The sequence below is a fragment of the Saccostrea cucullata genome, unplaced genomic scaffold (assembly GCF_032062105.1).
Source record: "Saccostrea cucullata isolate Sc308-1 unplaced genomic scaffold, CSIRO_AGI_Scuc_v1 ctg991, whole genome shotgun sequence".
NCBI classification, from domain to species: Eukaryota; Metazoa; Mollusca; class Bivalvia; order Ostreida; family Ostreidae; genus Saccostrea; species Saccostrea cuccullata.
This window is the reverse complement of record NW_026933842.1, coordinates 161,483-233,571: the sequence shown is the minus strand read 5'-3', so window position 1 is coordinate 233,571 and position 72,089 is coordinate 161,483. Positions and strand designations below refer to the sequence as shown.

The following is a 72,089-nucleotide window of genomic DNA, read 5'->3' as shown; positions in this document are numbered from 1 at the left end:
GTTGATAAAGACGATTAATTCAATGTTATATACACGCTAATGGGTGTTTGGTGAAGAGTCGATTTACTTTGTTATCGATGCACTTAGTATTCTATAGATAAGAGTACTATCTATTTGTTCTAATACTTGCTTTAATTTGACTGTCAAAACTCTGTAATGATATATAATAAAAACTGCTGTACTTTCTATTTCATAATAACCTTTGAATTTCATAAAGTGAAACACCACAGAATCTTTATTTTATATAGTTTATGGTACATTTAAAGGAATACAAGCTTGCTCATAGTTTCTAAGCAACTATGAATTAGTACATCTCTAAAGTTACCTTGTATGAGATTTATCTGATTCTAATATCAAATAAGGAATAATTACCATACATTTTCCTCGAATGGATTTCTGATACAGACAATGGTTGAATATAAAGGACTATCGATTCCAATTAAATCAACTCATGCAAAATTGTCTTCATATTGTTAATCAGTTGTATTCCAAATGCGTTGAAGACTAAAATACTGTAAGATCATCATTTTTCGAGGTTGCCAATATTTTGTGAATTTTACAGGTTCGTGGGGTATTAATTTTGTGTATCGACGCCTATCGACACAGGGAAACATATGTTTATGAATTAATATCAATTCGTGGAGTTTGTAGGTTCGTGGATGAAAGGAACCCACTCATTTCAGAAGTATTGAGCCACCATGAAATATAAAAAATAAAAAAAAAATTATTGATAAGAGTTTAGTTTAGAAACTAATGGTAGTTTTTAAGATATCTTTCAAATGAAATCTTAAATTTAAAATAAAGATGCCTTTATCTATGTTAATTTACGTAAAGACGTATCAATGCTACATTAGCTTTCAAATGAGTCAATGCGTTCCACTTATGATCGTTCCACATCATTGATATATTCTCATTGGATTACAAAACTGCAGTCAATGAATTCAAATCATTTTGAATAGTTGCAAAGTATGTATATCGATGACAGGAATACGCATTTTGTCCAATACATCATTGATGGAATTAATATTTACAATGTTCATTATTTGTTCATCAGAAAATTTACCTATTAATTCTAAAGATCTGTCGAACTCTTTGACTATCCCAAAGCACCACTTAAACTTTTTCTTAGAAAATCAATATCACTCCTCTATACCGACTTAAATATATTGACAGCTTCTATTCCAATTTTCCCCCAGTCGATTATACTGCATTGACGATAAATTTAAAAGTCTATCTAATTGTGAATGTAATAAACCTAAAAAGGTTTCATTATGATTTTGTGAAGGTAAAAAAGTTCTCTTAGATATCATTATATATTTCTGAGAGACTGGGAAGTTTGAATTGTCTTTACCATTACATGGTTTATTTGCAGCCTTCCACAGGCAAGAGGTGTCACCTCCACATAAGTGAGCATTTCTCGCGAGGAACCTTAAACAACAAATAAAGAAGTTTTTCATCGTCTTGAACTTATTTATTTATCTGCATAAAAAAACTAGGATAAATTATGAAACATTGATATCTTTTTTATATTTGTCAAATCTGTTAAATTTTTTTTTAGGCTGGAAGTACAGGCAGCAAAAGTGGGAATGTAATGCAAGATCAGAAATTGAATGTGAAAGGTGCTAAAAATCTTTCCATGGTTGATATATAAGCACAAGTCTATAAAGCTAGGGTACTTTTACTGAACGTTAAGCAACATGTTTTGCGGTAACATGGCAATTGGTTGTGGTTTCGCCAATTTTCAATTTTCTCATTGACTGCTAAACTGAATTTTATTTGCATAAAACATGAATAATTTAAACAGTAGCCGATTAATAAACAATTTTTTTCGACAGCTAATCTGCGGAGATTTTGACAAGAAGACATTACTGTCATTTAGTTTCTTCTATAGATATTTTCAGAACAATGCTTTCATTTGTATTTGACAGAATCGTTCTTACTTCCTGAACTGCATAACTGAGAATCGACCAATCCCTGCGATTGTTGATTTGTGTTGCCAAGTGTCAGAATAGACCATTTGAAAAAGTCTTCATTGAAGGTGAATGCACCTTGATGATTAAAAATTGATATATTTGCAAATAAATGCTCGAGAAATTGTTTTAAAATGTCCCCGTGGAACCTTGTCCCACCTCTGGTTTTTGAAGGTCTGTGTTTGCTCTGCTCCAAGTTTTGTATTGAGTAATGGACTTTTGAACTTGTATTTACATGTATGCTTTTCGTTATCTCCATATAGTTCAATTTAGCTTAAAATACAACATACATAATCGAGCAATCAATGCTAATTAAAAAACGTTTCATTTAAATGATAAAAAACCCAGCATAAATTGACAATATTTTTTACATTAAGCATTTTTTGTGTATTTAATATCATTATCTCGTAGCATTACCTGCTCGAATGTTTTAAATTGCATCTATCCCAAAATGAATTTCTTTTACAAGCTTCAATGTTATGCTAAATCATGTTTTCTTTCTGTGGAGTTACATTGCAAGTTACTGTTTAAATTTATGTAGTAATATGAGAAAGATATACACGTAGGTACATAGAGTTAAAAAATATCCGGTTCCTATCAAATGCAAACTTGATTATAGAATTCGAGAAATTGTGAGAAATATTCTAGACTCGTAGTAAAAGTCAATTCCATTCGTAATACCTCAGTTATCAGCCTATATGTATGCACTGCGTTTGTCAGCACTTACATCCACCTCCACAAAATCTCACGGTCTGTCACACACGATTTATTCTCCATACCATGTGACCAAAATCTTAGCATGTCTTTACTCACGCAATAAAGCAATCGTGATAATGTATTAGGCATGTATAAGTTAAGAAGACATTAATTTGTATGTGAACCAAAAGATAAGTTCGTGTATATCAGCATTCGAGATCTGCACAATAATAGATAGACCTTTAAGGCAAATAAAAAAAACAATAGCTAAAAAGTTAAAATATGATTTCTCACTATTTATTTAAGCTCCCTTTTTAAACTCTGTCCTAAGTTTTGAATTATTGTGATAGAAGTAGACTGGTTGACCTTGAACCTCCCTTCAACTCCAAGCAAAGACATTACTCGGTAAGAGGAAACTATTTTTAATTAAGTATACAGTGTCAGTGTATAGGGTAGTAAATTCAATATCAGTTACAAAGGTATATTAATGAAAATAATAAATATATTAATCAAAATGGAATTCATCTAATGACATATATTTTTTTCCATTTGATGTACATATTTTAAGGTTAATTGGGTAATTAATTTCTTCTCTGGAATTAATGTTGCTGTTTGTCATATTAAAAGATATTCCTAGACTGCATCTGTCATTATTTATGGAGGATCGCCCGTCTAAATAATGGAATTCAGGAATACATTAAGCTATCATACCTTTTAGATTGAATATAAAATTCACAATTGTATACAAATTAATGCTAAATTTATGCATTAAATTTTTTTCTAGGAAATTTAAAATAATTGAAAAACTATTATTTAATCTGCAGGGTGATTGCCTTTTGCAGATTGCAATTAATATTTCTATGTCTTTTTATCTTTAATAAGAGGAAGGAAAATAGCAGAATTTTCATGTCTCCTATATTCAATACTTTGTCTTTATGTGGCTCTACCAGGTCATGAACCTAGTGTATCCAATTAAGAAAAAAATACTCACTAATTAACTTCCAAGGTTATATATATAATTATTTTACACAAGTCTTTATACGATCTTTGACATAAAATTGCGTGTTCATTAAAAAAGAGTTACTGTACCACTCCCACACCGCAGAAATAAAATGTAATTTATATTTTCTGTAGACGTGCTATCATTTCTCCATTTATTTGACGGTTTGTAGACCCTTATATGATCATTCTTTAACTTCATTCTGGTGTATTTTTATAAACTTGGGAAAAATTAATTTTTCTTCAATTTTAAGAAAAAGAAACACTGATACATATATAATTGTTTTAATGTAGAAGGTAAAATTCAACAAAACATATTAAGATACATGTAATGAACGAAAGCAAAATGAAATGGATATTATCATATTAATTTGACATGCATTTTATTAGAAGCAATTAGGTAATCAATTTTTTTTTGATAAACTTTGCTTTTTGATATTTTTTTTATACATGTACATGTAAACTGCTTCAAAAGTTTTAAACTGTCTTGAACTACAGCAAATTTATGGAGTAAAAAGTCAAAGTCGCCTATGTAGTGGACATCAGGAATAAATAAAAACTACATTGTTTTCGAAACTCATTATATAATTTTCAATTATGTAAAGCTATGCTTAATTTATGCATGAAAAAAAAATTATGTAAGTGACAAGGTTATCGCCTTCGCAGATTGATTTTAATATTTTTATGCCTTTTATCCTTACCAAAGGAAGGAATACGATACTATCCTTATGTCTGTTTTTTTTTTAATTCTTCATCTTGAAATGACTTTATCAGGTCAAGAACCTACTGCATCAAAAGCAAGCGAAAAATGCTTGACAGAATTGGAATTCAATGCGACAAACAGTTACGATATATCTTGTTTGCTTCATTATAACAGATTAATTTCCTCAGACAAAATTGTTTATATAATATTCTATTGATCTACGGTGTATGTTATAAAATCTATCTTTTAATTTTAAAAAAAAGGTAATAAACAATTTATCTGTTCATATCAAATTGTAATGTTCTAGCTTCTATGTATACGTTGTCAGTTTCCCTTTCACTTATATTTGTATGTCAGTGTTTTAACAAATCATTATGAAACTTTTACTTCGTGCTTGATTTTTTTATCAGTAATTCATAATTGATTTATTTCAGAAGACCGGCAATGTTAACTTTTGTGAATTAATAATAAAATAAACTAACACACCGATAATGATTTGGTATTACAGGTATGTATATGTTCTGTTACTTTTTTTAATTGAACTGGTAGACAATATAAGTTGATGAAAAGGGAAATATAATGGACAAAAATAACATATCTTAAAAAGTTTAATATCAATATCAGATTTCGGATTGGGAGGAGGTGTAAAGTAGGTTTATTAAATGCAATTAACAAATAGTGACGATGTGGTGAAGAATTCCTTATTATTTTTATTTCGAGAAAATTCTCTCTTTCTTTTGACAAAATTGTTCTCTTTATAAGTGACTAAAGCCACAAAGAATACTAAAGAAATAAGATAAAGGCTTGAATTTAAATTCTTGGAAAATAGGCTTAACTTAGGATAGGGGTTAGGTAGCGTAAGAAACTTAATATTTTTAAAGTAGCTATTTCGTAAGTTTTAAATTTGATTTAAAACGATCGTAAAAATTGTTTGTATTGCAACACATCAAACATCTATATTGATACATGTAAATACCAGAAGTGAAATTCACACTCAATCAAAATGGAATGTATTGAAACCTAACCTAAAGTGTTTGAAGTGGGATGGACATTTCAGAGAAATTGCTGACGCAATCTATATAATCAACAGAAAAATTTGTTTTTATTTACTCATGGTATGTTTATTCATCATATTTGTATAGGTTGATTGATGTATATTATCACCAGTCAGGCGGATATCCCCCTCCTACAACAGAAACCACAAGGTCGTAATTTGGCTCCAAATGCGCGTACAAATTGCAGGTTTATCTCCTCTCTTGCAAAGCTTTATGTCCATAGTAACACAAAGGTGACAAGCAAAACAAATAATATGTAGGCTTTATGATTTGTTTTGATTAACCAGATCGCTATGAAGTTTGCATATGCAATTAATTATATTTTTTCCTTGGACATTCCCGTACATTGTTTTTATACAAAAATTGTTAAGGAATGAAACAGCATTTGATCTTCACACTTCGGCAAAAAGAGAAATGCACTGTGAATCATGCCTAGAATCAAGATCTAATTTATGTAAAAAGCAAAGGCTTTAGATCGAATGCAAATGTTCTTTTAAAAAGTTTTTTCCTTTATTAAATTAGTATCAAGAACAGTTGATTCTGAAAAATAATACCATAAATAAAAAAAAACAGCAATTTTTCATGATGAAACAAATGTTGAATTAGCAAATTGCATTAACTTTGTTATGACTTTCAAGAAACTTCTGTTATTTACAACCATGCACTGCTTCTTCTTTCAAACAAGTATAACGTTTGCCTCTTACTCCCCATTTTTACTTTACATTTAATTAACATTAATCTATTTAATTGTTGGTAGGATGGACTACTGAGTAATATGACTGACGCAGGCAATCTGATAGAGAAACCACGATGAAACTTTCACTGATAAACAACTGGCTTCAAAATAACATTTTTCTTTCATGTGTGCTGTACATAGTTATAAAGAGTATCAATGAAAGACCATTAATAAGAAAATGAAACTAGTGATGATTTGTTTACTGTTTATTTATTCGGGATTGTTGCGTCTGTTTTCAAGTGTTGCACATTCATGTCGCCCACAAACAACCACGGGATCGTAATTGTTTCTTTTTTTTACCCCACTCCTCATTAAATGTATTTCATATGTCCATATGCAGCTAAATTATATTGTGATAGAAGAAATGAGATATGACAGGAATAATACAAGTGCAAAAATACTAATGTAATGTCTTTTTATTTATTTTCAGATGTTACAAATATAGATACACAGAATTAGATTGTCACAGATGTATTGCTATCTACTTGCATATTTGAACAAAGTATAGTTGGAAATGAAGCATATGTATCAAATCACTAACTTTCTGTTATTGCAAACTCTCTATGACCTTCAATTTAGATTCCCCCTTTTGTTATCTTACCCCCCTCGTTTGTCTCCCACCACCCCTGTAATGTTATCTCTTTATGGGATATTACTACTAAAAAATCTTTAAATGAAATAGGAAACTCGATGCAGCTTTACTTATTCAATATATATATCATATAATTATTATATTTAATCAATAATATTTTTTAATTAATACTTCATAGTTTTTGAAGAAAAAAAAAGGATAAAAAAAAACAAATGTTCTTAGAAGTTTATTAACAAAAGGACTTGCTTATGTTATTTACAGAATTTTCCAATTTTTCCAAGACATGTGTATTTTTTGTTCTACTTTTTTATTTTATGTTATTTTTTTTTGTATGAAAGTAAAGCATGAATGTTAACTACGATTTAACGTAAAAGATGCATTACTTTACATTCCTTGATACTTAAGAAATTGTTATGATTCGTGTTTTTCTGAAGAAAAATTAGGACTATTCATCATGCAGATATAGTTGTTACTTCTGATTTCTTTAAAATCTTAGCAATAATTCTATGATAAATTGATTTTCTTTAATGGGAATAAATAAGGTTACTTTTTTTCAAATGTGTGGTTTTTGGCAGTGTTTTTGAGCAAGCGTTGATTTTGAGTCTTCGCTGCAATGACCTTTACCTCGATTATTTCTTGTAAATTATATATAGAAAAAATATTACTTTTTTAAGTTAAAAATATATATGTTTTAAGCTTCAAGTATATGACTTTAAAGTATATTTTGCAACTATTTGTTTTCCTTGTTCAGAATTGTTTACATTGCTATTATGTCATTTTGAAAATAAATGTTTGTTATAGAAGATGATACATAATAAAATATAACATTTCAAACTTTATGTAAACATTGTTATTATATTTTTTCTCTTTCTCATCATTGGATATAATTTTAATACCATTAAATAGAATCACCGATGCAAAGTTAATTTCTGTATTCATTTTAAAGACTAAACACAAAAAAAATTCTCTGAATTAATTTACTGCTTATTGGGTTCTGAACCTAGACTTATTTACTCAACTTTCAGTATATCAATTAATAAATATGTTTTTCAGACTATCTGTCATTGTAACTAAAGAAATTTACTGCCAGCAACAGTGCTGAAAGCAAGGAAAACAGAAGGCTCTAAATCATCATACAGGATTGCACATAGGATAAAAGAAGACAGTTTGATTGAACCCAGTTTTATGAAATATTAGATGAGGCGCCGAAATATTAAGCGGCCACAAATATCAGGTTATTGGTATCTAAGCTTGTTCCAATATTAAAGTACAAAGCAACCATTTAGATTTCTGTTGATGTTACAATATTACAGATTGGAATGACGTTATATGCATTTTTTGAATAACTGAATTGAGAATTTTTAGATAAATTGTAAAGATTATTCCAGAGATGATACTTTAGGAAAAAGCCAAATAAAAAAAACTTTAACTCCATAATACTAAGAGTATTGGTTATTTATAAACTCGTCTAGTAAAGAATTTAAACTGCTTTGTAATATTAAAATATTTGAAAGTATAGAAACAAGTAAAATACCTTCCTCTACATGGGTTGTTATGATTGTGTAAACCATTAACGCGTATTCAAGGCTACTGATTACATAAAATCGTTCATTTATAATACTTATTAAAAGAAACTCTAAAACTTAATGAACAAATTCAACACGTTGTTGTTTTTTTTTTCCTAAAACAATTTTTAATCTAGGCCCATCTGTTCCCGATTTCCTGTTTGAAACCAGATAACGACTAGCTTCCGGTAGGAACCTAGGATACTCTGCTTTGCTCATCTTTGATGTCAGGAAGCATTATGGGAATTAACATAGATAAGTTCTGGATGCTGCCCATTCCACTATCGACTTCGTTACAGATGTACGGAAAAAACTAATCACCCTTTGATTAGCTCCGTTCTGGAGAGACTGAAATTAACAGTACAATTTAATAAGCCTCTCTGACGCTCCTCAGAAATGTTTTCTTTCATTATAGAATACTGGAGCATCAGATGTAACATGTAATACAATGCATATTTCTTTCATATTGAAAGCGTTCGTAAATGATTAGTCTTGTGTGTACTTTTACCTAATAGTTATATTTTTTATGCCTAAGGATACAATGAAGCAGATGTTATAAAATCTCTAATAATGATGATGATGGGTTTGTTAGTGGTACATGTTCTTTAACGATTTTTAGAATGGCTACTTTGATTTATCATAATTTGTTATCAGGTCCCTGATTATCAAACCTATTTCCAAATTCTTGAATTGGTTATAACGAATTCTAAAAATCGTTATATAACGAATACTTTTTTTACTTTTTTTTCGATTTCAACGTTTTATCTATTACATGGAAGAGAATGTAAAATGTCAAGGGGTCTTTCATTCTACTCACTCTTCTTGTTGCTGATTTAATGCAATCATTCCATGAGAGAAAAAATAACAGTCACACAATAATAGTTTTCATTGACGATTACAATTTGAAAAAATCCGCAACGTCAGTTTACATTTAATATGAAATCCTAGAGTTAGCTTTCATTTTTTCTGGATAGGCCAGTTTTACTTGAGAAGATATCTATTTAGAACTGTATATAGGATATTGTAATCGTATAGGATATTAATATACTGATCAAATATGATATATTTTCTAAGTCTTTATAGAGGGGTAAAGAACAATTAATTAAATAATTTTAAAAATCCCAATCAATTAAGCAGGAATATTATTATTGTCAGACAATATTCAATTGTCAAAGATCAGAGACAAAAAGAAATTACAGATAATAGCCCCAATAACATTTTCCAATCTATGAAAACATTCATTAAAATACTTTAATCTCTTTAATACATATCTTGAGATGCATATGGTGTCGATAAGATAACAAGATTACAAAGTCAAGTACGGCTCTCCTACGCAAGACGTAAGCATGATGAAAATAGCAGAAAGGTGAAGAAAATGACTGCGATAATACCCTAGAAACTCTCTTTAGCTAAATATATTAATTCCACTTCTTGGTGATACAAGCAGCATGTTTAATTGTCGTGTACTGTGCTGCGATTTGTTAATAAGTCGGTGAACGAGAAACTCATAGCCGTTTAACTATATTGAAAAGGGTTAATTCCAACTAGATATTTTTGACATTTAATTTATCATCTTTGAATGTCTAATTTTCTTTACCTGAAGTAAAAGTAATGATCTGCTTTTGCCGAAGTCCTGTTATAGTAATTTAATTGTCTAGTTATGTGTAAGGGCGTCTAAGGGTACGTTAAAGTGCATACATGTATACAAGTTCTTAAAGAATTTTGCAGTATTGTAAAGTATTGTAAAATAGTTTGAAAAATTGTCGGTGGTTTCTTAATATGTGTATTGAAACATCATTTTGAGTAAACTGAACCAAACAATGATAAGAAAATAATGAACAGTATTCAATCTCAAAGTCCATAAAAGAATACAAAATAGGAGCAGAGCAAACACGGACCTCTGAAACAACAGAGGTGGGATCAGGTGCCATGAAGGAGTGAGCATCCCCTGCTGACCGGTCACACCCGCCATGTGCTCCTTGTTATGATCTGGAAGTAGCGGAAAAATCCAGTGTATAAATAATGGACTTACAAATAGTATGAAGAACGTCAGTCAGCATTTGACACAATGATAAATTGTATTTGCTAACAAGATCATTGTATCGACCATAGAACTTACGAAATGATGACTTTAAAACGAGACTGCTGAATAACTTTTATAAGGTTTGGGATTTGTTCAGTTTTCTGTACAACTCAGAAAATCTTCATTGATTTCCCTGCATCTTTTTCTAAGAATTTCAAAGATACTTAAACAAGATTTTATACTCATCCTTTTCCTTGTTAACTCTACTTTTCTGATAAAATTTGTGTTTTAATTGTGTTGTCGTTGTCGTAAACTTTTCACATTTTTATCTTCTTCTCAAGAACCACTGGGCCAATTTCAACCAAACTTGCTACAAAGTATCCTTGGGTGGAGGGGATTTAAGTTTGTTCAAATGAAGGGCCATGCCCTTTTCCAAGGGGAGATAATTATGAATTACTGAAAAATTAATGGCATTTTTAAAAAATCTTCTTCTCCAGAATCACTGGGCCAAGAAAGATGAAACTATGTGAAAACTCGATTATATTTAAGTTTATTCAAATCATGACAAAAATTGGTATATATCTTTAAAAATCTTCTTCTCCAGAACCACTGGGCAGGAAAGATGAAATGTGGAATCAATTTTTCAGTTCTGATCTGATTGTGCTTTTTCCTACTAATAAATGTGTAATTGTGTTGAGTTGATTATTGTCAAATCTTTAAGTCGAACTGAGAAATGAATCCCAGAAACTTTTTATTGGATGAAGAAAAAATAGTACTATTTGAAAACTGCGATTATATTGAGGACAAAAATTGGCATATATTTAAAAGATTTCAAAATACAAGATGCAATTTTATTACTAACAACATTGCTTTTATAATTTTTAAAAACTTAATTATTTTACGTATTCCGTATTCAACAGGTATGAAAACCAAAAACATATACATGTATACCGAATAGACTTTTCACCCAAGTGATGTAAAATGTAATTTTTAAAAAAGACATTTATACTGGAATATAGAAAAAATATATTTACGTAAAACAGTTAACGGTATAATATGTGTGCATTGAATGATATTGAATGTACATAGATATTTTGATATACTTATTTCTACCAAAAATAAGCCTTATATAAAACACATTTATAGAATATAAATAGTGTCGATTTATCTTGTTACTTTTGAAAGCATATCTTGCACAACAATCAATGGCTCTCAAATCAATCGTGTTCCAAAATATCCTTCTAAATAAAGATATCCCCTGAAAAGTACATCTAAATGTAATATGTTTCTGCAAATGGAAAGTAAATTAGCACGTAAATATATCTTATGTCACGTGTTTCGTAGTTTTTTATGTGACTGATGGTGAGAGAGAGAGAGAGAGAGAGAGATTTGCAATTTCGTTGAAGAGTAATTTGGTGTTCTTATAGTTTGGTTACGTACATGCATACATGTAGCATATAATTCGTAATTTAAAAGTCTGATGAAGATAGATGTCAAATGGAGCTGAACTGAAGAGATGTTGGTAAAAGTTGCTTCTGAACAATGATATTTCTGTTGAAAAAAACATCAGTTTTCTTTTTGCAGACATTCTATAGATCAAACAACCTAGAAAAATTGGAGCTTTTAAACTATAAAGCGCAAAGAGAATGAAATAATTTTCTCGATAACTACTGGTATATGGTCATTCATTGGTGACATGCATGTCCTTGAAAAGAGGCAGGCAAAGACAACTGACTGTGGTTAATTGAAACTTTGTCTGAAACATTTCCTTCATCTCGCCTAATCAATATGACGGACATCCTATTTTCAATTTCCACTACCCATTAGTACAAAGCATAATTGTGAAGAAGAGTTACTCACTTCCGCTCCAAAATTATGGGAAAGTAGACTAAAATGGCGTCTTTGTTTATCACAGTTTATAATTAACGTTATATTCAAGTGATAAGGCGACGAATGAATGAAACACTCGACTTATTTGATTCAAGTATTTTCAAATGATGTAACAAACATTATCGGTTGCGTTGTTTTTGTCAAAAACATGAATGAACTATTTTTCCAATAGGTAAAATCATTGTATAATTAGATCTGTTAGGGTTTTCTTCATTAGTATGAAAAGTGGATTTAAGTTCTGATTTTTCTTATTTTAAACTTATGAAGTTCAACTTTCTTTACATAAGTTCATTTGATAGATAAATCTTAAGATGTCAATCGCCGTAGGAAATTAAAATCAAATCATAAGCGTATATCAATTTAGTAATCATAAATCATGTCAAAGAGATAAATATGAAGAATGACTCTATAATTAATTACTTAAAATTGTGTCACGTTTAATGTTAGTCATTAAATTTATTTATACCGAAAATATATTTAAAAAATCAGAATCAGAACACACGCTTATACAAATTTATATTCCCAAAAAATGTTCAAAGATATTTTTTTGTGAATTAAATAAGCACACAATTAAGTTACATGTAATTTACGAATGATACAGTCAATTAAACCAAAAAAGAACCATTGCCTGAAAAATATATCTATTTGATGTAAAAAAAAAAAAATTGCCAATAAGTTTTGAACGTGCATTAACTATAGGCCATTTCTTTAATTTTCAAATATTTGACTGATTTTTATTTTTGCTGATTTTATTTTATTCTGTTAAAAATATGAAATATTTGAGTGTTCAAAGGTTGTCAATTACTGAGTCATAGAATTTTTAAGGAACTATTAACGTACAGGAACGCAATTTCTATAAACAGAGAAGCACACAGGCTTAGTGTTGTAAACGAATCGTACTTCTTCAGCTATCAGAATTAGAAGAAAAAATGAAAACGCCTGGTTTTAGTACTGATAAAGTTTCAAGGCGTGGCCTGTTCGTGTCTCATTTTATAAACAGATCATGACCAAAAAATATACTAAGCTTTTTGTCCCCAACAATCTGCAATAATAGCATTTTATTTCCAATCCTTTCTTTGTCACTTTAGAAATAAGACAAATTCATTGATGAATAGGGAAAGTCAAAGAGGATTCACGCAACTTTATCTATTCAATTCATGGTTCTCTGTTACAAATAACCTTATTTATGAAATAAAAAAGTATTAATGATTACCATTTATTAAATGTTTGTTTGTTTTTTTCTTTTTACCTTCTTAATTCCTTACAAATACTATTGTATCTACTCAATTTTGAATTGCTTCATGTTGAAGCGAAACTGTAATCGAGATCAAATAATCCTTTCGTTTCTCGGTAGTTGCATTGTGATAACTTCCTTCTCTTTTGTACCCTTCGGTTCTCCGCAGGTCATGTGACCTGGAGTGTATATAAATACGGAGACAATTGGGTTGATGAGAGAGTCTGTTGTTGACGGCTGATGAGAGAAGATCGCCAGAACAGAAGTCAAAGGTGTAGGTACTTCAAGGGAAACCTTGGTGAAATAAAGTCTTACGTGTCTGAAATAGACTTTCGAGGCTTTGGTTTGTTTTAAATTGTACCTTGATACACTTTGAGTGAAGATAAGAAGCGGACGCGCTTCAGTCTTTGGAAGGCGCACGCGCTCCCGAGAAACGAAGGCGTTAGTGTATATATTATTAATTTAAATTTGTGATTGAGAAATTTGATTATTCTTTAATTGTTCAGATAGAACAGCCGAATCCCATAAAAGAACCCGAAAACGTTACATAAATTTGGTGGCAGCGGTGGGATTCGGCAAATAATCGAAGTAATATAAATTTTAAATTGACAAGTTTTTAATTGTGTTTTATTTGCCTTTGTAAATTAACGTGTGCGATGGAGGAAATGATAAATGAGGAGATATCATTTCTCGAAAGGAGTTGTGAGCGATTGCGCCTTGAGTTGAAAAAGCAGTCAACACCAGTTGCTACAGATAGACCCATGCGCGATTCAGGCATTGCGACAATGGCTGGTGGAAGCGCACAACAAGGGTTCCATCTTGGAGAAGATGCAGATGGTGTTACGATGAGAAGAAAAACGGCGCAACGAAATTCTGCTTCTGGGACGAGTACACCCCCCTTGACAACAGATAATACTGCGAGTGCGCAACAGTATGAAGCGATTGCGCCACGGCCTAGCAGTGAAACGCCGCGCCTGATATCAAAAGCGCATCCGCATCCAGTTCATTTGCTGTGTAACACTCTTGCGCATTCTCCGTTTGAACTTCCACGGAGTGTGCAATTGCAAGAACCATCGAAAGAGCAAAATGAAATAAGGCCTCCTGCGCAAATAAGAAATGAGGAATTACCTCATGGGGGTCGGGCGCAAAGGATAGAAAGTGTTCCATCCAGAGACAACCCTTCCTTAATACAAAAGGAAAATAGAAGAGAGGAAAAGGCTTCAAAATGTAACATAAAGCCTGCGACGTTCGACGGAAGTCATTCATGGATTGATTACAAGTCCCATTTTGATGCTTGCGCAGCAATTAATAACTGGTCCAACAGAGAAAAAGGACTCTATTTAGCCGTCTCATTACGAGGTGCTGCTCAAGGAGTGCTTGGGAATGTCTCTGCCGAGACTGGTCAGCAGTACGAGTTGTTGGTTAAAGCACTGGAGGAGAGATTTGCACCGCCAAACCAAACGGAGCTGTATCGCGCTCAATTAAAGGAGAGACGCCAGAGAGCATCAGAGACCTTGTCAGAGTTAGGACAGAGTATCAGAAGACTCACAAGTTTGGCCTATTCCTCAGTATCAATGGAAGTGCGAGAAACACTAGGAAAAGAGGCTTTCATCGATGCGTTAGCTGATTCTGAAATGCGATTGCGCATCAAACAAAGCAGACCTCAAAATTTAAACGAAGCTATTCGTTTGGCAGTCGAGTTGGATGCCTATTACAAAACTGAAAAGAGAGGTCACAGTCACGCTGTGAGTTTCACAAAGTCTACAAATGAAGACGAATCACATCCTAGAGATTTATATAAATTAATACAGACACTTCAAACGAAATTAGATTCATTAGAAAAGCGCATTGATGAGAACAAATCCAGTGGAATGGATCAAAGTGTTCCTGGGGGACGTAAATTTGCCAATAGACGCAAGGGCGAAAAGATAAAATGCTATTATTGCTCAGAGGAAGGGCACATTCGTAGAAATTGTCCTAAATTTAAGAAGAAAAGCAATAATTCTGATGAGCGCAGTGATCATTCCGCAAAGGGAAATGCGCGCCGAATTCGAACGCGGCAAAGGCGGAAGAGATCTAAACGTACAAATGGAAATGTCGGAGCAAGCAACTTATGTGAAGAGGCAGGCATTTTCATAGATGTCGAAGTAAATGGTGTGAAAAGTAAATTTTTGATTGATACTGGCGCATCCTTAACTTTACTGTCTAGGAAAATATATGATCAGTTGACAGACAGGCCTAGATTAGTAGATATTGGACAAATAATAAGGAATGCTGGTGGATCACGACTTAGTCAGTTTGGGAAAGGTCAATTCGTTATACAAGTAGGGAAATCAAAGAACAATGCTGAAGTGATAGTAGCAGATATCACTGTCGATGGTATTCTTGGGCTTGATTTCTTAAAAGCTTGTAATGGCGCAATTGATCTTCAGACAAGCTCTTTGAAATTGAATAATGAAGAATGTCGATTTTCATGGGAAGGCACGTTAGGTTGCTATAGAGTTACTGCAAGCTCAGATGTATGCATTCCACCAAGAAGTGAAATAGTTATTCAAGCAAAGGTCCAAGGAGAAAACAACAAATTTGGCAGTGCAGATTACTTGGTAGAAGCGGAGCGAAAGTTTCTAGAGAGTGGACGTGCTCTAGTAGGTCGAACTTTAGTTAAGGGAAATAATACTGTACCTGTTTGCCTCCTGAATGTTACAGACGATGTCCAACAAATTCGCAACGGCACTTTCATTGCAAAAATGACTGCAGTTGAAGCGCAGAAGGCTCCTGCTGAGGAAGTGAATAAGACTTTCGAACTGCGCAGTGATTTGAAAGAACTGCTGGACAGGTGCAAAGTAAATTTGTCCTCCGTGCAGTTATCTAAAGTAGAGAAGTTTTTGTGGGAGCACCAAGATTTGTTTGCTACCTCAAATTATGATTTAGGGCGTACCAATGTAGTGAAACATAAAATATCTACCGAGCACACTACACGTCCTATTAAGCAAGCAGCTAGACGGATACCCATCCATTTATCTCAAGAGGTGGATAAACAAGTCGATGAAATGCTAGAAAAGGGTGTCATTGAATCCTCAATGAGCCCATGGGCTTCGCCAGTTGTGTTGGTTCGCAAGAAGGACGGAACCATGCGCTTTTGCGTTGACTATCGTCGATTGAACGAGGTTACAGTGAAAGATGCGTATCCGCTCCCAAAAATAGAGGAAGCGTTCGATCATCTTTCCGGACATGCAATGTTTTCCACACTTGATCTCAGCAGTGGGTATTGGCAAGTTGGCATGGAAGACGCTGACAAGGAGAAAACTGCTTTTGTTACGCGCAAAGGATTATATCAGTTTAAAGTTATGCCCTTTGGTCTGTGTTGCGCACCTGCTACCTTTGAGCGTCTCATGGAAACAGTACTTGCAGGACTTCATTGGGACAAGTGCTTGGTGTATCTTGACGATATAATTGTTGTCGGAAAGTCGTTTGAGGACATGTTGGAAAACCTTGGAGAAGTGTTCAGGCGATTGCAACAGGCAGGTCTGAAGCTAAAGGCTAAAAAATGCAACCTATTTGCTGAGAAGGTCTCATACCTTGGGCATATCATATCAAAAGAAGGTATTTCTACTGATCCTGAGAAGATAAGAGTAGTTGCGGAATGGCCAGTTCCAAGTAATATTACAGAAGTTCGATCTTTCTTGGGACTTTGCAGCTACTACAGGCGTTTTATTCGAGACTTTGCCTCAATAGCTAAACCCTTGCGTCGGCTAACTGAACAGGGTAGGAAGTTCCAATGGACAAAAGAAACGCAAGAAGCTTTTGAGATATTGCGCAATCGATTAATCAGTGCGCCAATACTAGCATTACCTGATGCAAGCAAGCAGTTCATCCTGGACACTGATGCCAGTGGAACGTCAATAGGCGCTGTGCTATCACAGATAATAGATGATAAAGAGCGCGTGATAGCGTATGCAAGTAGAACTTTGACGAAAGCAGAAAGGCGATATTGTGTTACAAGACGAGAGCTGTTGGCTGTTGTTCATTTTATGAAATATTTCCGTCACTACCTTTATGGGTCTCATTTTCTTGTCAGAACAGACCACGGTTCACTGAAGTGGCTTTTACGATTTAAGAACCCAGAAGGTCAGATGGCGAGGTGGCTAGAAGTGATAAGTACTTACGATTTCAAGATTGAACACAGGCCCGGTCGTAAACACGGAAATGCTGACGCTCTCAGCAGGATACCTTGTTCTCAGTGTGGATTTTATGAAGAATCGGTAAAAGAGCACGAAGTGCGCGCTGTGAGCACAAAACTATGTCCAATCGAAGAAAATGACCTTTCTTTAAAAGAGGCACAATCTGAGAACAAAGACATTCAATTGGTGCGTTCTTGGTTAGAGAAGGGTGAGAGACCATCTCTTTCAAATGTAGCACAGCAAGGATTTGTGGTAAAATCCCTTTGGAATCAGTTTGATCGTTTATGCATTAAAGAGGGACTGATAGTGAGAAAGTGGGTACTGCTCCCCTCGGGGCAAGAAATTTACCAGGCTATCATACCAGATAAAGAGCGTAGGAAAGTACTGAAAATGTGCCATGACAATCATACAGCAGGGCACCTAGGCGTGACCAAGACATTGGCCAAAATACGGCAAAAATATTACTGGCCAGGTCTTCAAAAAGACGTTCATCAATATGTATTGGGTTGCGAAAAGTGTACTAAGAGAAAGAATCCAAATCCTAAGCAAAGAGCTCCTATGCAAGTTGTTGGATCTGGTACTCCTATGGAGAGAATTGCGACAGATATATTGTGCGAGTTGCCAGAAACAGACAGAGGAAATCGCCATATACTGGTAGTGTCCGATTACTTCACGAAGTGGACAGAGGCATTCGCTCTACCAGATATGGAAGCAGAAACTGTAGCACGCACAATAATGGATCAAGTTATTGCTAGATTTGGTGTACCTTCAATAATACATTCGGATCAAGGTCGCCAATACGAGAGCAAATTGTTTGCGGAAATGTGTCGGTTACTAGGGATCAAGAAAACTCGTACCACTCCCTACCATCCTAAATCAGATGGGATGGTAGAGCGATTTAACCGGACATTGCTCTCCATGCTTAGTACCTATGTTCAAGAAAACCATCGTGATTGGGATCTTTACCTCCCTTACATATTGATGGCCTACAGATCAACGGCGCATGAGACAACAAACTTTTCTCCAAACATGCTGATGTTAGGGCGCGAAGCAACCACTCCACTGGATCTGATGTATGAGATGCCCCCGGATATCAAAGATATACCATCGAATCGGTGGGTCTGGATTCTACGCGAACGTCTGGAAACTGCGCATAAAATCGTTAGGGAGCATACTGAAAGAGAAATGCTTCGCCAGAAGAGATACCATGATACAAAGGTTGCATGGTCTTCGTTTGACCCCGGAGTAAAAGTCTTTGTTTATTTTCCGACCAGAAAAAGTGGCTGCTCTCCAAAACTTACATCATTTTGGAGAGGTCCCTACACAGTTGAGAAGAAATTATCCGATTTTCTTTACACTGTAGCATGTGGATATAGAGGCAAGAGCAGTGTAATTCATTGCGATCGCATGCGCAAGTGTAGATCTCAGATATTAAGAGGAGAAGAGGAAATGTTTTCTGAAGATGAGCAAGAGATCCTGAATGAAACAGAAAACTTACCTGAAATTGACACTAATGAGCAGTTTGCTGCAAGTAATGAAGAGAATTCAAATGCAAGCGCTGATTTCAACAGCAGGCCAAAGCGCACGAGACGCTTACCTGCTTGGCATGATGATTTTGTTGTAGATTACAAAATTTAGAGCATGCGACTTGTTGTACATATTGTAAATAATTGATTGCCAGATTTTAAGTGATTTTGCTCGTTCTTAGAAAACCCTTTAAAAAAAAACATATACAGTGTAAATGATATTTTAAGTTTTGTTCTTCATGATTTAGGAGGAATGCGAGACGCATTTCCTGGAGGCGTGGGTAATGAAGCGAAACTGTAATCGAGATCAAATAATCCTTTCGTTTCTCGGTAGTTGCATTGTGATAACTTCCTTCTCTTTTGTACCCTTCGGTTCTCCGCAGGTCATGTGACCTGGAGTGTATATAAATACGGAGACAATTGGGTTGATGAGAGAGTCTGTTGTTGACGGCTGATGAGAGAAGATCGCCAGAACAGAAGTCAAAGGTGTAGGTACTTCAAGGGAAACCTTGGTGAAATAAAGTCTTACGTGTCTGAAATAGACTTTCGAGGCTTTGGTTTGTTTTAAATTGTACCTTGATACACTTTGAGTGAAGATAAGAAGCGGACGCGCTTCAGTCTTTGGAAGGCGCACGCGCTCCCGAGAAACGAAGGCGTTAGTGTATATATTATTAATTTAAATTTGTGATTGAGAAATTTGATTATTCTTTAATTGTTCAGATAGAACAGCCGAATCCCATAAAAGAACCCGAAAACGTTACAATGTTATTGTGCATGTAAGTGAAGGAAAATTTACTATTCTAAAAATTTTAACAAAAATATTAACATTTCCGGAGGTCCATAATTTATGCACATTGAAGGGATTTGTTTTGGTTTAAAATCTTTTTGAAACGTTCACTTTTTCGAAGTTTTATTAAAATGTTTGATGAATAACTTTAAATCTTTCGAGATTAACATTATATTATGTATTCTAGTAGTACATACTCAGCAAAACACATTCCTTTTTAAAGATTGTTGATCTTTTAGAAATAAACCTCCAATGCAATATATTTAATCAAAGTTTGTGATAAAAGTGAAGACTTGAACTTTTCAATCGTCACCTTGTCTTACTTATTCAACAATTTATCCTCATCACCTGCATACGGAGTCTATAGGTAACATTTCTATGAAGAGCATGCTCTAAATTTGAACAATGTATAAAACAAGGCAAGTTTTGGACAAATAGGTTGATAAAAAAATATCAACATTCTCGTTTAAACATAGACCTAAAACGTTTTAGGTCTATGGTTTAAATTTTGAGTACACATTCCATATATTCTACAGTCGATACAATCACCTTGTCAGCAGATACAGTCTATCCTGAAGTCAAATGCTTACCGACATTTTTCCATACTAATTGTTAGTCCATTATTTATACACTGATTTGACGACGGATTATTCCCTTATTTCCCGATCATGACAAGGAGCTCACGGCGGGTGTGACCGGTCGGTAGGGGATGTTCACTCCTCCATGACACCTGATCCAAACCTCTTAATATGTTTTGGAGGTACGTTTTTGTTCTGCTCCTATTTTGTATTGTTTTATGGACTTTTGATCTTGGATACTGTTCGTTATCTCTATATATTTCATCAAAAGGCTGGAGAAAATGTTGAAAAATGCAAAAAGGCTGAAAATTAAATGAATAAAAGTGTCAAACTCTACCTTTTAGCAATCCAAAGTGAAGGGTCAATTATTAATTATTTATGTACATCAAACAAATTAAAATTTAAAATTCGATAAATTGTGCAAAAAAAATTGTGAACTCAACCAAGTGGCAACCACTGAAACCCAGGCTCAAGATTTTTTTGTTCATAAGAAACTAAGAAGTAAAATATGGTGAAGCGCAATTACGAACTTCTCTAAAACATCAGAGATGGGATCAGGTGCCATGGAGGAGTGAGTATCCCCTGCCGACCGGTCACATCCGCGGTGAGCTCCATGGAAAGTAAGCATTCCCTGTCGATTGACCCCACCAACTGTATATTACTTATTTATGACAGGGGAAACACGAAAAATTTCTTAGTCCATTCAGTTTGTCAAAAATGACCTAACACTAAGTATGAGAAACGTCAATTTGTATTAAGTTAATGATTTCATGGTAGATTGAATTTGCTGAAAAAGTCATTGTATCGACCATATAAGTTGCATTAAGTTGTAAAATGATTACTTTGAACAAAATTATCCAAATTCTTGTTTCAATAAATAAGAAATAATCAGATACAAAATAATTACACATTACATATTTAGGCCGCAAGTGGCGTCCTTTGTTGGACGGCCTCATGCGTCCTCCGGGGCACGGAGAGGATAAGTAAGTTAGTACATATTTAAGACTTTGATGTGATTTCATACAGGGATTGTTCCCAAGACCTCGGTGTTTAGCATGTCTGCGCATTTTATTAATGTAACCTGCACTGCAAAAAAAAAAATTAAGCTATGTTGTTGTCTATCGATTTTGACAAATCAGTGCAACTAGCACTTTTCAGCTTAATGTAAACTAGGTCATACTTAATAGATTGCGTGGTCCTATGACAAAATCAAATCTAATTTAGATAACATCTGTATTATGCAAGAAATATTCGACAGTGCTGAAAATCGATTAGAAAACATATAGCATGTCTCTGGCTACACCGGAAGCCTTGCATCACGTTTGGATTCTAAAATTGCCTTCCAATAATTTTAACTGTTGCCATTGTTTACTATCAAAACACATTATTATAATCCTTCAATAATCCTTACATGTTTCGGAACATAGCCTTAGTAAAAATATCAGAAGATAATGCACCGAACCCTCGGCCAGTGTTCATCGATCACGGCGCATGTGAATGAACAACTTCCGCTCATTAAGATAGTGCAGTGTCAATGACCTTCAACGATATCTGGGATAGACCAAATGTTCATTCATTATACAAAATCTGACAGCAAACCCTTCAAGTCTGTCGTATTTTGTAAACATTCAGAAGATAGAATGGTAAAATTTGTCAAGAAGAGATTTTTGTAAAGCATTAACAATACCTTGGAAGTCTAATGGACTCTATTTTTATCTTAATGACACAATTAGTATCTTAATGACTATGACCCTACAGTTAAGGTACAAGTATTGCATGTTTATGGATTGTATATTTGCTGACTGGAGTATTGTCAGATACAAAAAGTGTAATAGTTTGTTCTTTTGTAATTTTTTAAGGGTGCCATATTTACAATGTACTTTAATAGAGCAAAGGCTTGATTTGTCGCAATTTTTCTTCATGTGTATTCATACTTTTTGTCTATCGTATTTTGAAATAAACACTTTTATTTACCTATAATAAATAGGTATTATTTGTATAGTGTGGGTAAAGGATACATATATATCAAACAAACCTATGTTGATGTGGTAAACTTTACATTCTGCAATCCAATAACTGCAAATAGGTTCTAAATTATTTAAGTTTGTTTTATTTATAATAAACTTTATCTAAAAAAACGCACACGTTTCTTGAAAGAGCGAAAAATCATTTTTTCTTCATGTTTTGGTATTTTATTCCCAGGTTACTATTTATATCCAGAAGCTCATTTTTCTACTCCTACATTCATAAAACACACTATGAACTTTAAAATTTAATGCTTTTATGATTCTTTTTCTATTTATATTCTACACATAATTGGGAATAGAGGAGAATCAGCCATCCATGTATAAGGGAAATTTAATAACATCCATTCATCGGAATTCCCGTCCGCAACGAGTTGATGAATGCAGAGCCATAACACTACCTGATTTGGCAAAATGCCATACATTCAAATTGAGGTTGATATTGTAATTTCATTCGAGGGAGAATTTCAAAAAAGTTTTTTTCACTTTTAAAAAGTTAACAGAGCAGCTAGTTTTTTTTAGTGTTAAAGGGATGGTAGAGCTATTCACTGCATGCATACAGACAGTGAAAAAAAGTTTATGCGTGCCAAAATCAAATCTTTATATAAAAATTTGCTACAATTTAAAGGATGCCTATATCCCTATTTAGCTTTCACAATAGAAAGGAGGTTTTCAGAATAACTGATTTTGCATAAGATCACTTGAGGATACCTGTCTAAGGTATATAAATATTACATCTTATTGATTTTCTTACATATTATAGAATTTTCACAGTTGTCTTAGCTTAATAAGAGAGTATTATAGGACTTACAGAAAATATATATAGTGGTAGTACAGCTCATATTATCTTTTGGCCGATGTTTTAATTTATATCTACGCATACAACCTACATAGAGAGTTATGCCCTGAAGGATTCTCGAGAAATCATTACCAGGGCGAATAAGAGAAAGTTTTTATAAAGTGAGGTTTCACCAATATATCTGTTCATGAGTCTGTTCATGTATACTTTCAGATATCTGTGCATTCAAATGGGTATAATTTTTATTGTTTTTTTTTTTATTATAAATGTTTATTTTGGCAGGATATGACCAAGTCATCACTTGCAATAGATTTGAAATAAGATAATCAAACAATGTTATCTATGGTATTTAATGCTTCCTAGGTTCATTTTTTCTGCCTCAAACTATTGCATACATAGAACAAACAATGTTTGAGACGTTCCCTAACACCGTAGAGGGAAAATGTCAGGGGGCAATATTCTTTATAGTCAATCAAACTGACACAGGACACAGGTGTGGAATATATACATAGCTTTTGTTAATGGAGAAAAGTTTTTTGTTCCCTTGAGATAGACGTTGAACGTGGTGAAACAATTTAATATATCTTTGTTGTGGTAGGAAATGATATACCCTCGGTACTAAGTATATGGCTGATATAAGAGAAACAATTAAAAATGGTCCTTACCATGTAAACTAAATTATCGCATGGAGGCACGTCAGGTGTCACTGAGTTGGAATTTTGCCAAGTTTTTTTTTTAACAGCTGGAAATGTGCCCATGTTTATTTATAATTTTTTAAAAGGCTAGACAAAATTAAACTTTATATGGTGTCTGATGTACATGTATATGCATACACAGAGATGCAACGTATCACCCAAAATTCCCTCATGCTTCAGTGTATGATGAAGCCAAGATTGTATCACTGCGTATTTTTGACATGAAGTGTCATAATAAATGACATTCGAGCATAATCAAAACAGAAAAAAAGTACATTTGTTTTGCGAGAAAATGTTAAAAATCTCAAAAGTATACTAAAAAGTACAGTATATATCAAAAAACATGTCACTCTTGTATAAAATATTGTATGAAACATAGAAATTATGAACAATATTCAAGCTAAAAAAGTCCACACAAAGAATTCAAATTAGGAGCAGAGCAACACGGACCTCTGTAATATCAGAGAGATGGGATCAGATGTCATGGAGAAGAAAGTATGCATCTTGCACAATAGCGTCCTTTCTTTAAGGGGTGAAATTTGTGAAAAAGATCAATTAAGACGTACTTAACAGTCTCATGAAAAATTCTTAAAAAATGAAACGCTTTTTAACGTTTTAGGACTTTATTAAAATATTTCATTCGTAACATATTTTAACATGCAGTAAGGAATTCTTATAACGAGAAAAAATAAAAACATTTTTAAAATATAATGTATATGGTCAGCAATATATTTATTTGCAATTAAATAGTGTAATCTTTGATTTCAAAATCGGTTTCAAAGAAGCTTATATAACAATATATAATCTATTCTTATAGATTAAAAAATCTAAGAGAAAATGCACTGGTTGTTCTTACATGTTGAAGTACAGTTGTATATCCTTTGTGATTCTTTCAACGATCTATCACCAATATATTACATTCAATTTGGCTCTTCCAGAGATCTATCACTAACGTTTATACCAATCTTGTCTTGTCACCACCATGAAGTACTGGTAAACATAACATACATGATTCTTGATTGGATGATATGAACAGATGGCACCGTTACTTTACTAGTATTTCAATGTTTAAACACTCTTAAGGGATACACGGATTCTCTCAAAAATAAAATCTAAATTTATTTACTGTTTGTTTTCTTTATGTAAAAAGGATGAAAAATTGGAGGATTTCTGAATACTCTAAAATGAATTATTCTTTCATTTACAAGTCTATGGTTTTTATGACTTACATTTTCATCTAAAGGTAAGACTTTTTCGAAAATGGTTCACCGTCCCAAGACATTAAAGAAAAATAGTGTTAACGTAAGTTTACAACCTGAGTATGATCAGAAATAAACAAAAAAATAAAACACTCCAACATGCTAAGATTTTTTCTCGCTCTCAAAATCTGATAGGGGTACCTTTTTCCTTAATCAAGTATCAATGAAACCATGTTATAATTCTGACATATGATCATGTGGGCAGTCACAGTTCATTGAAAAAAAAGTCTTATTGCAACCATTCTCTTGAAGGAAGTTAAAGATTATCAATTTAATTCTCAATTTATTGTATGATAGAGTATTGACCAAATAATAATTTGTAAAGCCAGAAAAAAATTCTTTAAAATTTTTAAATACCTTCAGTATATGTTCAATTCAAAGCCTTTATAAATGTACATAGTTTGCATTTAGTATTCTGTTTAACAGAAAAAAATGAAACGGGAACTTTGTCGGGGTTTTTCCATATATCCCTTTGGAATCGAACAATTCAGATAGCTGTTCAAATATTCAATAACAGTATAGAGGACTCTAAATCCAGTCGATAAGGTTTTAATCTCAATGTATTTGCTGCAAATAAACCGCCCACATATTTCTGGCATTTATGGCAAATGATTTACAGGTCATTCTTGTTCATTTTATTTAAACATATTTCAAAGTTGTGTAAATTTACTTCTTTTTTCTGAATATGGACCTTAGAATTCGAAGAGGCTTAAGATGGGGACCGAATTTTACATACTGTATATATATAGAGGATAAATGTTTATAAAAACTACATTGAAGCTTCCTAATGTTGCTTGATTTCACATCTCAAGCTGGATTAAGGCATTATCCTTGGACATTGGGTGTGACATCGATATGAACTAAATTTTATTAAATAGAAAAAAAAATAGTTTAAAATTTTGTTCCAAAAACATGAAGACAGATTTTTCAAGTGAAATTTGTTATCTAATGGTCTCTTGCAAATGTTAGCATATAGAGACATCTTAAATCTACGTATACAGAAGAATATATATAAATAATATACCGGTAATATAGAATACACATATAGTATATCTAGTTCCCAAGGAGGGGCACACAATGTGATATGTAAATTCATCATCTCAAAAGTTTTATGGTCATGACATTAGCCATGTCATGAAATACAATTTATCATTAAGTCCATGCTAAATTACGCTTCTCATACCAATCGTTAGGATATGATTTAAACACTGGATTGTCTAAAGATTGTTTTCCTGTTTTCCAGATCCAGGAGTACATGGCCCGTGTGACCACCGGCTGCAGTGGATGCTTTCTCCTCCATAGCACCTGGTCTGGGGGCCATAAAACTTAGACGAACTCACTTTTGATCTCAGTTTCACTTTTTCCAAAGGAATACATAGCGGAAAAGTGAGACTGAGATCAAAAGTGAGCTCGTCTAAGTTTTATGGCCCCCAAGCCTGATCCAGTCTTTGAAAAATATCCCTGTTTGCTCTGTTCCTGGTGTATAGCTTGAATACTGTTCATTATCTCCATATTTCATTGATTAGAAGATAAACCATCGCCTATATTAAATCGTATATAGAACATGATTAAATTAAAATAAAAAAATTAGTGGCTTTATACGTCATGCTCACAAATCTTCCTTAATTTCTTATACACATCTATAATGTCTAATTAGATCTCAAATATATGTATTAATGGATATCTAAGGAAAACTAGACCAGCAACTGAATGAATTATAATTCATCTTGTGTGAAATTCAATATTTCATCGATGTGCATGTATCTTTACGCAATCGGATTTATGTGATTTCAAGTCATGTTAATTACATTTCTGAAACCGATTGAAGTGTTCACAATATACTCCCATTCATCAATTTTCTATCTTTTTAACTATACATTTATCAATATTTTATGGATTTTGGACCAACACGATTGACAAATTGTACTGATAATAACTAGTCGTACTTGGTATGAATTTTTAAAGTTAATTACCCTACTTCAAACAATTTACGGTGGCTACATTATTGACAAGGCTCTACTTTGAACCATAAATTCTGCGCTCTAAACCATCGTCAAACTTATCCACGAGGCTCGTAAATAAAATGTTAAATGGGTGAGAATAATAAATCACTGGTGATAGATAAAATCTCATGTATTAATAAACGAAAGCATTAAAAAGATATAAGAATGTGCTGTATAACACCATCCTATATGACAATGCAAAAAATATGAGATGTATGACTGATTTCTTGTCATTCGAAGTAATTATTCAATGGAAAATGTTGTCATTTACATAATCATGACTTATGTCAATTTCTTCTTTGCATATATTTGGCGTTCACATATTGCGAAGTGTTGGCACCGAATCGAAGAATTGGTCCTCACCTCATTTTTCCTGAATTGATCAATGACATTATTCTTTCGTTCCTTCTTTTTTTTTTTTTTACATTCCTTTGACTTTATGAGGCATTAAACAAGGAACAGAATATAAAGGATCTTTCTACATATGCATCCTATGGTTGAAGCCATAATAATAATGTCTTTTGAAATAATCGTGAATATTATATGAAGATTCAATTTTATAAAGATTAAAAATAATACCCTGGGTTGGAGAAATAAAATGTAATGACAGAAATGAAGAAAAGGCAAACATATTATATTTCTTTTTTTAATTTACTTTAGTCATATTATTGAAACAAGGCATATGTATTAAAACTATTGACTTAAAAGACGATGCGTATCTCAATTATGCTACAAGGGGTTAAGAATTTTTACTTCCCTAATTGCTATGACAATCGATTTTTTGTCATTTCTATCATGACAAGATAAGTCAAATCACTCAATGCTTGACAGGGATATACTTCCTCAAGATAGAAACACGCTGTCTGGTTTTAAAACAATCCCTCTATATGGTTAGCCACAGCGGTCCAGTGGGTAACATGACTGGATTTGAGGAGTGTAATTTCAATGTTATATCTTCTCTTCCAGAAATAGATCTGTTAAATAAAATAGATAAATAAATGATCTATGATACTATAATAAGGTTATGATAAGGTTATACCTATAACACTTGATTTTTCTGATATCAATTACTTTATGAGTTTGTATGCTTTAGTTCTGTCACGTTATCACTGATCAATACTCATGAGATAATCTGGTCTATGTCATGTAAGCACTGGTTTTAAATAAGCAGTGGCTAACGCTAGAGAGTTGCCTTGGAATATGTCACACCAGCGCTGGATCATACTTCTAAAATACCCTGTTTATATTGTGAACAAGTTTGTATTATACAATGTAAGCTTTGGTCCTCAGAAAAAGGGTGAACCTGAATTATCATAGAAAAGATATAACCTAGGTTATCAACAAAGCACTGATACAAATTAAAAATTAACATGGGTTGTGTCGTGTACATTTTTGCTCTGCTCCAAACTACGAGTCGACCTATGGCAGGTCTTATAAGCTTTGGTCCATTAAAGAGTTAAATAGAAGTATGGGTTACTTAGTGTGAAATATGGTCCCCCATATAGCGTTAACCAGCAAATTTTTATGTCATGAAAGTATTTGTCCACAAAAGTTTACATGGGTTATGTCCTATATAGGCGCTAGTACACACTAAAGAGTCAACCTGCTTTGTCTTGTAAGCAATTGTCAACACAAATAAGTTAACGTGTTTATGTAAACATCAATTTATACAAAAGAATTATAACTTGGGTGGTAATGTTATGTAAGAAGTGGTTTATAATAAAGATGCCATGTTAACTTTGGTCCACGTCTGTGTCCCATTTTAGAAGTAATAACATGAGGCCATCTTTAAAATAATGTTAATCTTCTTGCTAATTAAAATGCCCTCTCCCGACTCAAGGTAAAATTATCGGGTCGGAAGGTAGTTTGGAAAATTCTTTTCAAGAAAATTCCAAAAAAGTTGTAGACGGGATAAGAGGAAGTTAAAAAAAATAGTATCTTGAAATATGAAAGAAGTTGAGTTGGGCCATTTTTAATCAGTTGGTCGGGAGAGGGCAACCGAACAATTTTTTAAAAGATATCCTGAAGCAGAATTTATCAAAGAAGTTTGATACATGTATGTCACCGATGTTTTATCAAGTAAAAAAAACACATTTTCATTCCAATGTTTATTCGATATACCCCACAGCTCAGTTAACTCGAAATAAACCAAACAGAAGTCCGACATATTTGTTCCTTATTGATTTCACTAGAAAAGGCTATTTATAGCAATTTAACAATAAAATTGTTTGATACACTTAATGACTTTTACATTTCTATCCGTTATACTGCGGTGAAATCTCTTTTGCTTTGTCTATATATCCGAAAATTTATTAAAACAAACCAAGATTATAACAAATAAGTTGATTATACAATAATATCAACAGGTTTGATAAAGTCAACATTCTGCAATTTCTGTGTTAGATATCATAACCTTGTCTATTAACCTATCGTTTGTTTAGTCAAATGCTGACATGTTGGGCCATTTTTTCACTGATTTGTCTGCCAATTTTCCGTTTGCCTGTTTATGACAAGAAGCACACGTCATATATAACCATGACCTGTCGATACAAGATACTTACTCCTCCATGGCATCTGATGTCATTTCTTATGATTCAGAGGTCTCTGTGTACGCTTTTTTTAATTTCAGTTCGTTCCAGTGGACTTTTTGAGTCTGATTTCTGTCCGATGTCTTCTTATATCACAATAGTGTGATTCTGTCACTGGTCCACACAAACATTTCCTTAAGGGTTTATCATGGGAGCATTTTGCGTTATAAGCACTGAAGATCTATAAGAATTCAACAGGATTATGCCATGAAATTTATGGAGATAACAAACAGTATTCAACTTCAAAAGTTCTTTAAACCATACAAATTTGAAGCAGATCAATCATTAGCTTTCAAATTATCAAAGATGGGATCAGGTTTCATGGAGGAGTAAGCATCCCCTGCAAACCGGTCACACCCGCCGTAGCCTTCTTTTCGGGGAAAATGGGAAATCCATCGACAACTCAGTGCGTAATAAGGCATAACAATTAGTATGAAAAACGTCAATCAGCATTTGACTTAAACAATAAAATACTTTCTTTGTTTGTTATTACTGGAATTAATGGAAGCAGCGCGTAAGCGGGTTATGTAATTTTTTTTCTGCAATAGCTGCGACCGTTAATTCCAGTAATAACAAACAAAGAAAGACATTTTATTGTTTATATCTATATCTGTTTAAATAATCATTCAAAGTAGGATTAGAAATAATTATTATTGTATTAATAAGGCGAACGTCTTTATACGTTTCATTGATGGAACAGTCACTGATCAAGAAATCTGTACAGGCGACATGTCTATTGTAGTTCATGCAGTGATTAACGCAATGGGTTTTTTTTAAGAAATAAAGGAGAAAATATTCAGTGAATGTAAATATTTATTGATAAATTGTATTTGCTGACGAGCTAGGTCATTGTATCGACTTTAGAACTTACAAAATGATGACATTAAACAAGATTGCTGCTATTCTAGTTTCATCAAATTGTTTGTATTCAACTTACATCAACACATGAAGGTGAAGGTATATTGCTTCATAAATAACGGAAGTTGACGATTGAAAAGTTAGTCATCGCGTTTATCATAAAAAATGATTGTTTGATTACCAATAATGTCTTTTTCAACTTGTACATATCCGAATATGAAACAGATGTGTCATTTATGGTATCTTTTACTTCGAGTTCATCGGGATACTGAAATATATACTTATCGACATAACAATGGAAGTCATCTGAATTCGATATATCTAAATGTAGAGTTGAAGGCGACAACAACTGTTTTCCTCATTTTACGTTCGTTTAAGATTTAGTTCCAATTCTGCTTCAGATGAATACAAAATAGGTCTGCTTATAATGGGACGCAATTGGTACCCATGGGAATTCCAATAGATTGTTGGAAGATCTGGTCTTCAAGAACTACTTAGAAATTGTCAATCAGTTTTTTATTATCAATTTCAGAAAACTTGTGCGTGTAATCGAAATGTTTTAATCAAAATGATATTGCTAATGACCAATGACAAGATAGGTAAATTTATGAGTTCCATTTTTATTGAAAAGCACCTGTCAATAATATCATATAAGAACCTGGGGTCCATTTTACAAAAGGACTTACGACTTAAGACCAAATTTAATTCTTCAAATAACTTTTTAATTAACATTATATATTTAAAATTATTTTAAATTTTTTAAAAGGAATGTGGTAGGGTATTTTTACACAAAAAAATTCAAAGAAAATTATTCATTTTGCTAAATTTTACAATAATCTTAAGTTTTTGGTCTTAGTCGTAATTTCTTTTGTAAATCTCACTTTTCCACTATATATTCCTTTGGAAAAAGTGAGACTGAGACCAAAAGTGAGCCCGTCTAAGTTTTATGGCCCCCAGGTCTAGAGTTTAATTTTTCGGGGAAATGGCTTTATGTAAAGTTGAAAAGTCGTAAGTATTTATGTTGCTGATTTTGGTCAAATTTCTTTATTTCATGTTTTCCAATATTTCCTTGTAATCTGTATGTATCTACCTCTGATTTACATCACTTCTTGAATATATTATTGCATAGTACTCCTCATGTTTCTCCTTCACTGCTGTTAATATTAAAGTTAGGAGTAAAGAAAGAGGCTTGGTAGATGATTTACTGGAACCCGCTATGCATCTTAGTAAGGATTTTTATGAAGTTTTGGAATCCAAGAGAGATATTGTAATTCGAATTCATGTTGATTGTTGGGAATACCGGTATTGAAAAATATTCTATGTACGTGTATGTCAGATGATACAAATTGATATTAAAACGTAAAACATAAGGTTTATAGCGTTTCTATTTGTCACTAAAGTAATAGGTTTCGGTATTGGAAATTTCTCCAAACCTTGCTGAAGAGCGATAACTCGATCACACAAACGCTTTTATCAGCGGATGAATGATATTGAAACTTTAACAAATACAAGATCTACTGAGTATATACTAACAAATGCAAATTGGACGACAAAGATCGTTAATTATTGACATTATATTATTATAATAATATTATTATCATAATATTATTATATTATTCCTTTCTCTTCTGGTGTGTTTAGGGTCAAGTCCAAGAAGAGATTAACGAATGGTAATTGTTTTAGTTACACATCTGCATGTACCCTTGTTCATGATGAACTATTATATGATACATGTATCTTATTACTGAAACTTCAACTATTTTTACAAAAAGCACACACATGATAATGTCATGAACCCTTTTTTTGAAACTTTTCATTTCACAAATTTCAATGGAATGAATATTTAAGACATTGGTTAAATACATCGACCCCATTGCAATGACGCTGTAGTCTGACAGGCCCTCGACGTAATATTCCTTATACTAATTAAAGGAGATATTTTTATTTATGAAAAGAAAGTTTAAAAACGACAAGCGCCTGTGCCTGTGGTCCATGTGCATCCTGTTTAAGCAATATCACACCTCCTAACCTCATTAGCATAAATCGGAAGAATTCGGAGATAAACGTAATAAAATATGAACAAAATCCGTAAACGTCCGAACAGCTTTCCTCGCGAGAATTCAGCGAGACCAACATGCTACAGTTGAAAATCGAGAGAGGAATTCAACATGAAAAAAGAGGTAAAACTTTATGTTATCTCGATCTATAAGATTTGTAAATTGCAAAAAGTTGAAAAACTATTAAATTAAATAATAATTTTCTATAATATTTATTTAGTAGCATATTCTAATATTTACAATACTGAATAAAATTTAATGGTGCTTTTACATATTCTTTCTTACATAGTGCCTTTGTGCATCTCCTATTTTACTTTTTGATCTGACACTTCTTTCGGGTCTTCCAGAGAAAAACATTGACTTTGTTATAACCATATGGGAGGCGGGGGTATAATTTTCTCTTCAATTTTAGACATGCTATTAGTATTAACAGCATCTGACAAACATGCCCTAAAATATCTAGCCATTTTGTGCTAGAGGTAATCGAACATTTTCTAAATTTGATGTCAGAATTTTTTGCTGCTGAATTGTGAATAACTATTTTAATGATAGAAAAAAGAATGTTTATATCAACTTCTGTTGTTCATATTTGCGATGTAAGAACTACTTACAAGCTTTGAATCAAAATTACATTATTGTCGTCCTGTATAATCATGATTTCTTATATATTACTGTATATTCGATTGTACAGAAGTCTTTCTTCTGAAACAATTCAATGCTTTAGTTTAATCTAATTATAATCAAAAAGGTTTACTAAATAACATACAAATTTATCATAATAACACATTTTAAAAGCAAAACAAAATTTTCAAAAATGCAGTTCATATTGATTGAAGTGCTCATGTGACATTGTTATACTGCATGCAGTCATCCAGTGATATAGGTATCTCAAATAGTGTTGTGATATTAAAGGAAGAATTAAAATGTACTTTGAAAATAAAGTAAATGTGACAATGAAACCTTCTGCTTGGAATTTACAATTCATATACCGGTAATTTTTTTTTTTAATAATTTTCTGTAATATAATATAATATTAATAATAATTTTCTATAATATTTATTTTGTAGCATATTCTAATACAATACTGAATAAAATTTAATGGTGCTTTTACATATTCTTTCTTACATAGTGCCTTTGTGCATCTCCTATTTTACTTTTTGATCTGACACTTCTTTCGGGTCTTCCAGAGAAAAACATTGACTTTGTTATAACCATATGGGAGGTGGGGGTATAATTTAATTCAGCATACTTCTCTCAGTACCGGTAGTTACATTAATTTTGTTTTACCTTGTCTCTCATGTCTATTGAGTGCGATATAGAAAAGGTTTTCAGCATAGTCAAGTATGTATATTCTCTTACCGAAAGGAGTCTGAATTCCTATTGCAGTTTTTGTAAAAGGTTTAATTATACCAAACCTACAACTTTCAGAAATAATTTTGGCAGTCCGGGTAGAAGCAGGGCAAAGACGGGCCACGAAAACATCAAGGGTGAGATAAGGTGTCATGAACATCGGTCGTGTGCTCCGTGTCATGATCGGGAAATAATGAAAAACGTCAGTCAGCATTTGACTCAATGATAAATTGTATTCGCTGACAAATTCATTGTATCAACCAAAGAACTTACAAAATGATGACTTTAAAGAACACTCTACTGTCTGTCTGCTGATATTCTTGTTTCATCAACTTGTTTGTCATTAATTTACCTCGTTTTAGAAATTGTTCATACGTAGAGCATGCTCTTGGGTATCGAATGAACTGAAATATATAACCAGAAGTCTCTGTCGAGACTGTGGCTCTACTGGTTTGTTTGTACTTATAATAAAGAAAGAGAAAAGTAGCAGGTGGGACTTACAACTTTATAAAAGCAATAAACAGAATATTGATCCTTGATTAAGTCTCTTTTTGAGGCAAGATTGCAATAGGACTACAACTGCAGGAGAAGCTTTTAATAAATTTTTAGATTTTTCAATTTAAATTACTTTGGCAACATAAATCATCAAAATCCAAAGCACAAAACTGATAATTATGTATCTCAGTGTACTTGTGTGTCATAATTATATTAAAATCTGACCTAAACTGTAGTAGGAGTAGCATTTTGAATGTATTTCAAAAATTCTCTATTTTTAGTAACCACGACAACACCGTTCATTGAAATCAAAACTGATAAATAGAATTATGTATCTTAGTGTAGTCTACTTGTGTGCTAAGTTATATTGAAATCAGACTTAAACTGTAGGAGAAGTCGCATTTTGAATGATTTTCACAAAAAATTCTATTTTTAGTAACCACGACAACACCGTTCATCGAAATCAAAAACCGATATATAGAATTATGTATATTAGTGTAGTCTACTTGTGTGCCAAGTTATATTGAAATCAGACTTAAACTGTAGGAGAAGTAGCATTTTGAATGATTTTCACAAAAATGTCTATTTTTAGTAACCACGGCAACACTGTTCATCGAAATCAAAAACCGATATACAGAATTATGTATCTTAGTGTAGTCTACTTCTGTGCCAAGTTATACTGAAATCAGACCAAAACTGTAGGAGGAGTAGCGTTTTGAAAAATTGTTTACAGACGGACAGAAAGACAGCTAGACGGACGACGGACGCATTACTATCGCATAAGCTCTTCTGGTCTCTGACCAGTAGAGCTAAAAATTCCATATGCAACTGATGAAGGTATATTGCTGCACATGCAACGTTTACGGAAGATGACGATTGAAAAGTAAAGTCATCACGTTTATCGCTGGTCTTCACTTACTTCCCAGCCAACAGCCATAAGGATATTAATATGTAATACATGTAAGAAACAACCTTGTTTAAACTAAGTTTTTACACAAATGATTCTCTCAAAATTGTTATAAATTATCTGCAATTTTTAACGGTTTCAGTCTCAATTATCCAAGTAGTATCCATTTAATTCCACTGATGATATCAACTGCTTTTTCAACATCATTGAAGTTAATTCGAAGCAATTCTTGCAATTCTACATTTTTCTTGCAGATTCCAATTATAGATCTAAGTGTGGTTTTTGCGTACCTCAATTCTTCCACCAACTGATGATAAAAAAGAAGAAAATTCGATTTACGTTTGAGACGCCATTTTAATATAAAAAGGCAAGAAATTTTCTGAACAAGATTCTTCCACTTCTATCATATATAGTGTGTATAGATTATAAAATGAATTTAAAAAAAAAGTTTCGATGTACAAATACATTTATGGAAAATGTATTTATGGAAAAGATTTCTTGATGGAAATAACATGCAATGCTGCCTTCTTTTTTCGGCATTTCAAAACGTAGTATAAAACGGCTATCAAATGGGAATCACAGGATGTGTTTTCTGTGCAATCATTCTTAAATGTAACAAAGCATAATTCACAAAACAGACACACTCTTGCAAAACATCATGCACGAATAAGTCCTATTTAAAGCACTATAATGTAATTGTAGACTAGATTAAATAGAAAAAAAATCAAAATACATACGTACAATGATAGAAATTTTCTGAACAACCAACATAACTGTTTTTCCACAACCAACATAAATGATTAGAATTGATTGATAAATGGAGGGAATTAAGGCATCAAATATCACTTCCAGACCTACATTGAAATCTTAATTACATTTTACAAATCTTCAAAAAGTTATTTCATAACTTGTTATAGCACTTTTTCCTTAGTTGCTTCATATAAATGTTAATTTTTGCCTTGGGATGAAGTCCCTGGTTCAATGAAGGAAAATTGTTTAATTTGCTAATAAATTGAAGTTCTGATGAAATTTCCAAAGAATGATGATAATGCAGCCTAGAAAGAAAACAATCAGAAATGTGAATTAATATGCTCAATTTTGATAAATATAAAATACAAAGTGTTTTCTTAATTTCTCTAGTGTTTAAAATACAGTATTGCACATAACAATAAAAACTTTCAAAACTGTCAGTCTTCACAAATAACAGAACATGCAAAATATATATCTCATTTTCATGAAAAATACTTCAACTATGTATTTTTTTAGAACATAAAACAGCTTTCTTGCATACACATGATACATATCTTAATCATTAACTAATATTAAAATATGAAAACACAATAAATAAAAAAATCTTCTAAATTTTACATCCCTAGTGGATGACAATGCATCATTCCAAATATTTCTTTAAATATCAATAAATAATCCATATAAAAGATCACCACAAATAAAACATTTTATAACGAAAACAAACTTACTGTAAACTGGCAAGAGTTTTTGCTCCGTTTAATTTTTATTCTGGTTGCCTATTTCTGATAACTGAATCAAAAGTGGATTCATACAAGTGTCAATTGATGAATAGATTTTTGTATAATTTCAAAAATGATGGAAGACTTATTTCCATGACCATGATGACAGTGGATAAAAAAAAAAACAAGAGATGTTTGTAAAACACTTATGCCCCCCTCACCCCAAATTGGATTTTTCCTAAGTCCAAAAGGGCATAACTCTGTCTAAAATGGTGCAATCGTACCCAAAACAGAACTTGACTTAGATATTCTGCTGAAAAATCTGTATACTAAATTTTATTACATTATGTGCTACCTCTGCAAAGCAAATGAACAGAAACTGCAAATAAGTGGAATTTTTCTAAGTCCAAGGGGCATAACTCTGAAAAAAGGTTGCGATCGAACCCAAAACAGAACTTGACCTAGATATTCAGCTGAAACATCTGTATACTAAATTTCATTTCAATATGTGCAACCTCTGCAAAGAAAATGAACAGAAACTGCAAATAAGTGGAATTTTTCTGAGTCCAAGGGGCATAACTCTGTCAAAAAAAGGTGTGATCGGAGCCAAAACCCTGCGAAGAAAATGAATGGAAACTGCAAATAAATGAAATTTTTCTAAGTCCAAGGGCCATAACTCTGTCAAAAATGGTGTGATCGTACCCAAAACAGAACTTGACCTAGATATTTACCTGATAAACCTGTATACCAAATTTCATTTCAGTATGTGCACTGGTTGTGAAGAAAATGAACGGAAACTAAATGGACCGACAGACAGACAGACCGACGGACAGCAGCAAAGCAATATGCCCTCCCTTCTTCGAAGGGGGGCATAAAAATCAAGGAGCAAAAACTTTCCCAGAATAAAGCATTATGCTACATTTGTATTTCTATCTTCGCTGTTCTTTTTCCTAATTGGAAGTAATGCTAGGCTTGGAATGTTTGCAGTCATAAAATGAGCATAAAAAGTGGGCTTTTCTGCAAGTTTTTTTCTTTTCTATAATTTTCAAGAATAAATATTTGAAGCAGTAATAAAGTCTTAAATAAAAGATTTAATAATACAACTGAACTTCGGTATCATGAACACTATATCATAACATGAATGAGTTGATGAGCTTTGGAAGTTGTTACCCCTAGTTCTTTAAATATATTTAATGCTATAAACATCTCAAAGGCCTGGAAATCTTGTTCTTTTTCTGGTCTGACAGCGTTTTAGATGATGAGGGTTGAGTAAACTCTTGACAGCTAACTACGATTTGAACTACTTTATATGAATTTTGCAATATGTTTTGAACTTGTATCCCACCTACCATATGATAAAAATCAATTTTAAATGCTATATTGTTAATTTGCAATTTCCTCTCTTCCGTAAAAACAGTGGGGTTAATAAAACTTCTTACAATGTTTCAATTTGCACCTATGGAAGTGTAACAAATATAATATATATAATGAAATAACATCTGTGGTGTTTTACATCTTCAAAACTCATAACAATATTAAATATGTGAGTCATTTTCCTAATATGGCATATATCAATGTGAGCACTTAAAAAAATATAAATAAATTGTGACCAATAAAGAAAAGCTAAGCATTTAAATAGCAAAAATCTTGCAACTCACTTTAAAAGTTCTCAAATGCATGTACATGTATAGATGTAAAAAATACATACAAAATATAAATTATAAGTGTAGAGCACGGGATTTGGCAGTGGTCCAGGTTATTTCTAAATGAGATCATTCAATAAATCTGAAAACAAAAATAAATTGAATGAAATTTGCATGAAATTGTCTAATTATAATTAGAAATATGTCCATAGGACTTGAATGCCCTGATAAGGGTATAAAAGTTATACTATTCAATGAGTGTATAAAGTTTGATGAGAATATCTTGAATAGATTCTTCAAAAATTGAAATCTAAGAAAATTTTGATATGTATCATTATTTCTTACTGAATTAAAGTATAAGTGCAAAAGCTTGATAAAAATATCTTAAAAGGTTCCCTTAAAACTAAGCAAAATGCAATATTTAAGAAAAGTGAGGTCAAGGTCACAAAAAGATCATGAGCAAAAGTTTTTGATGTAGTTGAATAGCTTTCACTGAATCATATCAGCATATCAAGTTTGATAGAAATATCTTGAATGGCTTATAAACATTGAAAAGTGAGCCAAAAACAATTGTAATTCAATAAAAGTGAGGTCAAGTGTCAAGGTCAAAAGATACAGTCCCTGAAACGTTCTACTTTCCCACCTGAATGGTGAACGAACGCTGAACTAACGGTGAACGAACGCAGAGCCAACGGTGGGTGAACGATGTGCGAACGGTGAACACAACTTGGTGAACGATGTGTGAACGGTGAACGGTGAGTGAACGCAGAACGCGAACGGAGCGCGAACGCGAGCGCAAAGTGAACGGTGAACGAACGGTGAATGCAAGATGAACGATTTATTCTGAATGCCTCCGATCTTTTCCTTGCATTGAGTTTATTCTATTATTCTATAATTCTAATTCCAGGTACTTAAATATAAATTAACAATAGATGAATAAATAAATAAATAAATAAATAAATAATAAAAACATTTTTGTTCTGTACATATGTGTACCTATGTTTTAAATCGATATTTTTATTACACGATTTTAATTGCCGTAAAACATGTGTACATGTATTTGTTTCCAAACGCGTGTAGATTAAATATAAAATTAATCTATTTAAATATAGTAAATATGCTTGTTCTTTTCACTAATAAAATAATGTGGACTTCTGAAGATAAAACTTCTTCTAATAGAATAAATTAATTGCATTGTACGCGGTTGAAACCATACATGTATTTCCGTGCCAAAGTGATTCTGTGTAAAATAACTGATTTTTTTTTATTAATTCACAATTATCTGTTGACGTTGACTATTATAGTACTGCATAAAAACTCTCGTTTTATTTAAATTCTAATGCAAAATATTCTTTATTTATGTGCCTTGTGTATTCTTTTATGACGATTATTTTAGTTAACTTCTTCATGTATCTGTAGACATTTCCCGGCCGTGATTATACTCAGTCAAGATTTTGGAAAAAAGCATATTTGTGATAGATTAAATTTTCAAAACTAAATAAGTAATGTGCTGTCACAGTTTTTTATTGAACAGAGAAATATACGAGAGAGAGAGAGAGAGAGAGAGAGAAAGAGAGAGAGAGAGAGAGAGAAAAAGAGAGAGATAACCCCCTCGATTCTCAGATATCTGTTGTATCAAATAAAAATTCTTATTATTTTTCCTAAATATTCCAAGAAGTAAAGGTAATCTTTTTTTTTTTAGATTAACAAATCCATTTGACAGAAATCATTGGCTTTTATTTTCCATCATCAAGTTCGCACAGTATACAGGAAGTCCGTGCTACATGTAGTAGCCTGCTTGTCCTGTCAATCAAAATAATTCGACACAGTGGAGGTGTGGAAATTGCGTTTCACCGAACATGCCGAAGGCAAAGATTCACTTAGTATTTCCAAGACGTTTTAAATTTTCCCTATCATTTCTAGATCTGATTTTTGCATTCCTGCAGAAAAATAAATAAATAATTGGAATATATACTTGGAAGGATTAAGTTTTAAATTGAATTCGAAACATATTCCCTGCCAATTTAAAATATTACTGTCGGCACAAGTTTATTCTAAAATACTATTGTTTAATGACTTTTTGATGTTGGTTTTTAAGACTGGTTTACTTGTGTTACAATACACATTAAATATTAATTAAAATATAATGAAAAACTCTAAGAATTTAGGCACCGGGGGGGGGGGGTGTCTTAATAATACTTAATTATTTAAACATATGTTTAGGTACAGTGAAGGAAGGAATTTTTCTGCTCTAATAGACTATCTTAAACAGTTGGTCTTTTCTAAAATTTAAAACCACACTATCAATTTAATAAACTCTAGAGATATTTAATTAACTGAATATTTGCAGTACTGTTCATAATTCTCAAACCTACGTGTGGTTTAAAATACGCATTACTGTAGAAATAATTTTTTTTTATGTATTCTTGTCCTGTAAAAGACTTGGATTGATTATTATACATCCATTAATAATTTTTTCTCTTTAAAATTACAACAAATGGATGCCGTGCGTGAAGCATTTGTACATTGCCCTTTCTTTAATTAATATTTTAGCATCGTTCTACATACATGTAGGTACTTAATGTAATGTATTATTTTCCAGGGAAATTTCATGAAATAAGTTACAGCTAAGTTATAATAATAGAAATATAAATATCATAGATAATTTTTGCAATGAAATAATTATTCTTCCAAACACGATATCTAAGTTATTTAATTAATAAGAGGCCCATGGGCCACATCGCTCACCTGAGCACCAAGGGTAGGACTAGTATAAAATGGCTTTTTATTGTAAAGTTTAAATCCAAAAGTAGTCCCATGACCAATCATGGATTTGCTATTTTTTAGAAAATGATTGAGAAGAAGATTTTTAAAGAATTTTCCTATATATTTCTATGTAAAACTTTGGTCCGCCATTTTGGCCCCGCCCTACCCCCGGGGGTCATGATTTGAACAAAATTGAATCTACACTACCTGAACATGCTTCCATATAAATATGATGAATAATGGCTTTGTCATTCTTGAGAAAAAGATTTTTAAAGAATTTTCCTATATATCTCTATGTAAAACTTTGGTCGGCCATTTTGGCCCCGCCCTACCCCCAGGGGTCATGATTTGAACAAACTTGAATCTACACTACCTGAACATGTTTCCATATAAATATGATGAATTATGGCTTTGTCATTCTTGAGAAGAAGATTTTTAAAGAATTTTCCTATATATTTCTATGTAAAACTTTGGTCGGCCATGTTGGCCCCGCCCTTACCCGGGGGGTCATGATTTGAACAAACTTGAATCTACACTACATGAGCATGCTCCCATATAAATATGATGAATTATGGCTTTGTCATTCTTGAGAAGAAGATTTTTAAAGAATTTTCCTATATATTTCTATGTAAAACTTTGGTCGGCCATTTTGGCCCCGCCCTACGCCCGGGGGTCATGATTTGAACAAACTTGAATCTACACTACCTGAGGATGTTTCCCCATAAGTTTCATCTTTCCTGGCACAGTGGTTCTTGAGAAGAAGATTTTTAAAATATACCACTAAATTTTCATTAATTCCCAATTATCTCCCCTTGAATAAGGGCGTGGCCCTTCATTTGAACAAACTTGAATCCCCTTCACCCAAGGATACTTTGTGGCAAGTTTGGTTGAAATTGGCCCAGCGGTTCTTGAGAAGAAGTCGAAAATGTGAAAAGTTTACAGACAGACGGACAGACAGACAGCTAGACAGACGGACGCCGGACAAAATGTGATCAGAAAAGCTCACTTGAGCCTTCGGCTCAGGTGAGCTAAAAAACGTGTAAATCCTTACCATCAAAAAGATAAGTCCTTTCACTTCGGAGTTCCGAATGACAATGAAGACTGAATGATAAGTGAACGGTGAACGCAAAGTAAACGGAACGAAGAGCGAACGGTGAACGTTTTGTGAGTGTTTTGTGAACGGTGAATGCGAGCGCACGGTGAACGGTGAACGCAATACTGTGAACGAAGAGCGAACGGTGAACGCACGCTGAACGAACGGTGAGCGAACGGAAAAATGGGAAAGTAGAACGTTTCAGGGACTATAGATCAAGCTCAAAGGTGTAAGAAATTAAGGAGAAGGTATTCAGTGGATGTACATATATGTCAATATCAAAGTCATGGCCTTGGGAGAAAAAATCTACATTTCATAAAAACAAAGTTTTTTTTCTTTTTTAGATTTCTCTTTATTTCCTTAAGCATTTAGTCATTTGCACTTTAAAACATACATGTCTTACGGAACATTGGCCTACTTACTTGAGTAAAAGGTCTTTCTATTTTTTTCTCTTCCAACAGTTTGGATGCTTTTGTTTTTGTTTCTCTGCAAGCACCCTGGCTTCTTCCTCATACACCATTTTTTCTTCTTCTTTCATATTCTTCCACTTTTCTCCAAGGATTATACTGATAGCACTACAAAACATCAACACACTACCCTGATAGCAATATAACTTACAATGAACAGAATTTAATGATGGAACCACAAAATACTCCATAAGAATATCACTGAATGCATTAAAAACAATGCTAAATAATATAGTTTGCATGGTGAAGTAACATGATCTAAATGCCTAAAAATATGCATTATTTCCTACTCCTGGACTGAGCAGAAGTTTTGATTTCACAGAATCAAGACAGCCCCTGAAAAAAGTACATGTATGTATTATATACCGATTGTCTTTCCCTGGATAGTCCTGGGTCAAGGTCAATCTGTGCCTTTGAGCAAACAGTAGGAATGCATTCATTGGACGCTTGGGTTTCTTCCCCTCCTCGTCTTTAATTGGTCGTTTCTTGGTTGGGGAACCAGAACCAGACTGGGGACTAGATGTAGAATCGGAGTCCCGCTTTTGCTGCATGAAATAAGTTTTCATCAGTTTCACATCAAAATAACTTCCAGCTTTTGAAAAAGTGCTATTTACAAACTAAGACTAACACTGTCACATGTATTATCATTCAAAATTCTTCAAAAAAAAAATTCTCTATTAAAAATTTGATTTTCGTGTCACATATACCTTGGCCATGTGGCTCAGAGCGAAAACCGCTGACTGATCCTGCGGTGTTAAATCATATCTGCATAAAAATAAAGTCACCTTTAACAATGCATGTATTTCAAAACGAATTTAATAATGGTTACTACTACTGAATACAACATACTGTCCAGTCACATATCTTTGACTTGATGGGGCCAATGAAAATTTTCAAGATATCTGAGGATTGAGATAGATATATTTATGATATATAAATAATAAATATATAGATGTAGACTCTTATTCAGATCAGCAACAGTCAAGTATTGAGGTAGATCTAAACTCTTGCTTGTTTGTATCAATGCCAAGTGGGATTCTTACACCATTGGCCTTTCTTGAAAATTACATAAAATTCAATAGCATAATAAACATGATAAAAGGATTTTTTTTGTCTTATTTTATTCATCTATTATTTCAGGGTCTATCTGACAATAAAAATAATGAAAAAAGATTTTGTATTAAAATTTTTGAAAAGATTCTTGTGTACTTCTTTTATTTAGAGTATCAACATTATTTACAGGGAATAATTATCAAAACAGTACAACCCAGCCCAGCTCCAAACCCCTGATACATGTACAAAGACTTTAAAATTATCTAAAAAATGGTTGGAATTTCCAACTTGCTTTCACATATTCATGATATCTGAATTATCAATATTCAAGTTAAATGAAGATTTTTTTTCTTCATATATTTTGAGATTAGAATGAAGATTTTTTTTCTTCATACTTCCATTCATCATATACGACTAGATTATTAGACGCCTACCCTTTTGAGGTGTGAAACACTTCATCAGATAGGCTGGTCTTTGGATGGTCCGGTTGAAGACAAATATCATTTTCCTCAAGGACATTGCTGGGAATTCCATACTTGTCGTGTGTCAGCAAAGGATTGCATGACGACCATCCTACAACCAATATTTTTTTTCAATAAAGCAGGATAAATTGTGAATAAATGTCAAATTTGATTTGTATAGGTACAGAAAGGTATAATACTTTCTTTAAAATTTAAGCCTGAATTAAGTTTTTACATGACACATATGGTTTTAGGTGGGCTATAATACCAGGTGCTACTGTAATTAATTCAGAATCAACAATTTATGCTATGGTGAGAAATTCAATATTCTTTCAAAGTATTAACTTAACATCTTGCCATTATAAATATATATATATATGTAGAAAAGGGAAGTTTGGTTCATCAGAGATGACCAATCTGTATACCTTTATCTTTTACAAAGAACGGATGATCTTCTGCACAATCAGCCCACAGAGATGGCTGTCCTATAATATCAGGACTGAATAGCAGATGGAGTCTTTTATTGTCCACTTCTTCTGTCATTTTGTTGATGGCACAAAGGCGGAGTCCATTACAACCATAGCTGAAAAAAACCGAAAAAATAATATCAAAAATATATTACATAAAAAGATCATGTTATTTTTTTTTTTTTAAAATATGCAGGTTTTAAATAACAATTAATTATTATAAAAACAAAATATAATAAATGGCAAGGAAATATTTTCTTATGAACATGATGAATCTCACAGTCTTGTAAATATTGAAAGTATACATTGGCCAATCAAAGCAAGTGATGGTTGTTTCACATTTTCACGAAAGAGCTTTAAATCAAATGTCAAGAAGCAATAACTTTGAAAACAAGTAAACAAAATACCGGTACGTAAGACAAATTCAGCCCAGAAAAACAATTTTTTTTTTACTCTTATTAATTACTGGTAGAATGATCTTGTGACTTAAAGTGACGTGCAAATTAACCTTTAAAAGTCAGCTGCATTCTTTATTGTAAGGCAAATAAACATTCATCTTTAGTTTCCCTAGCAAAAATTTTCAAAATTAAATTTCAAGATGTCAATAATAATGATTAGTATGGCAGTGTTCACTGTTCAACCTTAAGTGGTGGTCTCCCAGAAACTCAAGGTAAGTTTTTTTGGCCTGAAATCATTTGAAAGAGTAAGAACTTAGTAAAGTAAGTAAGTAAATAAAGTGTACTGGCCTCAGTACCCCCATCAAAAATTTAATGTTCTTTTTATTGAAGTTATATAGTAAACTGAGAAAATTGTCTGCAGATGAAAATTTCATTCTTGCATGCATGTATATATACATGTGTATTGTACTTAGTATGGATATAGCGTACATCATGATCAATAACCAGAGATGACTTCAACCCTGAATCTAAAGACTGATGGATTCTTTTTCTTGGCTTGTTTCACTTTGCTACAGATACTATTAGCTGATACAAATGATTTATCAAATAATTTTAAATATCCAAAATTTTAACACAACCTGCTAGAAATGATACATGCAAAGAACTATATGCGGTATTAACCAACATTTGCCCCCCAAAATCAAACTTTGATGGAGTAATATTTAATTAAGTTCTTAAACAGGGGAGTATATGCTGACTTCAAAGCACTGAATAATTTCATAAGTAATGACGTCATATGTACGTAATGACGTCACAAATATGACGTAATTTCGGTTTTTTATGAATTTTGCAGAAAAATGTACATATTTCGTCGATATTTTAAATAAAAGTCACCGAGCGCATGTGTGTTCCGGAGAAATATTTTGATATAATGTGTAGAATGATAATATCAATGAAATATGTCAATATTGTTCCTGAACACACATGCGCTCTATAAATTGTAAAGCTTAAATTGTTGAAATTTTGTCCATTTTGTCCTCTTTCTGAAAAAGGATATAAAATCGGACTAGTTTGTGACGTCATAAAAACAGAAATTGTGAATACACTGCTCTGGAACTATAATATTTTCTGTTAACTTATATTTCTCGTACAATTTATTGAATTCAGCACATTTCAGGAAGTTTTCAAAATTTGACTTTTGTGGGGGCAAACATATGCAATATACCGCATATAGTTCTTTGTTTACTGCTTTTAAATTTGTATGTCTCCAGCATGGTGTGACACACAGTTATTTCAAACGATGCGTTTATTAATACCAATTACCTAACTATAATTGTGAAAAATAAGGTGTTGTGATCAAGGTATAGTGAACTACTGAAATCATTGATTACAGTATTTTTATTTCCATAATTTTCAGTTGAGTACCTTTGGTTGTCTTTCTTGTCAGTTCCCGCTGCCTGTGTTGCTATGGTTTCCTGCTTGGCCAGGTTCTCCACTGTCAGCCATTCTGATATTTCACCTTCCTGTCCGTCACTGCTGTCCACGAAATGGATTCTTGTGTCTGCAACATCAAAATTTTTAAAAAATGCTAAACATATGCTCAAGATTTTGTTTGCTTTATTTTTTTATTGTATCAAAAGATCTGGATATCAAATCAACCAAGTAAAATCTATATACTTAAGCACAATCTTTCAAGTATGCTAGTTGTCAGCATGGTCAGAGGAAAAAAAGATATAAATATGATAAACATTTTATGCAAAAAATTTATGCAACAAATAATTTAAATACCTGTAGGTAAAGAATAAACAGATAATACATCTATATAAACATGATAAATATTCTAAATACACAGATTTAATGCAGGTTCAGTGTACTAAATTATCAACATGAACAAAAATTTATTCACATTTTTCTATATATCTTAAAATTATGATGGTTTTAAAAATCAAAGAGGTCGCTAGGGATGGGTAAAACTGCAATACTGATTCTATGAACATGTATCAGTTTAAATATGCCTATTTCTTTCCTATTTCACCAGTCAGACAACATGTGCTGGCAAATCAAAAGACATAGTGATATTAGCATTGCTATTTCAACCATTCAGATCTAAAACATCTCAAAATTTTGTGCTGTTAAATGTCAATGCTACAAACATGGTTACTAGTAAACAACAGCAATAAGCACTTACCATAGGCTCAAGACTGCATGCACAAAGAGAAGATAACTCTAAGAATCTGAGCTCTAAGCAATTCTTATAAAATTACTACTGCTGACTTGCAAATTCTTTAATTGTGTCTAAGTTTAACTTGAAAAGATGGAGTTTGTCATATGGTATTTATTTTTGTATAAAGATATACTGGATCAATTATAAAATATAGTTCAAGTTTAATACATTTATCTCAAGCATTTATCTTAAAATCACACTGTTAATGTAAAAGTGACCTGAAAGTCGCTGCAACGATTTTTTTGAATATGCATTTCAACCTCAATAACTTGAATCCTCTAATATCTCAAATTTTCACGGTCGTATCTGAATTGAGATAATCAGATTTTAGTGTATAAGTGAAATAGCTGACTATAATCTTGTTATATGTACAAACCTTTAATAAAGCACTGCCACACTGCCTTTGGCCAGCTATGAGACCACGTTTCCTCCAAGTTTGAATTCCGGCCGAGACCCCCCGAGAATGGCGAAGAGGATGTGACTTTAGGATCACTGCCATCATCACAATAATTCCTAAAATTCAAACCATGAAACAAAACTTAATTAGACCTCCATTTTTTTCAAAAATAAAAAAAAATCTGGAAAGAGTCTAAAAATGTAATGTACAATATCATTAGCACATGTAACTGTCATTTCATATCTTAAATAAAGTTGTAGGATCCATACTTCAATTAAAAAAAAAATTTAGATGGCAATCAACATGATCAATATATTCTATTACATGTACTAACTGAAATCAAAAAGTTTCTGACTATGGGAGATCCCCCCCCCCTCAATTACTATTTCTACTTCTTTAGAAATTCTTAGCATTCAAAGCAAGTGTTACAGAATCACACATTTTACATTAAAAAATATTTTTTGGCTTTCAATGTCAATACAAATTAATTTTTTCAAGCAGTGTAAGGGCTGTAACTCTTTATAATAAAAAAAAAAGCAAAGCAAGTACATGCACCTTCCTTCTCAGAGTAATAGGATTCAGCATTTATGTTCAGTAATTTTTTTTTTTTTGCTGTTTATTGATCATTCTGACCTGTGTAGTTAACGTAAATATTTACCCATTGTCATCTCTAGATGTTTGACTTGCGACTGTTGTAGAACTGGCCTTTTCTGGGAACTTGATTTTTCTGACTGCAGGGCTACAAACAAATTAAACATGCCATTTTTAAAAAAATACAAAAAAATTATGCCGCAGTCATGTTCATAATAAAGTGATATACACATGTACTTATACATTTATGCATTTCTAATTAATATTTTAAAGTAAAGGCATACAAAATATTATCAAATTGCTCTGAAACTGAAGTAATAAACTGATTTCAGTTTCATTTTTTATAAAGATTTAACATCACAAGCTGTTTCATTTTTTAACATTTTAATTACATGTATACCCCGTCTTTGTATGATACTTTTGGTTTATATGACGGTTTGTTAAACTGCACCCTGTTCTTCCTTTTCAACATATGATACATGTAGTACAGTCTAAAATGTCATCATATTACAACCAAACAATAGCCATCTGATATTCAATGGTTCAGAATTGTAAACATCTGTGACTATGACACCTTCATGGTTTTAAATTACAAGGGAAAAAAATATACACAGCTTTCATATTGCAAAGTTTTTCGACGTTTATGTAGTATGTGTGTAAATTACAAGAATTCACAAGTATGGAGTAAATGAACTTTTAAATTACACAAAATTCTTGTGAGCTACAATTAAAGACAATCATATGAGACAGTAATGTATAATTAGTATAATCATGATAATGCCCCAAGTCACTGGGGAAAAAAATCTGAAGTCAGGTAGTCTTGTACATTAGATTGTAAGATGTGTGAAACAGAAGTGAGAAAACATAACAGACCAGACCAGGATTTGAACTCAGAGCCCTGAACTCCAAACAGGTGCTATACCAACTCATACCAAGCAAACATGTTTTCTTAACCACCAAGTTCCTCTCTCCTTGAGTGTCTTTTCCCTGTAGACACTAACCCAAATTTAACTTCCCCTGGCAGGTCTTTCTCCTTCATGTCCAGGGAAGGTCAACAACACCCAAGTGGAAAAGGGAGAAAATGCAACAGACAGGAACATGATCTTGATCGAGCTGTCACCCCTCAACTCTAATAAAGGGGGTACTTAAACAATGGAGCTACCTGGTCAATGGTGCAAAATCCTTACTAAAACTGATTGCAATATGTCTACTCTTCAAATGCACTAATCTAGGGCTTTTCAGAACTGCAAAATTTGTAGACTCTTGTTGAAATCTCAAAGCAAGAACTCTGGAACTTACCTTTTCTCCCACACTTTCAGGGGAGCAGATTGCATCAAAGGACTTTGAGGACTGGTGGCAATCTTAGCGAACTCTATGAGTCGACTGTCAGCCTCATTCTGGCTCACATTTGTGAAGGACGGCAAAGTTGACGTACTGGAATCACCAATCAAATTGAGAGGCTCAGGGACTTTGGAAGCTGAAAGAATGTTAAAAAAAATGCCCTTATGTGTTACAACATTTTCATATATATTTATGAGCAAATAAATAAACTGTATTAATGTTAACTTTTTCCTGCTTTAATAAACTTTTATGCTGATCTACAAGAATTTTTAAAGTGAGAATAGTTGTCATGGAGTGCATCTATTAAACAAACAATTTACCTACCCAAAATGTCTATGGTATCCAGGTAATCCAATTATTTACAACAACTGAAAGTGTGCATCCAAAATCCGATATAAACACCTGTGCACTAACATGCATCTATCATGTCCACGTAATATAATATTCTGTTTACCTGATTTGACCCGATTCTGCTCAACGTTGACCTCGTTTTCTGGAATCTCCATGACATTCTCGTAGCAGCACCCTGCTCGTTTCTTCAGATGATACTTCAGGCCATTGGAGCTAAAATATCAGTCATGAATCAGTAATGACAATAAAAAAAACAAAACAAGAACTTCCCTCTTTTTTATCCCCTTCAGCCTATTGGAATGAATCATCATCAATACAAAAATACAAGGATATAAGTTCTGGTAAAACCCAGTAAGCGTCAAGGAAGTTTCCTTGAATGGGATTATATTCTCACAGGCAACGGTGACTGTTAGTATATTATTGTTGAATAAATTATCATTGCTCAATAAATGACTGAGATTTTTTTTATAATCATCAATAATTATGTGGATTTAACCCCAGACCTGAAAAATTGGGCAGTATATGTAAATCATTAAAATAAACAATGATGAAGCATGTGTATATTTGTGGGGGGCAAGGGGGGGGGGGTCAACAAGGTTTTTAAATTTATGAAATAAAAAGCATCCCTGTAAGATGTGGGGTTATTCCTTCAAGAAGGGATCAAAATATAAATTTAAATTAGATCGTCTCATTATTGGAAAGCAAAGTTTACAAAAACAATTATGAGAACATATACAAAGAATGATAACCCAGCCTTGTAGTAGCATCATAATTATGCACAAGTGACTTCCCTTTGTCTACAACTTACAAGTTAATTCATTATCACATTCAAGCTCCAAGATTCACACACATTCACAAGCACCAGTAAATCAAAAATTTTTCTCTTATCTAGATAAAAAATCAATTTCATAGATTGTGTTTTTACTAAAATGTGAAAACTAAGTTGTTTTAATGTAAATTGATTCTCAGAATTCCAATGCCAGTAACAACTGATATATGAGAAATATCTAATATCATTTAATTTTTCCTGAATTCTCAAAAGCTCATGACCATTTCTAAAATAATTATTTCCTTGATGTCTAACAAGGAACTTCTCATCTAAGAGTGAATAAATTGATTAATTTATATGATACATTGTATATGTAAAAAAATATAATGAACATGATGAACAATGTGCATGATTGTAATTAAGCTAGCTTCCATATATGCATGTATGCTACTTCTTGGGCAATTCTTCAAGGGAGCAAATAAGAATGTCTTAGATTTTAGAAGAGTTATCATTTAGCTGATCTATAAACATGATGATTCAGAAGTGAATTTGAAATGTATAGTGAATTTAAGCCACACTTTTTTAGTTATAAATGTAACATAGACCTGGAAGCATTTTAAGTAAAACAAATACACTTTATCTTCTAAAAAAATATTCTTAAACAATAAAATGCTTTCTTTGTTTGTTATTACTGGAATTAACGGAAGCAGCTGTTGCAGAAAAAATACATAACCCGCGTAAGCGGGTTATGTAATTTTTTTTCTGCAATAGCTGCAACCGTTAATTCCAGTAATAACATATTGTTTATATTTATATTTCATTAAATAATCATTTAAAGTAGGATCAAAAAGATTAATTATTGTATTAATGATGCGAACATCTTTATACTTTTCATTGATGGAACAGCCACTGATCAAGAAATCTGTACAGGCGACATGCCTAATGTAGTTCATGCAGTGATTAGCACAATGGGTTTTCTTAAGAAATAAACATGATAGAGGAGAAAATATTCAGTGGATGTAAATATTATTAAAATATATGCATTTAAAAAAATATATCAAATTAAATATGTTTCTCTTCTGTTTTAATAGCTCAACATTTGTATAGGTTTAAAATTTTTGCCAACCTTTTGAAGGTCCTTTGACAGGTGTTACAGACAAAGTCCCTATGGTCAGTATGATGAGCCTGTATGTGATATCTGAGCCCTGGGTCACTACTCAGGACTTTTGAACACCCAGGGACGGGGCAGCACTTCTGTTTGGTGGGGGAGGGGGCATTCAGGAATTCTTTTAATCTTTCTGTAACTGCATGTGGCCTCTTGGAATGTGTAGGCTCCTGAAGAGAAAAAATAAGGACTTTTTTCACATTTGAGTTAAAAATTTGCAATTAAATATTAATACATGTAAATAATATTTCTAACTTTAATTTTAAACACCTCTAAGCTATTGATCAAATAAAAGATTAGGAAATGTAAAAGAAATTAATTCATCTATTTTCCTTTAACAGATATTTACTCCCTTAACTGTTAACATATTTGAACTGATAAAATTACCGGGTAGCTAAATAAAATGTTGATTTTCTCCTTATAATCCTTCAACCTTTTTTAAATCCATTTTTTTCAAAATATGTTTCACTGAAGTTTTCATAATTATAACTACCAAACTGACCACATGTTTTTCCTAATATATGCTTTAATTCAGGGAACTCATGTCCCATTTTAATAAGCTTCAAATTTTAAGATCAGGGCCATTGATTTATCTAAATAACCATGTTAATTAAAGAAACAAAAAAGTACATAAATATGGGCATAGACAGTGACATATATTCTGTCATGTTTGTGAAACATTTTGATCCGCCACCAATGAGATTGTTTTGCCATTTATTTTTTCAAGTGTTGGGCAGAATTAAACGAGTGCAACAACTGCAGTAAAAGTTTACGCATCGCTGATTTTGGTATTATCAACGGCTCATGTGTCGTCATTGGGGTTTCTGAACACTTTTAATGGGAAAACTCAAAGATGTGACTTGATTCAAACCAACAAAATAAATAAGTAAAGAAAACAAAAATATAACCTTGTTACATTTTCTCTGGCACAAAAATCGATACAATTAGCTTCATAAGCTATAGGCAAACAAAACCTACACCGCAATACACATCAAAGTTCATGCTGTAATTTAAATCTAAACTTTTACAACTTTTTTTACGCGTACGGTGTTTCGTTGAATGTTTGCAAATACATTTTGTCAGTACTTACAGGTTTAATCGATAAAAAGTCATGATCTGCATGTAATGAGAAAGCTTTGAACAAATTTTGAGCCTTTTCTGACTTTGCAGTATCGAACAATTTAACGTAGTAAAATTTACAAAATACTACTTACGCCAACTGACGCCATTCTCCACGGGCAGGTGAGCGATTACCAAACAAAGCATTTGATTGGTTGATTTGGCTAGCACTTGATTATCCTTCTATTTTGATTGGATGGCGCTATACAAAGCCCAACATGAGTTTTTCAAATAAAAAAGTAAAATAAACACTAAGGATTAAAGTACCAGGAATATTAAATACAGTCAATGCAAAGCTTTGCAGGTAAATGAACATAAGTTATATAATATATCACCAGACACTGGTTGTCGTACAGCGTAGTGATTGAATGATGACACATGTAGTATAGGTTACGCCATCACTGATAATATACATTGCATTTTAAATACAAGGGCGGATCATAGGTATATGGGGGTGGGGTGGGTTGGATACTGGTTATTGTAAGTATATCTATAAGCGGCTTTATTTGATAAATGTTCTTGTATGTGGAGACAGGAATATTTTTATTATTATTATTTAAGCCTCCGATGCATGTATAGATAGTTTTCGATAGGCCTGAATTTAGCGAAAGTTACCTCCCGTTGGCCGCCATATTGGAGGTCGACTCAGTGATTTTCCCTCTTTGTCTTACCAAGTTTAAAAAAATATAGCAGAAATATTTGGTGGAAAATCTTTATCAAATAATTTTTTTTAAATAAAGGAGGCTTCCAAAAATTTATATACTTCAGAAAAATAATGATTTCTAATTCAAAATAGCAAATATAAAAATTTTAAATTGGTTGAACAATGAAGGAATATGAGCTTTTGAACCTCCAGTATGGCGGCCAACGGGAAATAACTCTTGGTCAATCGAAAACTATCTATATCGGCGTGTTTTTGCTTTAATGCGAGACAAATCCTTTGAAATAATTTATTTTAAGTTATAATTTCCTATAGTTCAATATGTCATATAAAACATGAATGACGTATATTTACTCCTTGTTACATGTAACATATGAGCACTTTGAAAATATATAATACAGGACAGCCCCCCCCCTTTCTTATTTTTTTTTGGACCAATATCAATATAATGCCATACTTTAGTGTTATACATGTAATTATTTTCAATCAATAAAATTTTTCAATAGTAATTTTTATTTAATGTTTTTAAAAAACTGAAATAGTATGTGTGTAGCTAATCAATACCACTATTTTTTGCCTGATTTTATTTTTAAAATACACGAAAAAGAGAGGCTTCTAGATAAACTGGCCGGGGGGGGGGGGGCTAGCTCTGCCTGAACAAAGTTATCCAACCCCAGTCATAATTCCTGTATCCGCCCATGGGTATCGGGATTCTGATCAAGAAGGGGGGGGGGGCGAAAGTTAAGGCCTACATGTACACTAAGTGCCTCCATAAGCGGATTCGGAAATTTCTCCTGATTTGAAGGAACAACTAGTACTTCCAAAAATTAGAGGTATTAATTTATCTATCGAAACAAAACAAAATGAATGTATCAATTAATGAATGAAAGTATAAATGAAAAAAATCATGTAATCGATCAAACGATTCATTGTCAAAACAATATCTAACTTGTCTTCACCGGAACGTCTTGATAAAGAAAAAAAACTATATCAAAGGCATTCGGGGTACGTTAGATGAAGGGTTCTAAAAGACACTTCTCACAGATTAATATGGCAGAAATATGTATGATGTACATGTACTCTTCCAAAGACTCATTTCTAAAATAATAATATAATTCTAATTAAATTAAGTATAGTATTCCAACACATGCATCCTTTTTTTAATTTAACAGCATTGATTAAAAAAAATAATAAACGATGCATGTACATTCCCATATTTTCAAAAATTATAATTTTTCACATTGGGTTCTTTAAAAAGAGGGAATATTTCTAATAAATTTATTTACTACCAGCTTTTAAATATGCTATTATTAATAGAATGCTTTGCACACAAATATGCTTGTCCTTGATAAAATTCTTAAATTCATTTGACCTACATAGATAGGAAAGGGTCGGCATTGCTTTATCAGGTAGGATAAACGTATTCTGTCAATATAAGAATTTTCCTTTAAGATTATTGACTTGTATGTACATGTGTAAATATAAGCATTTATGACATCTTCAACATGTATGTAATACAGTTCATTCTTTGCAAATGTCATATTGAATGCATGCCTGTAACGCATACCCGTAACAATGATAACAAGGTTGTTTACAAATGGCAAGTTTTTTTTTTTTTACACAAAGTTTATACATATTAAGCACATTTTTATACCACAAGTCTCGGACACCCTATACATGCTACAGCTCAACTCCCACCGAACTCCCCAAAACAGCCTGCCATATTTCTTTTCTCTCTCTCTCTCTCTTTTAAATTTTATCATGCTTCATCCCGTACACACTTTTTGAAAATTTCATTTTTGGTTGTGGTACAGTGGAAAGGGGTTGAATGGCATATTCAGACCCGTAGGAAGCAATTTCAGTATAAGAGAAGGGGGTGTTGCATAATGATTCATAGGCGTCGGAACCGGGGGGGGGGGCTGGGGGGATTAATTCGTAAAAACTTTATAACTAAAATTTGTTCCCCCCCCCCATCCACTACCGACTTTTTTTCCAAATATATACTTAGTATAAACATTGAACATATCTTTGTAGGTTTAGCCCCCCACTTTCCACAGACATGTCGCAGTATAGGTTAAAAATAGGGAAAGTAGTGGTATTTGGAAAAAAAATTTTGGTACTGAATTTCGAACCTAACCCCCCCCCCCCCCCCCCCCCCCCCCCCCCCCAATTTCACGAAAAATAGGATTTTCGTGTTTGGGAAATTGACATTTCCCTTTTTTTTTTTTTTTTTTTTTGCTTGTCAGGTTTTTTGAAGGTACCAAAAAATTTTTTCCTACACTTAGCCCCCCCCCACTATCAATTTGCTTCCGACGCCAATGTGATTACATGCTTATTCACGATGGTAGCGACATTCTTAACAAAGGCACGAAATCTGCATAAATTTATGTTCTTTCAGAATGTCGGAGGTTTACATAAGTCCTGGATCACTTACCTTTAAAAATGGGAACTTCATACTGGATGGAAAACCATTCCGGATATTCAGTGGCACCATGCATTATTTCCGTGTGGTTCCCGAATATTGGAGGGACCGCTTCAAGAAGATGAAAGCTTGTGGTTTGAATACAGTAGAAACGTAAGAGAAAATGGAAAATTCACATCATATTTGATGAAAACAGTATAACAGTTGCTTTAGTTACTGGGAAGAAGCATACATTGCACATAAAGAATCACTTTCCATTGTAGATACGTTCCATGGAATTTGCACGAGGAATATCCAGGCGAATTTAACTTTTCCGGATTATTGGATGTTAGGTATGAAACACATGTACAAAACTGCTGTAAATAATACAAAGAAAAATTTTGCATACAGGGACGTAACAACCGGGGGGGGGGTGGGGGGGTTTTAATTTAACAGGGGGGGGGGGGGGGGAATATTTCTGGCCTCCACTTTTTTTGCCAACAATACCTTTACTATTAGAATTAGAATATTAGAATTAGAATATTTATTCAACCAATTAGGGCCCACAGTGGAGCATACAGAACAGTGTCCAAAATCATCACAGTTATACATATACAAAACAGAACAAAACAAACATTGTATAATGAACTATTGCAAATGTTCATTGAAAGGCTGGTGCCCCCCTCCCCCCCCCCCCACACACTGTATACTAAAGTGAAGTAATATGAAGGAAATATAAGCTTAAAAAATGGATATTAAAAGGAATTGGTAGTGAAAAAACGTGGCCTCTACCCCCCCCCCCCCCCCCACCACCACCACCACGAAATAGGATTTTCGACTTTGGGCAGTTTTCCTTTTTTTTTTTTTTTTGCTTGTCAACTTTTTCAGGTAAGTAAAAAAAAAATTTCAGTGGCTGGCCCCCCACTTTCAAAATCGATGCTACGTGCCTGACATATAACTTACTTCAAGCACCTGCATGATTTTAGATCCTCCTATATCGTTTCTTTACAGAGAGTTTATTCGACAAGCTGGTGAGGAGGGGTTATACGTCATCTTCAGACCGGGACCCTATATCTGTGCAGAGTGGGACTGGGGAGGGATGCCGAGGTACAGTGAAAGAAAGCCCACTTCTATTGGTTTGGTATTTTATATTCCATTGCAACAAATGTTGTAAATTGTAGTACATGTAAATGCATCTTCGCTACCCTGGGTTTTGATTCTGGATCGATAGCAAAGATGATGTAAAGGATAAAGTAATGAATAGTTTGACTGAGCATGTCATTAAAGATTTTCCAATATAATATTTTAATTAGACGTTCATATTATATGGACATTCTCTTAGAAATGCTTTTTGCACACTCCCTTTTGCAGTTCAGTCAAAATTTTCTTACAAATCCAATGCAATCAGACGTTTTCGTGTCAAAAAACTTAATAACCCCCCTCAATCCGAAAAAAAAACAACAAAGCAACCCCCCCCCCCTCCTCGCAAAAAAAAAAAAAACACCAAACAAACAAAACAACAACAACAAAACCAACAAAATTCGATTTTCAAATCTGGCAATGGACATTTTTCTTTTTCTTTCTTTTTTTCAAAGATTTTCAAGTTAGTTGTCAACACCCCCCCCTCCCCCACAATTTCAAACACCATGCTACCTGCTCCCATGAGCCCTAAAAATCAGAAATTAATACACACCCTGGAACTATTTTTGTCTATGGCGTACAAGTACCTGGCTCAAACAAACCTCTTAGCACACCGTTCCAGTTCCTAAAGAATTAAGACGGGAATTGCTTATTTTTTGATACCTATTTTTACGATAAATATACAAACTTTTAGACTAATATATTAAACACAAACCACTTTTCAGTTGGTTACTGAAGGACCCGAACATGAAAGTCCGAAGTAATTACCCTCCGTATGTGGAAGCCGTGAAACGTTTTCTGGACGAGCTGCTGCCAAGAATTGTCGATCAACAGGTACTCCAAATTTCGGTATTTTTCTGCTTTGGGTGGAAAAAAAATCATTTGTATACATGCAAGTTTCGAAGAGCATGCATGACTAAGAGACAAAAGAAACTTAAATTCTTTTGTACAGATATACAGTACATAAATAATACTTCATTATTTAGTCAAGTTTACAACCATCTTTCCATATTCAAACTTAAATTTGTAGCCTCAAACTGGTACATGTAACCATATATGGTATATTAATTCTATTCTTTCCAACATTTCAGCACAGCTGTGGTGGACCAATCATTGCAGTACAGGTGGAGAACGAATTTGGTTCCTACAGCACGGAGGTTGATCATCTCCACGTCATCAGAGAGGTGGGCAGCCATTTTGTACATGATTTAAGGGCTAACTGTCTAATTTTTTTAATTTTATGATGTGATCAATCGATTGGCTTGCGTGATAATTTGCATAAGGCGTTTATGCATTAAATTATCACGCAAGCCAATCGATTGATCACATCATGAAATCGAAAAATCTGACAGTCATTCCTTATATTTACATGCTCTTGATTCCGCCAATCCATGTGCTCTAAGCCCCGCGTCTGTCTCTACACTTGTCCCGCCCCGATGAACCAGTGCAAAGTACATTAACAATTTGCAATTTTATCTAGGACAAAGACATTGGAAATGAGAATATTTGTGTGTCTAATTGATATTTATGTAGATGACATCTTTATTGAGTTTGAACATGTTTAATCCTCTGTTCATAGATACTTTTGAAGAATGGCATCAAGGAACTTCTTCTAACATCTGACAATATATTTGGACTGAAAAGAGCGCCATTTTACAAATGTACAGTAAAGAGCGGATTGTTCCTCTAATTTTATTGTTGTTACAATTTCTGTTTACATTAATTAACAAATTGATCATTAATATAATTATTATGTAAAGAAAATGGTTATTTTAGAAACCTGTATTGATTTGTAACTATATAGATGCCTTACCTACTGCTAACTTCCCAACTATGGAAGATGGCGCCAAACTGTTCAAAATGATTCGAGAATGGAGTCCCGAGTTTCCTCTAATGGTTATGGAGTTCTGGCCTGGTTGGTTTGACCACTGGGGACAACCTCACAAAGGATTGGATATTCCAGGTTAAATTTCAGTAAACGGAACAATGCTTGAAAAAGAAGATATGCATAATATCCACGAAACCTACGTTGTTAAAAATATATTTAAAAAAGGTGTTGGTGTTGTCATTTGAGTTTTTGCAAAATTCAAATATACCTGTGAAATTGATGGAATCTTTGTTTTTTTATTGTAAAATATATCGCTATAGAGATTTTGAAGACCTTTTTGGAGTTGAATTCAACATAAAGCATTGAAATGAAATTTGAAAATTGCTAAATAGCAAGCAGTTTGGGTTGTTTATTTTCACATTCCAATTTCATTATGATTTTTCTTACCATGCACAGTTTACACGTATTTGAACAATTCATGTTTCCATTCTAGCGTTTGAAGCCTGCCTTTCTGGTATCTTGGATGCTGGAGGGTCTTTTAACATGTACATGTTTCATGGAGGAACCAACTTTGGTTTCATGGCTGGTGCCAATTATTTTGAAGGATCACACTACAAACCCGATGTTACAAGCTATGGTAATTTTTATTTTTGATAAAATTATTTATATTCAATGCCAAAAAAATCTTCAGTAAAAATGAAAAATATTTTACACATCATTTTTGAAAATCATATTCATTGTGTTTATTTTCTTCCTGAAATTTTTTTTTTCAATTTATTGGTACATTAATATGTATATACTCAGAAAAAGTCCGAGATATAAAGTTTAGACTAAAAGTTTTTTACATTACAGACTAAAATTTCACAGCATTAATTGCCCAAAATGTCGAAGTTCAACTGCATAACATGAACAAATTTTTCTTTATTTTATCTGTGAACAGATTATGACGCACCTTTGTCAGAGGCAGGTGACATCACTCCAAAATATTTAAAGGCCAGAGAAATAATATTGGAGAAGGGACTGAAGCCACAGGGTATTGTAAAAAATGTTACAGATTTTATAAAATTACATTGTGCTTAAAGTTTCATGCAAAGAACATTTTTTTTTATTTTCATTTACACTATGAAAAAATTATCTGAATTAAAGGACCATCTTTTTTTTTTTTGCTCAGGAATAACATCTTTACCAGAACTTCCTGCAAATGTGCCAAAGAAAGCATATGGTAACATTTTCAATCTAATAATTTAATTATGCAAAATAGAACCTAATTATCAAATATTCATAAACTACAGTATTCGTTAAAAAATTGTATTGTTCATTTTTTTTCATTTTACACAGGTGAAATTGCAGTGTCTCAGTTTTTAGATTTAAAAAATATTTTATCTCTAATGGTAAGTACACAATAAGTATTTATTTTTAGATGGCATGCAGACAACATCCTGAAAAGGCATATTGGTATATTACATGTACAAATGTACAATTCCTTCTTATTGAAATTAGCACATTTAAATCTGGTAATTAACTTATTTTAATATTTGATAAAGACCAGCAGTTGAAATGCAATGAAAAAAATCATCGAATGGGAGCTGCATAATTGTACATCAAAATAAGAATTATTCATAATTATTTTTTTTATCATTACTTATAAAATTCTTCTTTCCCAATAATTCTAAATAGACACCAATAAAGACAACAGAACCAGTTTTAATGGAAAACCTTGACTACCACCAGGGATATGGCCAATGTTTTGGATACATTTTGTATCGAGCTGAAATTAACCCAGGAAAAGAATTACTATTCACTGAAGTACCAAAGGATAGAGTACAAGTAGAGTTTCTTTTTCAAAGATAGTAGAAGTCTCGAAAATTCAAAGGTATATTCTTTCACCAGTAAGTTTCTTAAATTATGAGAATTTGATTTCAGGTGATGGTTAATGGGGAAGAGAAGGGAATACTTGATTGGATGAGCAAGGATGGAAAATTAGAAATTGACAATATTTTGGTAATTGTTGTACGATAAAACTGTATGATATTGAAAAAAATATTGATACCTAAACTTAGCATCTAATTGAAATCAGTAATGAAAAACTATTTAATTTTCTCAATTTTTGCATTACATAATTTCCATAAATATCAATCTAAAGAAAATCGTTTTTGTTAAATTAATATGATGTAAAATTATATTACTCTCAGGAAAACAGTACGCTGGACATTTTGGTTGAAAATCATGGAAGAGTAAACTACATTGAATATGGTTCTAACAGATTCAATGAGGAAAGAAAAGGTCATTAAAAAGAAATTTTGAACAATTTTCGAAACTAAAATCTTTTTTTAATGTTCTCCTTTGTTTCCAAGGCCTTATAAAATTACATGTTGTTATATAATATATATTGCAATAATAAAATGTTAATTGTACAACATGTGATGGATTTTATTAATTTGATATTAAACTATGCAGGTATTAACCGGTCTATAAAGTTGGATGGAAAAGAAATAAAGAAATGGGACATATTTCCACTAGATTTCAAATCAAATCTATTGGACAGGCAAGGAAGCAACTTTTTTCCAAAATTTTTTGAAAATAATTTTATGAAATATTTGCCTTGCTGTGAATTTGAACTTACTGGGTTGTATTATACAAATAATGAAGCGTGATGATATGTCCTCTTTTAAGTTTTGTACTTAGTGCCAACTGGTAAGTTCTTTATTTACAACATATGACAATTTACTGGGTAAAATAATGAGGAACACGAGATTTTTTTTCTTAAGTACCCGAAATTGTGCAGAATGGAAACCAATTACTTCGAATCGTAAAGGACCTATGATTCTGAGGACATCGCTACAAATAGACGACACACCTTGTGATACCTTTCTTGATATGAATGTAAGTGATCAGATTATGCAATGTACTGTACCAGTATGTCAGTCCTTATACTTGATGGCTAAACTTGTTTTTCTGTCCATTCTGGACCAAGCATTGAAAATCTCTGTCATGGCATCTATAGGAGGAACATTTTGTTACATTTCGTAGCTAATTTTATTGCCTATTTTTGTGTTTATAGGGTTGGAATAAAGGTGTTGTGTTTCTGAATGGCTTTAACCTTGGAAGATACTGGAAAATTGGACCCACAAGAACACTGTATGTCCCTGCTCCGTTGTTAAAACGGGGGGAAAATGAGGTAAAAATTCATTTTCCCTTTTTTGATAAGACTGTGTTACCATTATAAATTGATCTTTGCCTCATCGATACGCAAAATAATGGTGTATGTCAATGAAATATGTATCTGTAATATTTTAGAAAGGAATTGGTAATATTGAAAAGAAAAAAAAATCCTAGATAATAAAGTTTAAAATTAAAAATATTCTCATGACCGCCATGATTTGTGTAGGAAACAAATTTAATAAAATGTGCAGGATGTATGCTGGAGTATCTTAGATTCGATCGCTTTAATGGTATACTAAGCTATGGAAATAACGGACTATTGTGATAACATAATCGTACAATGTATATGATTGTGCACCTTAAGAAAAACTCTAACGTGCTTCCTTTTTTCTGCGTTCGAAATCTTAAGAGTTTTTAGTGTATAAAGTTAAATGTAGAATAAGAGGCATTCACCTACATGTGGAATTTTTTTTTCACTAGATCCTGATCTTCGAACAACATGCTCCAGGTAGTTCTATTAGTTTTCTTGATTCACCACTCCTGGGAGAGAAGGTGGAGACAAAGGAGGCAGACTCTGCATGTTACCCTACAGAAACTGAGAACAGTTAATTTTATGCATCAGTTTATTGCGAAATAACAAGAAATGTATTACAGTGTACTTTCTTTCTCAGTCTACCTTCTCAAAATTTAATGTTTTTTAAAAAGATTTCTATTTCTAGATTTCACTAGTCCTATAATGTTTAGAAGTCTTTTCAAAATGCTTTGAAATCCATAAAATGATAAATGTACAAGATAGCTAATAACTTTAAACTTGTCAAGAACAACTGAAGATAAGATTTCAAGATATTTTCCCCATGGATCCATATAACAGAATTCATATAATGTGATATTTGTGACAGTTGTTCGCTGAACGAACAACTGTCACAAATATCACATTATATAAATTCTGTTATATGGATCCATGGGGAAAATATAAACTAATGAACACAGGATTTATGTAAATAACGATTCTAATTAAAGTGTTTACATGTACATTGTCATTATTACTTGTGTAATTTCAACTTTTCGTCCAATCCTTTGTTGTATTTGTTTTAGCATAGATTTTCTATAGGAACATATTTGATATGATCCTTTTGTTCCTTTAACACTTTAAATTAAGAAGAAAATAAAAACATTTTTTCAAACAAAAGGAGATTGTTATTATTTTTCTTAAGACCAATGCCGGAATCTTCGTGTTTGGAATAGCACTCCTTGGTCAAACAAAATTGTTCAGGAAATAAGAAGTTGACTCTGAATCTAAATTTGTATGCTCTCTTAAAATTTCTCTTTGAAACCACTAGATGCACTTTGAAATTTAGAAGAGCATGTGTTTTCAATATATATCACCATATAACTTGAGTTGAGACTCAAATTGCTTGGTCTTGAGACGTTTGCAGATTGTACCTTATAATTTTTGAGCTCCTCTGATACCGTCATTTGAAGCCATTGATTTGGAAAAGGAATTGCGAACTTAATTCATATACAGTTTACAAGACTGATTGAATGGTTCAGCCATTTATAAGGATAACAAAAACTCCCTCCGAGACGGTAGGGAGCAGATACATGTGTAACTTCAGCAGTTCATATGTATAAACCCGATGATGAGGGATAATGAACATGATGAAAGAAAAGTAACTCTTACCACTTTTTTAGCGTGTATATTGAAATAGTATGGCGATACATGTACTTGGTTTAGTGGAATGAAAGCCAATACTAGTGCAGTAGTCGATTTTCTAAGTGTCTCAAAAATGAAGATTAAGATGTTTTATTTTTACTGCATAATAAAACAGAATAATATATACTGAAGAGGTTTTATAGACACTATCTTTGTTTTCTATATGTAAACAATGTACATATGTACATGTTTTTTTGTTTTTTTGTTTTTTTTTTTTTTTTGTTATGCAGGAATCTCCACCCCCAAATGAAGATATTCTTGTAAATTTATATGAAACATGTATTTGATTCTTTTTTGTTTCTTTTTTATTTTGTTGTATGAATTAAGTAAAGAAATTTTTACCTGATTGTGTTTATGAATTAAAAGATCAGCCGATTTCAAAGAATTCACGTGCTTACACCTACACAATATAGACTAACTTACTCCTAAACACGCAAAAATGTTATTAAAAGTATAGAATCCGAACACGTAAGACTTGTTTGTCATTTGAGAATTAATTGCGCATTTTTTCAAGCTTTGAGTAAGGCACACTTTGTGTGTTTGTTTTTTTTGGAAATTAGCACAAGGGAGAGAAGTTTTGTGATATGCTTTAAGATTACGCGAATAAATGTAATTAAGAAAAAATACGGAGACTCTTGTAAACATTAATACTTCTTAAGGGATGTTACGACATGTGTGGCATAATTAAATGTGAGTATTGAAGGCAAAAATGGAACGAATTCAACATTTGAAAGTAATGATAAAGAATTACAGGTGTATTGTTTGACTATCAAGGAGTCTAATGAAATGCTTGAAATGGTTAATTAATCAAAACAACAAAGCTGAACTAATTTACAAGTTTTCAGTATTTTTTGTTGATTATGATTTTGTTTTAAAAAAAATTTTTAATAATTGCATTCACATCGCAAAATAAGGGTTTTGTTGATGCATGTAAGTTAAGCTTAATTTCGTTTTTCCTTGACATGCATAAGAAAAATTACGTTTTGTCACCGCTTTTAAATATGGTATCTAAGATTTTTGACATAAATATTTACGTTAAAAGAATCTGCAAATAATTCAGGTTTATGTATTTAAAATTCTTTGGCAATTTTATGTTTAATCATATTATTAAATAAAACTTATAATGCATAATATATACACGGGGGTACGTGTTTGCTCCGCTTCTATTTTATAATGTTTAAAGCAATATGAGCTGCAACTTGGATGTCGGACTTTGTTGATGCAAAATTGTAAATAACTCCAACGACAGAAAAACAGCACTAATGAACTTATGTCGTTCATATTTGCGATGGAAGAACTATCTATAATCTTCGATTGGATCAAAATTACATCATTGTCGCCCTGTACAAAAATGATTTCTTATATAAAAGTGTACATTGGATTGTATATAGAAGTCTTTCTTCTGATTTATTTTAGTCTAATTAATCATAAAGATATAAGATACAATAACACATTTTAATAGCAAAATAAATTTTTTAAAATGCAGATTATGTTGTTTAAACTTTTGAGCTCGAATACTGTTCTTTATCTCCATTAATTGTTGACTTCTTTACTCTTAATCTTTACTCTTAATCTAGAATGCGTATAAATTAACTCTCCACTACTTATATACATGTAATAACAAAAATATCAAATAAGAGAAAGATATTATATTATATAAGAAAATATAAAATGCAAATAAGAAATTACATAATGCAAATGAAAAATATAGAATACAAATAAAATTTATGCAATGATTTTTTTTTACAGCAGAAATAATATTTTTAACAATAAAAATGGAAGAATTTAACGAAAAATTGTGGAATATTAGAAAATAGAAAATTATTCAAAACAAATGGAAAAGATCGAATATTACAACGTTTGACCGGTTACACTGTTTACTGTTCCTCATTTTGACACATTTTAATTTAATCTTGGATTCATTTGAATCATTAAATTTTGTTGATTTTTTTTTAAAATTGAATAATATATTTCTTAAAAAAGAGAACTTTAAGTGTAGCGTACTTAAATTATATATGTGAATTTACCATTCCTGAAGTACCCACACATTTTCTTAAATATACCCGTATTTGAATATAATTTTCTGAAATTTAGTATCAAAGAGGTTGTATTATTAAATAACATCACAAAATATTGCAATAGATTGATTGGTAATCTGAAAAAAATGAATGTATATTCTAAAGTCTGAATTCACAACCATCTTCTAGGGGTCTGATAGGTCACATTTCAAACTATGGTGGCAAAAATGTGCGGTTGAATTTCTTTCAAGTTACATATAGAGATTTCGTATCCTAAAACAAACTTTCAAAGTTTCAAAAAATTGAACTAGAGGATTGATTGATTGATTGTATACTGTTTAACGTCCCTCTCCAGAATATATCACTGATATGGAGACGTCACCATTGCCGGTGAAGGGCTGCAAATTTAGGCCTATGCTCGGCACTTACGGCCTTTGAGCAGGGAGGGATCTTTATCGTGCCACACCTGCTGTGACACGGGGCCTCGGTTTATACGGTCTCATCCGAAGGACCGCCCCATTTAGTCGCCTTTTCCGACAAGCAAGGGGGTACGGAGGACCTATTCTAACCCGGATCCCCACAGGGCAATTGAACTAGAGGAAAACTTTGGCCTATCTATTTCGTTCTGTCTTAAATCATTTTATATTTTGACCCATTAAAACCATGCACTTGATGTGTATAATAATTTTCTAAATTCTTGATTTAAAAAATGACATATCAATTATTTACTGACATTTTGTATAAATGTTTTCAAAAAGTTTCCTCGTTTCTCTTAAATTTAATTTTAAACATGAAAACAAAGGATTAATTATCATGATTAAAAATCGATGATGCTTTAAAAAGATATTCATGAATAAAAATAGTTATATAATGTGACTATGAAAATTTTCAAAAATTCATATACATGTATATTGTCCTTGTTATTTTTTTTGAATTGTTATGCAATATCTACGAGTTCTTTAATGTATTTTTAAATTCGGATAAAAAATTGTAACAACCTTGAAATAAAAAGTATTTTGTTCTTTTTTAAACAAAAAGTATTTTGTTCTTTTTTAAACAAAAAAGTGATTAAATGCTCTGTTTATGATACATAGAAAGTACCTAAGATAATTCACTGAAGCAATGCAGAAGAAGAGCAGACCAAATAGAACATCAAAATACAACATTTGTGGAATCAGGTGCCATGGAGAAACAAGTATTCCATAACGACCTGTCCAACCCATTCTATGCTTCTTCTCTTAATAGGTAAAAAAAAGAATTTCCATAGACAAAGCAGTGTGAAAATTAGGCCTGTGAATGTGTATTGGCGTCAATCAACATTGACTAAATATAGATTATATTTTCTGACAAAATTCATTTTTTCAACCAGATGATTAAAAAAAAGCCAACACGGAAGAGCAAACATCATAGATGGAATCGGGTGCCATGGAGGAGTGAGCATCCACTGCTCACCGGCCACATCCGCCGTATGAAAGCCTTTAGAATGAATTGCACCGATAATTTTATCTCTGTGCATCTGGATATAACACAAATGTTTTTTATTGCATGATGCAAACATAAGGCAAAATGGAATCTATATCTGTTTCATACATTGATATTTTACTAGACTTAGACAATGATTTGACTACGGATTTAAATGTCGTCGGAAATGGTCGTATAAAGTGATAAAAAGTAAATATTGCTGTGAATGATATGCATCCATACATTGTGGAGTGTTTAACTTTACAGCATCGATTATCACTGAAATGCATACAGAGCTGTCGCTTGGAAAACCTGTTTGTCAGGTTTGATATATCGATGTCTAGGGATTTTGTTCAAGTTTGTCAGATTAGTTCTTGACACCAAGGTGTCTCGACGATGTAAAATTATTATCCATACTTACGGGATTGTGTGTCTTCAATGCTGTGTGAAATAGTGTAAAAGAAAGTATCTGTTTAATGTATTCAATTTTTGTCGATACCAGATTTAAATTACCTGATTTAAAACACAGGCGTGTAACGGAAGCCCATAATTATTTGTAGTATAGTTTTTGTCATATATGCATACATGGTATACGTGAAGCGAGGGTCACTGTCAGAGAATCTATGATGTTAGATAGGTTATTTTATTATTTCATATTGTAAATATTTTTCTTTACACACTGAACTGTCTATATATACCTATTATTCCATTATTTCCCGATCGTAACAAGGACCAAACGGCGGGTTTGACCGGTCGGCAGGGGAGCATGCTTACTCCTCCATGGTATTATTAGTTATCCAGGTCCAGTCAAGGGTGTACGGGGATTTACCCCGGGTTTTATTCCATACACCCTGAGGCCGAAGGCCGAAGGGTGTATGGAATACAACCCGGGGTAAATCCCCGTACACCCTTGATTGGACCTGGATAACGAATTTATTTCCTTTGTACCCATAAAAATGCTGTGTAAACATCAGAGTATGTCTCAATCTATATCGATTAGATAACTACGAACTACAATGTATCATGACGTCATGTTATTTGGTTTTTATCATAGAGAATGTATGAATTGTGACGTCACGTTTTATTTACACCCGGCTCAAGTCGGGTGCACGGATATTTACACCCGACTTTGTAACCAATCAAAGCTCGTGTTACAAGCTAGATAGGAAATAATGTACTTGATCCCCCTCTGCTGTTTTGGATGTCCATGTTTGCTCTACTCTAATTTTGTATTGTTGAATGGACTTTTGAGCTTGAATACCGTTCGTTACATGTATCTCCATACACATATATTTCATTTGATGCTTAAGGTAAAAATTTTGTGAATTCAATTATTTTAAAAACTTCATTGAAGCTTTTTTTTTAAAGTATCAATATCTGATTTGTTTATCGGTCAAGTAACTGCATATTTGTATATTTATAATCTCAGATTATGCCCCCAGATTGTAGAGAAAGGTTTGTGAAATCCTTTTAAAGTAAAGTTACTTATAAGTTATCAGACAGACCAGGATGGAAGTCTCTGGTGACGGCCTTATGTGCTGACCAACATGAAGAAAACTAAGTAAGTAAGTAATAGCAAGTAGCATGCATTTCTTTAAATATTGATTTGAACTCAAAGCAAGTTTTGAGGCATTAACACCATATGTCGGTGATAATGGAATATTGCAATATAAATAGCTGACGTCATCACTTTGTCATAAAATGTAGTTGTTAGTTAGATTTTGTTGTCTATAGTCAGTAAAAAAAGCTAAAGAATAAACAAACATGTATGTCGTCAGACTCTGTGGTATCTTTTTAAGTTCCCTGGGATATTATTGACCGAGTCTAGATAATGATACTTATGAAATAAAATAAAAATGCTTCTAACAATACTAAGATAATATTTCTTTTTGTATCACTATAAAACAAGAGGCCCACGGGCCTTATCGGTCACCTGAGTATCATGTAACAACTTTCCAGCAATTAAATTTTGTTCGTGTTTTAAACCAAAAGCCATGAAATTTACAATTTTAAAAGAGACACCATTGTTTATCATAATCATGCACTTGAAATGCTTACTTTGGTTACTTAATACCAAGAGGTAGATCAGAGTAACAAAGAGAAAATGCATTTCTATTTATAACCACGCTATTGCACCCCTTCACACAGGAACCACTAACCCTAAAGCCACACATTTCAAAAATTTCATCAAGAATTTTATTTTATCATAAATGGTTATTAATACCAAAGAGCAGATTTCAAAGCATTAAATTATTTTCAGATTAAGTCCCCCCACCCCCCACCCCAGTACCCCTGACCCAGGGTAATCATTGTCAAAACTTAAAATATCTCTCTTATAAAAACGTACTACATTTGATGATCAGCGATTTACCATTAAATAATCACAAAAAATAATGCTGGTACTTTCTATTATTTTTATCTAAATTTATCATTGAGTCAAATGCTGAATGACATTTTTTCATACCAATTGTTAGTCGATTTTTTATACACTGAATTGACGACGGATTTTCCCGGTATTTTCCTATCATGACAAGGAGCACACGGCGAGTGAATGTGACCGGTCAGCAGGGGATGCCACTCTTCCATGGCACCTGATCCTACCTCTGATGTTTTGGAGGTCCGTGTTTGCTCTGCTCCTATTTTGTATTGTTTTATGGACTTTTATATTGAGTACTGTTCATTATCCCCATATCCTTCATCTAATCCAGGTCTTATACTCCAGGGTATGTTCCGCGTAGGCCATTCCCATTTACATGTAGGTAATTTATCTCCTAGGCCGTTACCCTTTATTACCTAGGACATTTCACTCCAACGCCAAAATAATCATTTTTTAAAAATTAAAGTTAATTTGCATTTGTATTAGCAGAAGTATTCTTATAATAGCCCAAGTAATTCAAGTACCATTATTATTTAAAAACGTCTTTTAAAAGTCTGTGAACATTTGTGGTTTTTTTGTCAATTTATTTATTTATCACTCTCCCTGTTTCTAAAGTGGGAAGGATTATAGTGATCGGGATGTCCGTCCGTCTGTTCAGATTCGAGGTATCCATATCTTATCCGAACGTCCTCTTGTACTACTAAAATTCTTTAATGTTTAACGATGATGGAGTCTGATTGAGTTACATTTTTTGTGAAGTGTATTTTTTATAGAATTAAAATCATATTAGAGTGGGACTGCATTGTAGTAATCGTTCATCGTGTCTTGCCAACAACTTTGAAAAGAAAAAAAAGTAGATTTTTTTATGAGGTTCACGGTATTATCCAGGAAGGTGACATAACTCGCAAGCTAGATGTCTATAATCATAGCATTATATGAGTTTATACAAGTTTTGCTGTGTAGTAAACTTTAAAGTGTAAGTTACGCAATAAATAAACAAACTTCAGAATCAAACAGAAAGGGCCAGTTTTATTTAACGGCACAACAAAATTGTTATCATACAGTTTATCTAGTAGTTTTCACAGATTGCTAGACCGTGAAGTTTTTCCCGAATGCCCGACCGCGAGCATGCGTATTCCAGAAATATGCAATAGTTAATGTAGTTGCTAGTGCTCGAGAGCGCTCAAATTTAATGAGACTTTCACATAACCTTTGCTACATAGTGCCATTGTGCACCATGTATTCCTTTTTTTTGATCGATGAACATTTTGGTTTTCCCATAGCAAACATGTACATTAAATTCTTTCTACAATATTGAAGGGTACCCATCTCTTATCCACAACTCCTCCTATATCACTGATACTTTGTATACTATGATACTTTCACAGATTCTTTATATAACACAATGCCATTGTGCACCTGCTATATCCTACTTCTTTGTGTACATATATTTCGGGTCTCCCAGAAATTTTCCATATAAAATAATTGGTAATATAATATAGCATGTATTGATTAAATTGATCAATCTTAAGGTAGGATTCTTCTCTGGTTTCTGATTAGATGGAATATTCAAAGTACATTTGTTGATATGTCTTATATATTTAGATGTAAGAGATTTAAAAGAACATATTTTTCTTTCCTCATCACAATTATACAACTTTAAATAGATATGGTAAACTGCGTTTGAAAACTAGCAGGGACTATATTTTTGGCGGAATGGTGGCGTATGAATATATCTTCCTTTCTGCCTCTCAAAATTATTATAGAACATTGAATTTAGCTATAAGTTTTACGCAATCAAAGACTAGACGAAATTTTTAAATGTACGTTAAATTAATAATAAGGGACTAAAGTTTCAAAATATATCAAATAAATAAGATTTTTCACACATACTAGAACTATGTTGGCTTTTAAATGCTTCAAATCTAAGTACAGATTTGAGCCAAAAATCCTTAAAAAGTGTTATTTCTCTCTTAGTAAACG

At 32.6% G+C, this 72,089-nt stretch overlaps 2 protein-coding genes across 3 annotated transcripts; one reads left to right on the top strand and one right to left on the bottom strand.

The window, feature by feature from the left end:
- Nucleotides 1-36,984: 36,984 nt before the first annotated feature.
- Nucleotides 36,985-53,557, bottom strand: LOC134239453 (HMG box-containing protein 1-like). 2 transcript variants are annotated; one of them, XM_062721635.1, is made up of 13 exons: nt 53,440-53,557; nt 52,187-52,395; nt 50,395-50,504; nt 49,899-50,076; nt 48,667-48,747; nt 47,988-48,124; nt 46,813-46,948; nt 44,948-45,105; nt 44,496-44,634; nt 43,716-43,773; nt 43,375-43,553; nt 42,960-43,116; nt 36,985-38,824 (listed from the first exon to the last, which is right to left on the bottom strand). In XM_062721635.1, the coding sequence occupies exons 1-12, from the start codon at nt 53,452-53,454 to the stop codon at nt 42,981-42,983; spliced, it is 1,536 nt and encodes a 511-aa protein (XP_062577619.1). In that variant the 5' UTR covers nt 53,455-53,557; the 3' UTR covers nt 36,985-38,824; nt 42,960-42,980. The 2 variants fall into 2 exon arrangements, with proteins under 2 accessions (XP_062577619.1, XP_062577618.1); XM_062721634.1 differs by having other exon boundaries at nt 42,964-43,116.
- LOC134239454 (beta-galactosidase-1-like protein 2) lies at nt 53,549-63,421 on the top strand. The gene is made up of 19 exons (XM_062721636.1): nt 53,549-53,648; nt 56,404-56,580; nt 56,691-56,759; nt 57,418-57,513; nt 58,272-58,380; nt 58,638-58,730; nt 59,126-59,207; nt 59,351-59,509; nt 59,868-60,011; nt 60,315-60,407; nt 60,546-60,596; nt 60,713-60,765; nt 61,052-61,201; nt 61,298-61,375; nt 61,567-61,657; nt 61,832-61,919; nt 62,143-62,257; nt 62,436-62,552; nt 63,017-63,421. The coding sequence occupies exons 2-19, from the start codon at nt 56,405-56,407 to the stop codon at nt 63,143-63,145; spliced, it is 1,893 nt and encodes a 630-aa protein (XP_062577620.1). The 5' UTR covers nt 53,549-53,648; nt 56,404; the 3' UTR covers nt 63,146-63,421.
- The last annotated feature ends 8,668 nt before the right edge of the window (nt 63,422-72,089 follow it).

Coding starts and splice junctions, on each gene's coding strand:
- LOC134239453 (XM_062721635.1), bottom strand. Junction 50,077..50,394: donor GCAGAATCGGGTCAAATCAG/GTAAACAGAATA, acceptor ACATTCTTTCAG/CTTCCAAAGTCCCTGAGCCT. Junction 43,117..43,374: donor TATCCAGGGAAAGACAATCG/GTATATAATACA, acceptor GATGTTTTGTAG/TGCTATCAGTATAATCCTTG.
- LOC134239454 (XM_062721636.1), top strand. CDS start 56,405: ATGTCGGAGGTTTACATAAGTCCTGGATCACTTACCTTTAAAAATGGG. Junction 56,581..56,690: donor GGTTTGAATACAGTAGAAAC/GTAAGAGAAAAT, acceptor TTTCCATTGTAG/ATACGTTCCATGGAATTTGC. Junction 60,597..60,712: donor TGTGCCAAAGAAAGCATATG/GTAACATTTTCA, acceptor CATTTTACACAG/GTGAAATTGCAGTGTCTCAG.